This window comes from Pelophylax lessonae, assembly GCF_965119305.1.
Source record: "Pelophylax lessonae genome assembly, chromosome: 11".
In the NCBI taxonomy this organism is placed as follows: domain Eukaryota; kingdom Metazoa; phylum Chordata; class Amphibia; order Anura; family Ranidae; genus Pelophylax; species Pelophylax lessonae.
Genome location: NC_138778.1, coordinates 236,612,616 through 236,684,704, shown reverse-complemented (window position 1 = coordinate 236,684,704; position 72,089 = coordinate 236,612,616). Strand labels below are relative to the sequence as shown.

The window sequence follows — 72,089 nt, the reverse complement described above, 5'->3', positions numbered from 1 at the left end:
GCTGAGCCGTATGGGGTGTACCAAGATGACCTCCGCAGAGCAGTGCAGGGTGTACCAAGATGGCCTTCGTTAAACAGTGCAGGGTGTACATAGATCACCTCCGCTGAGCAGTGCAGGGTGTACCAAGATGGCCTCCGCTGAGCAGTGCGGGGTGTACCAAGATGGCCTCCACTGAGCAGTGCGGGGTGTACCAAGATGGCCTCCACTGAGCAGTGCGGGGTGTACCAAGATGGCCTTCGCTGGGCATTTCAGTGTGTACCAAGATGGCCTTCGCTGAGCAGTATGGGGTGTACCAAGATGAACTTCGCTGAGCCGTATGGGGTGTACCAAGATGGCCTCCGCTGAGCAGTGCGGGGTGTACCAAGATGGCCTTCGCTGAGCAGTGCGGGGTGTACCAAGATGGCCTCCGCTGAGCAGTGCGGGGTGTACCAAGATGGCCTCCGCTGAGCAGTGCGGGGTGTACCAAGATGGCCTCTGCTGAGCAGTGCAGGGTGTACCAAGATGGCCTCCGGTGAGCAGTACGGGGTGTACCAAGATGGCCTCCGCTGAGCAGTGCGGGGTGTACCAAGATGGCCTCTGCTGAGCAGTGCAGGATGTACCAAGATGGCCTCCGGTGAGCAGTACGGGGTGTACCAAGATGGCCTCTGCGGAGCAGTACGGGGTGTACCAAGATGGCCTCCGATGAACAGTACGGGGTGTACCAAGATGGCCTCTGCGGAGCAGTACGGGGTTACCAAGATGGCCTCCGGTGAACAGTACGGGGTGTACCAAGATGGCCTCCGGTGAGCAGTACGGGGTGTACCAAGATGGCCTCCGGTGAGCAGTACGGGGTGTACCAAGATGGCCTTCGCTGGGCAGTGGGGGGTTTACCAAGATGGCCTTCGCTGGGCAGTGCAGGGTTTACCAAGATGGCCTCCGCTGAGCAATGCAGGGTGTTCCAAGATGGCCTCAGCTGAGCAGTGCTGGGTGTACCAAGATGACCTTCGCCGAAGAAGTATGGGGTGTACCAAGATGGCCTCCGCTGAGCAGTGCTGGGTGTTCCAAGATGACCTTCGCCGAGCAGTACGGGGTGTACCAAGATGGCCTCCGCTGAGCAGTGTGGGGTGTACCAAGATGGCCTCTCCTGAGCAGTACGGGGTGTACCAAGATGACCTTCGCCGAGCAGTACGGGGTGTACCAAGATGGCCTCCGCTGAGCAGTGCGGGGTGTACCAAGATGGCCTCCGCTGAGCAGTGCTGGGTGTTCCAAGATGACCTTCGCCGAGCAGTACGGGGTGTACCAAGATGGCCTCCGCTGAGCAGTGTGGGGTGTACCAAGATGGCCTCTGCTGAGCAGTACGGGGTGTACCAAGATGACCTTCGCCGAGCAGTACGGGGTGTACCAAGATGGCCTCCGCTGAGCAGTGTGGGGTGTACCAAGATGGCCTCTGCTGAGCAGTACGGGGTGTACCAAGATGAACTTCGCCGAGCAGTACGGGGTGTACCAAGATGGCCTCCGCTGAGCAGTGCGGGGTGTACCAAGATGGCCTTCGCTGAGCAGTGCGGGGTGTACCAAGATGGCCTTCACTGAGCAGTACGGGGTGTACCAAGATGGCCTTCGCTGGGGAGTGCAGGGTGTACCAAGATGGCATTCGCTGGGCAGTGCAGGGTGAACCAAGATGGCCTCCGCTGAGCAGTGCAGGGTGTACCAAGATGGCCTCCGCTGAGCAGTGCGGGGTGTATCAAGATGGCCTTCGCTGGGCAGTGCAAGGTGTACCAAGATGGCCTCCGCTGAGCAGTGCGGGGTGTACCAAGATGGCCTTCACTGAGCAGTACGGGGTGTACCAAGATGAACTTCGCTGAGCCGTATGGGGTGTACCAAGATGACCTCCGCAGAGCAGTGCAGGGTGTACCAAGATGGCCTTCGTTAAACAGTGCAGGGTGTACATAGATCACCTCCGCTGAGCAGTGCAGGGTGTACCAAGATGGCCTCCGCTGAGCAGTGCGGGGTGTACCAAGATGGCCTCCACTGAGCAGTGCGGGGTGTACCAAGATGGCCTCCACTGAGCAGTGCGGGGTGTACCAAGATGGCCTTCGCTGGGCATTTCAGTGTGTACCAAGATGGCCTTCGCTGAGCAGTACGGGGTGTACCAAGATGAACTTCGCTGAGCCGTATGGGGTGTACCAAGATGGCCTCCGCTGAGCAGTGCGGGGTGTACCAAGATGGCCTTCGCTGAGCAGTGCGGGGTGTACCAAGATGGCCTCCGCTGAGCAGTGCGGGGTGTACCAAGATGGCCTCCGCTGAGCAGTGCGGGGTGTACCAAGATGGCCTCTGCTGAGCAGTGCAGGGTGTACCAAGATGGCCTCCGGTGAGCAGTACGGGGTGTACCAAGATGGCCTCCGCTGAGCAGTGCGGGGTGTACCAAGATGGCCTCTGCTGAGCAGTGCAGGATGTACCAAGATGGCCTCCGGTGAGCAGTACGGGGTGTACCAAGATGGCCTCTGCGGAGCAGTACGGGGTGTACCAAGATGGCCTCCGATGAACAGTACGGGGTGTACCAAGATGGCCTCTGCGGAGCAGTACGGGGTTACCAAGATGGCCTCCGGTGAACAGTACGGGGTGTACCAAGATGGCCTCCGGTGAGCAGTACGGGGTGTACGAAGATGGCCTCCGGTGAGCAGTACGGGGTGTACCAAGATGGCCTCCGGTGAGTAGTACGGGGTGTACCAAGATGGCCTCCGGTGAGCAGTACGGGGTGTACCAAGATGGCCTCCGGTGAGCAGTACGGGGTGTACCAAGATGGCCTCCGGTGAGCAGTACGGGGTGTACCAAGATGGCCTCCGGTGAGCAGTACGGGGTGTACCACGATGGCCTCTGATGAGCAGTGCTGGGTAGAAGACGGCGAGACCCCAACCAAGCTGTGGCGGTTCGTGGGGTCTGAGGTGCTTACGGTGTCTGGTGGAGTGCTTGGAGCCCTCGGGAAGCAGTAGGAGCATCTGTCAATGGAGGTTCCCAGTCCGGGGTGCTGTTGGTGGTCAGCTTGACCCTTCTATGGATAGCCATCCGACCATCAGATGACCAGTCAATTATATGTAAGCAGGTACCCGGGAGAGAGAATTCACCACAGAATGAGACATGCAGACAGGTTTATGGGTGAATCAATTCTCAAAAGTTTTAATATTGTATCCAGTTTATATAGATAGAAGCAGGGTGGAGTAGTGGTTCTCTTATCAGGAAACATGCTGAAATGGCAACATTCTATGAGCATATACAAAAAGTGCAATTTAGCTAAAATCATATAGATAACTAAAGAAAAGAAAAACATTTCTCCGCAAAGCTGGATCTTGAGCTCCAGATAAGTTACTAAATATTGCATATACCTCAATGTTAGGTGTGGCTCAGACTTATCTAATGGGAACAGATGATTGCATAAGAAAAATGGAGTTAACTCCTTCAGGTGCCCTGTTCCGTTACATTGGTGGCAGCGGTGGGATGGCGTCTTAGTGTGAGGAGAAGCAGCTCGGAGACGCCGGTAACGTTATGGAGCGAGATAACACCCGTGCAGAGTCCCCATATGAGGAGGAGTTTCTCTGGAGGTTGCAGCAACACTTGGCCCAGCAGGATGGGCCTGGATCAGAGGAAGCCATACTGGACTGGAGAGATGTCACTAGAAAGGAAATGTGGTATGAGGCCTTAGAGCAGTGATGGCGAACCTATGGCACGCAGGAGGAAGACTGACCGACCAGGCATCCATACAAGCTGCACTCCCCATCTCCCACAAGTCTAGGGCAGGGGGTGACGTGTTTGTGGTGGGCGTGGGGGCAGGGAGTGACGTGTTTGTGGTGGGCGTGGGGGCAGGGGGTGAGGTGTCCGGGGCGGGCATGAAGAAGAAGAGGCGGCTCCTGCGCAGCTCTGAGGCCACTAGTGAAGTGCGGCAGGAAAGAGCTGCTGAGCGGTTGGAAGACACAAGCAGACACTGATGGCAGCTTTTGTGAACATAATGTGTAATCGTTATAATGTGTAATCGTTATAATGTGTCCCTCGTCCCTCCGGAGGGTTAAAGCTGCTTGATGGGAATGTAGAGGTAAATGTATAATTAATGACTGCAGTAGATGTGTAAGGTGGAGGGAATCTGATCCAATCTTCTGTCTATGCACACGGCGGGTCAAGGTGCTCCCCTCACTTCCTGGTGACGGAAGCCATGCAGATCTGTACCACCTACTCCTTCCCCTTTGTCTGCCCTCCTGTGGGTGCCAAGGATCCTCCAGCTTTTTTGGCCAAGTCTCTAATCACAGACCACACAAGGCTCAAATGTAAAAAAATGTGGTGCATGGTCACAGTCACAGAAAACCAAAGGGGTTCATCTGGATCCTTAGGACATGGCCAGGATGACCGTACAGAAAGGTCACTACATGTTTAATTTGGGGGGTGGACACTCAGCCTTCCCTTAACCACTTAAGCCCCGGAAGATTTTACCCCCTTCCTGACCAGGGGGTATTTTGCGATTCGGTACTGCGTGACTTTAACGGACAATTGCGCGGTCGTGCAACGCTGTACCTAAATGAATTTGACGTCCTTTTTTTCCCACAAACAGAGCTTTCTTTTGGTGGTATTTGATCACCTGTGCGATTTTTTGATCACGCGCTATAAACAAAAAAAGAGCGTCAATTTTGCAAAAATAACAATATTTTTAACATTTTTTGAAATTCCCCCAAAAAAAATGTAAAAATCAAAATTTTTTAACATTTTCGGCCAATTTGTTTTATGCTACATATGTTTGGTAAAAAAAATCGCAAAAAGCGTATTTTGATTGGTTTGCGCAAAAGTTATCGCGTTTACTAACAAAGGGAAAGATTTTTGTCATTTTTGGTGTTTTTTTTTAACGCGTAATGGCGTAATTTTTTTTTGCGGTACTGCGACATTGCGGCGGACAGATCGGACCCCTGACTGACATTTTTGACACTTTTGGGGGTACCAGTGACATTACTACAGTAATCAGTGCTATATATATGCACTGTCACTGTAAAATTACATTGGTAGTGAAGGGGTTAACTTTATTTCAGAGGGAGGGGCTGTGTGTGTCCCTAGAGGCGTGATTCTAACTGTGATTGGCTGTCTGTTGAGCTGTAGAAACAGTGATCAACGGTTCTACATAGTAGAACCGTGTGATCACAGTTTCTATACAGGGGAGAATGACAGGCGGCTTGTTTACACTAGCTGCCTGACTTTCTCCCTCTGCAGCGGCGATCGCAGAGTGACCGGCGGACATCGGGTCCGCCGGTCACACGCGCGGGGGAGTCCGTGACCATGCGGGAGCGCTCGCTCCCTAGACCCTCACAGGCTAGCGACGTAGACCTACGTCACTTTGCCTGTGAGGGGCTGACCGCCGACGTAGATAGTCGTGCGGCAGTCGGCAAGTGGTTAAAGCGGAGTTCCACCCTGGTTATACATTTTTTAATAAAAATCCCCCCGGGACAGTCAGGGTTGGTACATTCCACAATGGATAGCCTCTGATCTGTCCCGGGTCGCACTTACCTGTTAGAAGAAATACTTACCTTGAAAAGGTCTTGTCCAGCGCTGCCATCTCAGGTGTGGGCAGCTTGAAGCCAGCGCAATCCTCTTCTGCGTCCTCTTCCTTCTTCTTCGGTCCCACGATGCACTGCACCGGCCCCGCCGTCACTTCCGGTGCTCGCGCGTCATCCCTCCACAGCTTCTGGGAATTCCCAGAAGCTGTTTAGAAGGGGATGACGTGCGCGCCCCGGAACTGACGTCGGGGCCGGTGCAGGCGCAATGATTCCTGGGAGCGATGACGTTCAGCTCCCAGGAATCATTGCAAGCCAGGAAGTGCCGCGGAGGGGAGGAAGAGGAAGTAAGGTAAGTATATTTTCTCTACAAGGTAAGTAAAAGAAAATAAAAATTGCGATTATCCATTTGTTTTTCAGGTGACTCGGAGCGAGAAGATGGAGGTAAGTATAAATTTAGGGTGGAACTCCTTTCTGTGTGGGTACCTTCATCCTGGCCATGTGCTAAGAATCCAGATTAACCCCTTTGGTTTCCGGTGACCATGCACTGCATTGTTTTACATTTGGGGGTGGACACTGAGCCTTGTGTGCTCTGTGATTATTGGTCAAAAAGCTGTGGCTTTTGTTTATTAAAAAAATAAAATGACATTGCTTTTGCACATTATGATGGAATGAATGTACACTTCCATTTTCACATTGCGGAATGTCAGGAACCTTGAGATTTTTAATGTGGATACTTCTAGTACCAATATACAAATTATTGTAGGGAATATGCTGCGCATATATAAAAAATTGGGATAAATCACAAATAACATAAAAAACTGAATGAGCTGCCAACACATTGATCCATGAATCAGAACTATAGATCTTTCAAAACAGTTAAAAGCAAAGCAGGTGTGGCGCTAAATTGAACTGAGGGACCACATAGTCCATATATACAAACAATAAACAGTCCAAATCTGTATACTGCAGAATCCAAACAGGAGAGGACAGGGTGCTCCTATAGTCACTTCAAAATCATGAACACCTTGTGTGAAGAGAACCGCCACCACCAATAGAATTAGCCTCTTACCATAAGGATATGACCCCCACGACAGAGATCATAAACTGCCTGTGAACTCTCCACCAGTTAGGTTAGCAAGTTAGTGCCCGCTTTACTCCAGATCCAGTGTAGTCACATAAAAAAGGAAGGGGACAACTCCCATAGCGTTATACTGTAAAGCTAACTTTTATTGTAAAGGACAGTAAAGTGGCAACTCACATTAAAAAGCAGGTAATCAGGCGTGTGTGGTAAGCATGTATCGGAGCTTCCCTGGAACTCGTATCCTGCCAACAAAATGGCCGCCGCGTCTCTCTCGTGGGCCCAACGTGACGCACCGCAGGCTCCTCCTACGCGTTTCGTCAGATGCTGACGTCGTCAGGGGGTGTGGCCTGCGGTAAGCGTCCGTCATTTATACGCTGAGGATACGAGAGAGGGGCAGGGTCATGGGCGGATCTCAATTACGGAAGACGAACTCCCACGAGATGATCACCCGGAACAGGAAGGATATCAAACGACATCCAAACCTCCCGATGCGGTCCATATGCGTGTCACCGCCCGGAACCGGAAATAGGCATGGAAAATAACAATAGCCAAAAAACCTTCACAAAGAGTATCGGGATGCGGTATGAGGATAACAAGCGTGTCACCGCTTGAAAGCACAAAATACCACACACCGCCTCCCAAATTCACCTTATTGCAATGAAAAATAGATCATTGTCAGTGAGGAAACACAACTAATCATATGATAATATAAGCCCAAAAGAGCTCATTAGACCAATATATACAGATAGTCACATTGGGCCACCAGGGACTATGGCACCATCATGCGGCAGATAACGAGTATGCAGGGAACTCCGACCATGCCAAACAACCATAATAAACTAACAAAGTATTAGTAACAAAAAATATATAAAAATTTTATATACATTGCATGGCAAATATATATATATAAAAAACATTAAAAAAGGGCACTCAACAGAGGTAAAGTGTATCTAAGATCACACATGTGTAAAGCTCACCACTATAAGCTACATATGTTAGACATCGATCAAGAATTGTTGATGAAGGAGTTTATATCCCAATCAATGTTAAGCCCATAGGGGGCATAGGTTTTAAGCCGATAGATCCAGCTGGTCTCTAATCTAGAGACCCCTCTTGTCAAGTTACTACCCCTCCAATCACCAGGGTATTTGTCAATCCCAATAAACATGGTGCCTTTTGGATCACTATTGTGGCATGAGGCATAATGTCTCGACACGCTATGTTTAGGAAAAGACTTGATAATATTGCCCACGTGCTCGTTTAATCGTACGTGCAGTTTGCGTATTGTGCGGCCCACATATTCCAGGCCACACGGACAACGCAATAGATATACCACATAACGCGTGGAACACGTGACAAACGGTTTGATCTTATATTCCTGTTGTGTAACATTGGACCGAAAAGATTCAACTCTTCTTGATCTGCTGGAATTGATCTTACATATTGGGCACTTCCTACAAGGATAAAAACCTCCCCTTTGTTGAAAAAAGGACACGGTCCTGGGGGGGTCTATGATATTTGGGGCTATCTGAAGCCGTAAGGGTGGTACACCTCTAAAGATGACTTTGGGTATATCCGGTAAGGTTGCTCCCAGAACACTGTCACCTTTCAGAATGTGCCAGTGTTTCTGGATAATTTTTCGCACTGAAAAATGTTGAACAGAGTAGGAGGAAAAAAATGCATGCTGCAAATCTTCATTTTCCCTGCGCGCTCGAGGTTGTAAAAGCTCCTCTCTATTGCGGCTATCAGCCTTAACAAGAGCTTGCTCGAGCTCTTCCTCTCTGTAACCTTTCTCCAGAAACCTTGATTTCAACATGGCAGACTCACGCAAAAAATCCTGCCTGTTGGAACAATTCCTCTTCAACCTGAGGAATTGACTGACAGGAACGGATCTAAGCCACGACATATGATGGCAACTGGATGTGTCAATAAATCCGTTCCTGTCAGTCTCCTTGAAAAAGGTCGAAGTTTCCAAGGTGTTACCAACGACCTTTATTCTTAAGTCTAGAAAGTGAATTTCTGACCTACTACTTTCATGCGTGAGTTTGATGCCTCTATCGTTGTTATTAAGCAACGATATGAAGCTATCCAATGATGTCATATCACTGTCCCAGAGGAGGAGGATGTCATCGATGTACCTCCGCCAGAGAATAATCTCTGGTCTTGGAACGTCACCGATGACATCCTCCTCCCACTTGGCCATGAATAAATTGGCCATGCTGGGCGCAAATTTTGCGCCCATGGCAACACCTCTACTTTGTTTATAATAGGTTCCTCCGAACCAAAAGTAGTTGTGTGCCATGGCATAGTCCAATAATGTCAAGATAAACTGGTTTTGAAAACCCAAAAGAGTGCCCTGACCAAGAAAATACTCAACTGCATCCCTTCCATGTTGATGTGAAATTACAGTATAGAGTGAGGCCACGTCGGCCGTAACCAAGATGTAACTATCCTTTCACTCCATACCGTTAAGGATATTAATAACTTGAGTTGAGTCTCTCAAAAATGAGGGGGTCTTGGTCACCAAGGGTTGCAGAAAGAAGTCGATATATTTACCCACCCGGGAAGTAACCGAATTGATGCCACTCACAATCGGCCTCCCGGTTGGGTTCATCGCATCTTTATGCACCTTGGGAAGGTAGTAAATAACAGGCACCTTCGGTGCAGATGGAATCAAAAAGGATTTCTCCTTCTTGGTTAAGAGCTTTCGCTGAAAACCTTCTTCCACCAATTGTACCAGCTCCTTTTTGAAAGCTGTGGTAGGGTTACCACCAAGAGGGATATAGGTATCCCGATCAGATAGCAGTCTCAGCATTTCGTTATTGTATGCAGAAGTATCCAAAATAACGATACCTCCCCCCTTATCGGCTGGCCTAACGATGATATCCTTCCGCTCTGTAAGGGAGCGTAGGCCTTCATCGAACATGCGCTTATGGCGTGTTTTCACCAAAGTTAACTGATCCAGATCCCTGGCCACTGAGTCCCGAAAGACGGACAATACGGGGGCCAAGGTACCTGGAGGGTTAAAGAGGGAGGCATTTGCGTAGGGAGTATTCTTGACTCCCATGCAATAGTTGGATCTAGGAACAATAGGGTTTCCAATCATGTACCTTTTGATACTTAATTTACGCACATATTTCTGTAAATCGATGAACGTATCGAATTTACTGAGAGGGCGAGGAGGGGCATATTTGAGTCCGTGGTTTAATACGCATTTTTCGGCATTGGATAGGGGAGCAGAGCTCAGATTGAACAAACCCTTGTCCCTTAACGCCGCCTTCTTTTTGTTGCGGACCCTCCTCCCCCCTCTACTCCCTCTCGTGCGTCTTTTAGCCGTTTGGTTTTTGGAGTACCCCCCCGAAAAGGGGTATTAACCTGATTTTGAGAGGCATAACCATTCGGGTTAGGATACACATCTCTAGGGTCCTGACTCCAGTGGTTATCTCTACTATTCTGATAGTATGGTGCTCTAGGTAGGAGTAGGGGCCCTTGTCCCCTATCATGGGGATGGGAGGTCATATATTGTCTAGCACCCTCAAATTCCTCCTGTAATGGGAGAAATCTATTATTCGTTATCGGTTGATCGTATCCCTGTTGTATTGGGTGATGACCTCTACCTCTCCCTCTACCTCTACCCCGGCCTCGACCTCGTTTTGGCTGTGTCCAAAAATTGGGCACAGTATAAGAAGGTTGAGACTGAGCACTAGGTTCAATACCTTCCATAGAATCAACTATAGGGACGGGAGGTGCAGTAACCGGATCTTGTGGTATGATAGGCACTGATCCAGCCGGCACTATGTTTTGCTGCCACTTGAAAATCAACCGGCTTTTATAATCTCCCACATCTCTCAGATATTTTTTCTTTTTCTTATTTTTCTAGTCAATATCCTCCTTTTCAAGATGTTTCTTTAAAGCATCAGATTTAGTTTTATAAAGGTCCTTGGATTTGTGCTCCTCCAATTTCCCCTTGATCACATTGATCTCTTCATCTAGTTTTTTCAGTTTGAGCCTTTTCTTAGTTACCATATACCTCAATAAATATGCAAATACCATCATCCCCACCTCTAACCCCTCCTAATGTCTGTTAATGAATGCAGAGAGTAAAGGTATCTTTCACATGAATACTAGCGTTACAAAACAAAAAATGTACATGGTTTTTTCTAACTAAAAACCTTGATATTCAGGTTTAATTGCAGTGTTGGCACTTTGAAATAAAAAAGTTGGTTTTCCGTTGCAGTTTGGGCACTCGGGCTCAAAAAGGTTCACCATCACTGCCTTAGACGATGTGCAGTGGAGGCGGAGATAGAGCCTTCCCAGCGAAGAACAGCGGTTCCAGGTATACGTTGCCCTGCAGTTACCTTTCCTAGGAGAGCAACCCCTGGATGAGTGGGTGACGGAGCTGTGGGACCTGATTGGGAAGGAGTTGTGGCTGGATGAAGCTTACCTAGCAATAAAATGGTACACCACCCGGTGCCACCACTGGATGGCTGACAACAATATGCCGGAAGGTGAGCACTATAATGGCCCGGGCTTACTGTGGGAGGCCTTTGAGGAGGGCAATGACTTTGGATCTCCAGCTGAGTGTCGGCTCTGGGACATCCACAACACCAGGGAAACCCTACTGGATCTCCCCAGAGCGGACAACCTGGGGTCAGACCTGATTCATCTGGTCAGAATGGAGTGGGAAATGGAGCAGGACTACCAACTCCTGCTCTGCTCCATTCCACCCCAATCTATCCTGCAAGCAGAGCCGGAGTGTAGTGATGTCGCAAACCTAAAATTCGCGGTTCGCGAGCGGCGAACGCGAACATCGGCAAATGTTCGCGAACCGGCGAACCGGGCGAACCGCCATAGACTTCAATAGGCAGGCGAATTTTAAAACACACAGGGACTCTTTCTGGCCACAATAGTGATGGAAAAGTTGTTTCAAGGGGACTAACACCTGGACTGTGGCATGCCGGAGAGGGATCACGCAAAAAAAAGTTCTTAAAAATTATAATTTTTTGATAGAGAGCCAATTATTGGAAAAATTAAAAAAAAATAAAAATAAAAAATTTCTTTGGATTTAGCATCTGGGGGGTCTAAAAAGTGTACCTGTGAAGTTTCAGCTCTGTAGCATGTCCAGAACCCCTAAAAAACAGCATTTTTCTTATATTTTCAGGAATATGGCTTCTCTGCGGCTGGCTTTTTCTCTTGCAGGCATTTATCGGGCATTTTTTTAGGCAGGCATGTCATTTTTTGTATTTAGTGTCTGGGGGGTCTAAAAAGTGTACCTGTCAAGTTTCAGCTCTGTAGCATGTCCAGAACCCCTAAAAAACAGCATTTTTCTTATATTTTCAGGAATACGGCTTCTCTGCGGCTGGCTTTTTCTCTTGCAGGCATTTATCGGGCATTTTTTTAGGCAGGCATGTCATTTTTTGTATTTAGTGTCTGGGGGGTCACAAAAGTGTACCTGTCAAGTTTCAGCTCTGTAGCATGTCCAGAACCCCTAAAAAACAGCATTTTTCTTATATTTTCAGGAATACGGCTTCTCTGCGGCTGGCTTTTTCTCTTGCAGGCATTTATCGGGCATTTTTTTAGGCAGGCATGTCATTTTTTGTATTTAGTGTCTGGGGGGTCTAAAAAGTGTACCTGTCAAGTTTCAGCTCTGTAGCATGTCCAGAACCCCTAAAAAACAGCATTTTTCTTATATTTTCAGGAATACGGCTTCTCTGCGGCTGGCTTTTTCTCTTGCAGGCATTTATCGGGCATTTTTTTAGGCAGGCATGTCATTTTTTGTATTTAGTGTCTGGGGGGTCACAAAAGTGTACCTGTCAAGTTTCAGCTCTGTAGCATGTCCAGAACCCCTAAAAAACAGCATTTTTCTTATATTTTCAGGAATACGGCTTCTCTGCGGCTGGCTTTTTCTCTTGCAGGCATTTATCGGGCATTTTTTTAGGCAGGCATGTCATTTTTTGTATTTAGTGTCTGGGGGGTCTAAAAAGTGTACCTGTCAAGTTTCAGCTCTGTAGCATGTCCAGAACCCCTAAAAAACAGCATTTTTCTTATATTTTCAGGAATACGGCTTCTCTGCGGCTGGCTTTTTCTCTTGCAGGCATTTATCGGGCATTTTTTTAGGCAGGCATGTCATTTTTTGTATTTAGTGTCTGGGGGGTCACAAAAGTGTACCTGTCAAGTTTCAGCTCTGTAGCATGTCCAGAACCCCTAAAAAACAGCATTTTTCTTATATTTTCAGGAATACGGCTTCTCTGCGGCTGGCTTTTTCTCTTGCAGGCATTTATCGGGCATTTTTTTAGGCAGGCATGTCATTTTTTGTATTTAGTGTCTGGGGGGTCACAAAAGTGTACCTGTCAAGTTTCAGATCTGTAGCATGTCCAGAACCCCTAAAAAACAGCATTTTTCTTATATTTTCAGGAATACGGCTTCTCTGCGGCTGGCTTTTTCTCTTGCAGGCATTTATCGGGCATTTTTTTAGGCAGGCATGTCATTTTTTGTATTTAGTGTCTGGGGGGTCACAAAAGTGTACCTGTCAAGTTTCAGCTCTGTAGCATGTCCAGAACCCCTAAAAAACAGCATTTTTCTTATATTTTCAGGAATACGGCTTCTCTGCGGCTGTCTTTTTCTCTTGCAGGCATTTATCGGGCATTTTTTTAGGCAGGCATGTCATTTTTTGTATTTAGTGTCTGGGGGGTCACAAAAGTGTACCTGTCAAGTTTCAGATCTGTAGCATGTCCAGAACCCCTAAAAAACAGCATTTTTCTTATATTTTCAGGAATACGGCTTCTCTGCGGCTGTCTTTTTCTCTTGCAGGCATTTATCGGGCATTTTTTTAGGCAGGCATGTCATTTTTTGTATTTAGTGTCTGGGGGGTCACAAAAGTGTACCTGTCAAGTTTCAGATCTGTAGCATGTCCAGAACCCCTAAAAAACAGCATTTTTCTTATATTTTCAGGAATACGGCTTCTCTGCGGCTGTCTTTTTCTCTTGCAGGCATTTATCGGGCATTTTTTTAGGCAGGCATGTCATTTTTTGTATTTAGTGTCTGGGGGGTCTAAAAAGTGTACCTGTCAAGTTTCAGCTCTGTAGTATGTCCACAACCCAAAAAAAACAGCATTTTTCTTATGATTTTTAGTAGAAAACTAATGCAGTGTCTTTCCAGCTGTCTTTTTTTCTTTCTGGCAAGCTGAAATATGATATGCCAAGGCAAACATGCCTATCAGTTGAGCTATGACACAGACAACACTGCACACATGGGGAAATATGTAAAACAAAAAACAGGAAAAGGAAATTAGGTGACGGTAACAAAACATGATATTGTGATTGGCCAAATAAAAAGTCACCTCGCGATGAGGTCGCGCCAAAGTCGCGCTAAGTCGCGCCAAAGTCGCACTGGAAGCGACGCTACTTTAGTGGTAGCGGCAGTGTAAACCAGCACTAAAACATCCAGTGTGTGAATACGATCAGGTATGATGTTTTATCGGTCAAGTAGTGTAAGGGTTACGCCCGTTGCCCGCTTCACAGTGACAGACCAAACTCTGACAGACCAAACTCCCCGTTTAACAGTCAGTCAGTCCATTTGCACAACCGCAAACTCCCAATTTGCACAAGGTTGGATACCAAGCTAGCCATGTCCCGTTCCTTGTCCTCACTGACATCATTGAAGGTCTCTTCCTCCACCCAGCCACATACAACACCAAGGGTCCCCGAAAGGTGAGAACAAGCCCCCTGGGACGCCTGCTGTGGCTGGTATTCCACCTCCTCAAAGCCACCTTCCTCCTCTGACTTCTCTTCTTCAGACTCCTCTCTCTGCGTTGCCACAGGTCCAGCAATTGACAACGACAAGGCTGCTTCTGGTGGTGATGAGGACCACAACTCTTCCTCTTCATGCTCATCTACAGCCTGATCCAGTACTCTTCGCAGGGCACGCTCCAGAAAAAACGCATATGGGATGAGGTCGATGATGTTGCCTTGGGTTCGACTGACCACCAGGGTTGTCATCTCCGCAAAAGGACGCATGAGCCTACAGCCATTGTTCATGAGCATTCAGTAACGCGGCCAAAAAATACCCAGCTCCGCAGAAAGAATGAAAGAAAATGAATGTTTTTTTTTATGAAAAATTATCCTGCGGATCGCTTTTGGTCTGTACACAATGAAGCAACGACCTTATCATCTGGGGTGTGCCAACACAATCCTAGAGGTGATCGCTTCATTGTGATACGCAAGCCCCTTCACCACGACAAGGTAACGATCACGAAGGGGAATTGACACATGTATGTGCCTTTTTTTTTGTTTTTTGTTTTTTTGCAGCCACAGTGTAGCACCAGAGGCCAGAAAAATTAGGCATGTACACATGCATGAAAAAGTAGGTATTGTTGCAGCCGCTGCTGTAGCAGCGGCCTGAAAAATTGAGGTTTTAAGGCAGAAAGTGCACTAAAACATTGCTGCTTGAACCGTAGTTGGTGGCGGAGACGTCACGTAAGTCATCCGGCATGCAGAGAATGATTATATACAGCAGCGTGTGGACCATTTTTAGGCCAAGGCATCTCAGTCATCACCAGGCCTTTTTTAGTCAAATGCATCCCCCACTGTCAGTCCCTTCGGGATCCATGCCTCATTCATCTTAATAAACGTGAGGTAATCAAGACTTTTTTGACCTAGGCGACTTCTCTTCTCAGTGACAATACCTCCTGCTGCGCTGAAGGTCCTTTCTGACAGCACACTTGAAGCGGGGCAGGCCAGAAGTTCAATGGCAAACTGGGATAGCTCAGGCCACAGGTCAAGCCTGCACACCCAGTAGTCAAGGGGTTCATCGCTCCTCAGAGTGTCGATATCTGCAGTTAAGGCAAGGTAGTCTGCTACCTGTCGGTCGAGTCGTTCTCTGAGGGTGGACCCCGAAGGGCTGTGGCGATGCATAGGACTAAAAAAGCTCTGCATGTCCTCCATCAACAAGACGTCTGTAAAGCGTCCTGTCCTTGCCGGCGTGGTTGTGGTGGTAGGAGGAGGATTACTTTCACCTCTTCCCCTGTTGGATTCCCGTTGTGCTGTGACATCACCCTTATACGCTGTGTAGAGCATAGTTTTTAACTTATTTTGTAGCTGCTGCATCCTTTGCGACTGCCGGTAATTGGGTAACATGTCACAGACTTTCTGCTTATACCGGGGGTCTAGTAGCGTGGCCACCCAGTACAGGTCGTTCTCCTTCAGCCTTTTTATACGAGGGTCTCTCAACAGGCATGACAGCATGAAAGACCCCATTTGGACAAGGTTGGATGCCGAGCTACTCATGTCCAATTCCTCGTCCTCACTGATGTCATTGAAGGTGTGTTCTTCCCCCCAGCCACGTACAACACCACGGGTACCAGATAGGTGACAACGAGCACCCTGGGATGCCTGCTGTGGTTGGTGTTCCTCCTCCTCAAAGCCACATTCCTCCTCTGACTCCTCTTCCTCACACTCCTCTTCCAGTGTTGCCGCAGGTCCAGCAATCGATGGTAAGGCTGTTTCTGGTGGTGGTGATGGTGACCACAACTCTTCCTCTTCCTCTTCACGCTCATCTACGGCCTGATCCAGCACTCTTCGCAGGGCACGCTCCAGGAAAAAAACATATGGGATGATTTTCGCTGATGGTGCCTTCAGTGCGACTCACTAGGTTTGTCACCTCCTCAAAAGGACGCATGAGCCTACAGGCATTGCGCATGAGCGTCCAGTAGCATGGCAAAAAAAAATACCCAGCTCCGCAGAGGCTGTCCTAGCACCCCGGTCATACAAATACTCGTTGACCGCTTTTTCTTGTTGGAGCAGGCGGTCGAACATTAGCAGTGTTGAATTCCAACGTGTCGGGCTGTCGCAAATCAAGCGCCTCACTGGCATGTTGTTTCGCCGCTGAATATCTGCAAAGTGCGCCATGGCCGTGTAGGAACGCCTGAAATGGCCACACACCTTCCTGGCCTGCTTGAGGACGTCCTGTAAGCCTGGGTACTTCTGCACAAAACGTTGCACAATCAGATTCAACACATGTGCCATGCACGGCACATGTGTCAACTTGCCCAAATTCAATGCCGCCAACAAATTGCTCCCGTTGTCACACACCACTTTGCCGATCTCCAGTTGGTGCGGGGTCAGCCACTGATCCACCTGTGCGTTCAGGGCGGACAGTAGTGCTGGTCCGGTGTGACTCTCTGCTTTCAGGCAAGTCAACCTCAAGACAGCGTGACACTGTCGTATCCGGCATGTGGAATAGCCCCTGGGGAGCTGGGGGGGTGCAGTTGGTGTGGAGCAAGACGCAACAGCAGAAGAGGACTCAGCCGAGGAGGTTAGCAAAGAGGATGGAGTAGGAGGAGTAGAGGAGGTGGCAGCAGGCCTGCCTGCAAGTCGTGGCGGTGTCACCAACTCCTCTGCAGCAGAGCCACGCATTCCATGCTTGGCAGCCGCCAGCAGGTTTACCCAATGCGCAGTGTACGTTATATACCTGCCCTGACCGTGCTTTGCAGACCAGCTATCAGTGGTCAGATGGACCCTTGCCCCAACACTGTGTGCCAGACGGGACATGATTTCCTTTTCCACAATAGAGTACAGGTTGGGGATTGCCTTTTGTGAAAAATAATTTCGGCCGGGTACCTTCCACTGCAGTGTCCCAATAGCGACAAATTTTTTGAAGGCCTCAGACTCCACCAGCTTGTATGGTAAAAGCTGGCGGGCTAAGAGTTCCGACAAGCCAGCTGTCAGACGCCGGGCAAGGGGGTGACTCTGTGAGATTGGCTTCTTACGCTCAAACATTTCCTTCACAGACACCTGACTGTGGGCAGGTGACGAGCAGGAACTGCTGAAGGTGAGAGGCGGAGGGGCGGGTTGTTGATAGGGGGCATGAAGGACAGCAGTGGTTGACGTGGCTGAAGATGCTGGACCAGGAGGAGGATGGTGGCTTTCAGTTTGTGTGCTGCTTTTACTCATGTGTTGATCCCATAGGCGTTTGTGATGTGAGATCATGTGCCTTCGCAAAGCAGTTGTACCTAGGTGGGTGTTGGACTTCCCACGACTCAGTTTCTTTTGGCACAGGTTACAAATGGCATCGCTGATATCAGAGGCAGACACACAAAAAAAATGCCACACTGCTGAGCTTTGCAAGGACGGCATTCTGGTGGTGGCAACAGCTTGCGTTGATTGGCGTGCTGTCTGGCTGACCCCGGGTGCCGAATCTACATGCTGTCTGACTGCGCCACTAGCTCCTTGCGATGACCTCCTCCCCCTGCTTCCAACTCGTCTCCTCCTCCTCTCTGTCTCCCCATCTGAACTTTCCCCCTCTTCTTCTGCTCTTCGAGCAGGCACCCAGGTGACATCCACAGACACATCGTCATCATCAGCCGCTTCACTTGACAACTCAGCAAAGGCAGCAGCAGCAGGTACAACATCATCATCATCATCACAATGTACGTCCATGTGTATAATGCTGCCTGACTGAGACATATCCCCGTTATCTACATCCTCTGGCACTAATAGTTGCGCATCACTTATTTCTTCAAACTGATGTGAAAATAACTCCTCTGACGGATCAAGTGAAGCGGCTGTGGTGCTAGTGTTGGTGGTGGTGCCGGCGGGCTGGCGAGTGGTAAATTGAGAGGTGCCCGAAGCTGAGCTGGAGGAGGATGGTGCATTAGGGTTCCGAGCGGAAGCTGTAGACGATTGGGTGTCTTGTGTAAGCCAGTCAACTATGGCCTCAGAATTTTTTGAGTTCAGGGTCTGTGGTGGCCTCTGAACACTGGGCATTATTCTAGGGCCTAAGGAAATCACAGCACCACGACCACGACGGCCCTTGCGGGGTGGCCTGCCTCTGCCTGTCATTTTTTTTTTAATGTGTTGTTACTGTTGTACTATGAGTGCAAGCTGCTGTGCCACCTTATATATCAGTGGTGGGTGGGCAGTGGCACAGTACACTCTCTGTGGACCTGACAGCAGTCACTGGCACCCAGGCAACTGCAATTTAAAAAATATATATATTTTTTTTTACTTTGCAAGCTGCTGTGCCACCTTATATATCAGTGGTGGGTGGGCAGTGGCACAGTACACTCTCTGTGGACCTGACAGCAGTCACTGGCACCCAGGCAACTGCAATTTAAAAAAAATATATATTTTTTTTTACTTTGCAAGCTGCTGTGCCACCTTATATATCAGTGGTGGGTGGGCAGTGGCACAGTACACTCTCTGTGGACCTGACAGCAGTCACTGGCACCCAGGCAACTGCAATTTAAAAAAATATATATATTTTTTTTACTTTGCAAGCTGCTGTGCCACCTTATATATCAGTGGTGGGTGGGCAGTGGCACAGTACACACTCTGTGGACCTGACAGCAGTCACTGGCACCCAGGCAACTGCAATTTAAAAAAATATATATATTTTTTTTACTTTGCAAGCTGCTGTGCCACCTTATATATCAGTGGTGGGTGGGCACACAGTGGCACTGCAGTGGGCACAGTACACTCTGTGGACCTGACAGTCACTGGCAGCCCAGGCAACTGCAATAATAAAAAATATTTTTTTTTTCAATTTATTGCAACAAGATGCTGTGCCAACGTATATATATCAGTGGTGGGCAGTGCACTGCAGTGGGTACAGTGCACTCTGTGGACCTGACACAGCACTCACTGCAATTATGACAGAGAAAAAAAAAATATTTTTTAAAATGCCAGGTACTGTGCCTGTGCCACCCGAAATGAGTGTGGTGTGCACACAGTACAGTCTGTGGTAGGTCTGTGGCCTCTCACACACAGCGGGCAGGCAACTGCAGTGTACAATAGATATATATATATATATAAAGAAAAAAATCTATTACCTTACCAGCCCTTGAAAGGGCTTTTGGGGACACTATATATATATATATATATGTATATATATAAAAATAAAAAAATCCTCAATTACCAGCCCTTAAAAGGGCTTTTGGGGACACTAGATAGATATAGATATATATATATATATGAAGAAACAACTCAATTACCAGCCCTTAAAAGGGCTTTTGGGGACGCTAGGTATATATATATATATATATATAAAAAAAAAAAAACCACAAATACCAGCCCTTAGAAGGGCTTTTTGGGGTGCTGATATTACAGCAGTAGTGGACCAAGAACACTGCAAGACCAGGAACACTGACTAACTGTCCCTAGCTTAACAGCAGCAGCAGCAGCAGCAGCAGCAGCAGCAGCTCTCTCCCTATTCTCACTACACACACTGCTTCAGAATGATCTAAGATGGATGCTGCCCTTGCTTATTTATAGGAGGTGGGAGGGTGTGGGAGGGAGGTACGCTGATTGGCTGGAAATGTGTCTGCTGACTGTAAAGTTCAGGGTCAAAGTTTGCCTCAATGATGTCTTATGGGGGGCGGACCGAACATCGCATATGTTCGCCGGCAGCGGCGAACGCGAACATGCTAAGTTCGCCGGGAACTGTTCGCCGGCGAACAGTTCTATACATCTCTACCGGAGTGCTGGGTAGCAGATCCACACCTACAACCCTTCAGTTGGAGAGACATTATAAACTGGTACTGGGAAGACCCACCAATGGCAGGTGGAGATGGGACCGAGGTCTCTCTACCGGTCCTACAGGGAGGCTGGGCAGCCGGCCCAGATCCCCAGCTACAGCATGAGTTACTGGGAATAGAGACAGTCGGTTCTACTCCCCAGCAGCAGACAGAGTCACAGGGAGCCAAATGTGTCATCCTTCCTCCCCAGCGGCAGTATGTGTTACAGGGAGCCGAAGATGTCGTCCTTCCTCCCCAGTGGCAGTATGTGTTACAGGGAGCCGAAGGTGTCATCCTTCCTCCCCAGCGGCAGTATGTGTTACAGGGAGCCGAAGGTGTCGTCCTTCCTCCCCAGCGGCAGTATGTGTTACAGGGAGCCGAAGGTGTCGTCCTTCCTCCCCAGCGACAGTATGTGTTACAGGGAGCCGAAGGTGTCGTCCTTCCTCCCCAGCGGCAGTATGTGTTACAGGGAGCCGAAGGTGTCGTCCTTCCTTTCCAGCGACAGTATGTGTTACAGGGAGCCGAAGGTGTCGTCCTTCCTTTCCAGCGGCAGTGTGTGTTACAGGGAGCTGAAGGTGTCGTCCTTCCTCCCCAGTGGCAGTATGTGTTACAGGGAGCTGAAGGTGTCGTCCTTCCTCCCCAGCGGCAGTATGTGTTACAGGGAGCCGAAGGTGTCGTCCTTCCTTTCCAGCGGCAGTATGTGTTACAGGGAGCCGAAGGTGTCGTCCTTCCTCCCCAGTGGCAGTATGTGTTACAGGGAGCCTAAGGTGTCGTCCTTCCTTTCCAGCGGCAGTGTGTGTTACAGGGAGCCGAAGGTGTCGTCCTTCCTTTCCAGCGGCAGTATGTGTTACAGGGAGCCGAAGGTGTCGTCCTTCCTTTCCAGCGGCAGTGTACCTTCAAGGAAGAGGAGACAACTAATCCTTCTCCCCAACCACAAGGAGACAGCAGCCCTGACCCCAATGATGCAGATGGGACCGCAGTCTCTGCACCAGACCAACAGGGATGCTGGATGCCCGGTCCAGATCCCCAACCTACCCCGCAGGAGTAGGCGATCCCTCCTCTCTACAGCAGACCCCTAACCAGGTAGTATTCGCTCAACCCAGCAGAAGAGCTGACAACAGAGCAGAGTGCGGCTGGCCTCTGCCCTCAATGTACGAAAGATGGAGTTCCTGTGGTAGTGGATGGGACTGCAGTCTTTACTTGTATGCCCCAGGGATGCTGGATGGCCAGTCCAGATACCCAACCTACCCCACAGGAATACCAGGAGGAGGAGGTAGGGAATCCCTCCTCTCTACCGCAGACCCCCAACAAGGTCCTGGGGGTAGTATGCCATGATGGATTGACTCATTGGGACTTGTTACCTGACTAACTCAGGCACAGAATAATTGGAGGTCTGGTACCTGGTTAGTCTACCTTTGGGGGGAAGATATGTGACGGTACTCACTGTCACTGGGAGTAAAAGACAGATACTTAATGGACACTGAGAATATGGTTTGGATAACTTCAAATGGGACAGTAATATTTATCAACAATATCTCTCAAGAACTATGAAGATTTAATCCCACTTTACACTGTGAGACCTATAGACTGTTGCCTTGAAGTCTGTGACACCTATATAATCATAGCAATACGTAGATGTGTATTCCATTTACTTCAATGTAGGAGATGGACAGACTGTCATTGGCAGTCTTGTCCTATTGTCTATCTATTGCGGTGGGATGTGGATTGTGTTAAGTCTGCCTGTCCCATTGTTAAATGTTAATGACCTCACATTGTTCTGTCCAGATGGCTAGATAATTAGTTCAGGTTAATTCTGTTTCTGTATACAATTTCATCTGCATATGATAATGTTATCTGGCAGAGGGGATGGGATTGTGTACACTGTATGGGAGTGACTGAGTGTAAAACTTGGATTTTGGATTGTGAATTTATGTCCTGTTCCCCACAAGATCCACCTGGGTGGTAACCTTGTGGGGGGGGGGGGGGGGGACTGTATAAAAAGAGCAGCTATACCATTAAACCTTGAGTTCTACTTCACCCTCAATCTAGAGTCCTGTCTCTTATTGGGGAATATGCTACAAGGGATTGCTATGCTCTTCATACTCCTTTAAAAAAATCACTAAGCTCTTATAAGAGCTTGTTTCTGCTCTACTCTCTGGGGAAAGAGAGGTTCACCCACTGGAACCTGGAGCCTTGTTGTAGGAACAGGGTGGGTAGGAGACAGCGAGACCCCAACCAAGCTGTGGCGGTTCGTGGGGTCTGCAGGGGTTATTGTGCCTGGTGTAGTGCTTGGAGCCCTCGGGAAGCACTAGGAGCATCCGTCAACTGAGGTACCCAGTCAGGGTGCCAGTTAGTCCGTTACAGGGGGTGGCTATAATATCTGATATCTATGTTCAGACTGGAGGAAGCAGTATTCTGATGGAAGCCCACAAGCACATTGTGGGTCGCGGTTCCATTACAGTCCTTACCTATAGGGAGCTAGGAGAGGTAGGTCCTTACCTAAAGGAAGCTGGGAAAGGTGGATCCTTACCTATAGAAGATGGGAGAGGTAGGTCCTTACCTGTAGGAGATGGGAGAGGTAGGTCCTTACCTATAGGAAGCTGGGAGAGGTAGGTCCTTACCTATAGGGAGCTGGGAGAGGTGGGTCCTTACCTATAGGAAGCTGGGAGAGGAGGGTCCTTACCAATAGGGGATGGGAGAGGTTGGTCCTCGCCTATAGGAGCTGGGGGAGGTAGGTCCTTACCTATAGGGAGCATGGAGAGTTAGGTCCTTACCTATAGGAAGCTTGGAGAGGTAAGTCCTTAACATTAGGGTGCTGGGAGAGGTAGGTCCTTACCTATATTAGGCAGGGAGAGGTAGGTCCTTACCTATAGGATGCTGGGAGAGGTAGGTCCTTTTTACCTATAAGAAGCTGGGAGAGGTAGTTCCTATAGGAGATTGGAGAGTTGGGTCCTTACCTATAGGAGATGGAAGAGGTAGGTCCTTACCTATAGGGGGCTGGGAGAGGTAGGTCCTTACCTGTAGGATATGGGAGAGGTAGGTCCTTACCTATAGGAAGCTGGGAGAGGTAGTTCCTTACCTATAGGAGATGGAAGAGGTGGGTCTTTACCTATAGGGAGCTGGGAGAGGTAGGTCCTTACCTGTAGGATATGGGAGAGGTAGGTCCTTACCTATAGGAAGCTGGGAGAGGTAGTTCCTTACCTATAGGAGATGGAAGAGGTGGGTCTTTACCTATAGGGAGCTGGGAGAGGTAGGTCCTTACCTGTAGGATATGGGAGAGGTAGGTCCTTACCTATAGGAAGCTGGGAGAGGTAGTTCCTTACCTATAGGAGATGGAAGAGGTGGGTCTTTACCTATAGGGAGCTGGGAGAGGTAGGTCCTTACCTATAGGGGGCTGGGAGAGGTAGGTCCTTACCTATAGGAAGCTGGGAGAGGTAGTTCCTTACCTATAGGAGATGGGGGAGGTGGGTCCTTACCTATAGGGAGCTGGGAGAGGTAGGTCCTTACCTATTGGAAGCTGAGAGAGGTAGGTCCTTAGCTGTAGGATATGGGAGAGATAGGTCCTTACCTATAGGGAGCTGAGAGAGGTAGGTCCTTACCTATGGGAGATGGGAGAGGTAGGTCCTTACATATTGGAGATGGGAGAGGTAGGTCCTTACCTATAGGGAGCTGGGAGAGGTAGGTCCTTACCTATAGGGAGCTGGGAGAGGTAGGTACTGACCTATAGGGAGCTAGGAGAGGTAGGTCCTGACCTATACAGGCGGTCCCCGGGTTACAAACATCCGACTTACAAACAACTCATACTTACAAACGGAGGCACACAACAGGAAGTGAGAGGAAATCTACCCCTAGGAAGGGAAATTCCCTCCTGTAAGAGTTATTATGGGGAAAAAAGTGTCCCCACTAGTGGCGGCCTGTCCATATGGGGTGCAGGGGCGCCGCCCCCCCCCCAATCTATGTGCCCTAATTTCAATGGGGTTTTTTTTTTTTAAAGCACGTGATTAGAGCCTGAGGCTTTAATTGGCTTAAAAAAAAGGGTGAGCGCGGGGCGCAGTGAGCCCACCTGGTTGTGTGACAATAGCGAATTAATATTCTCTATTGTGCTCCTGATTCCCCTCCTGACCAATCAGGAAGTGGCTCCTAAGACCTGATTGGCCAGGGAGTGTTAGGACTCCCGGCCAATTGGGATCTTAGGACCTACTTTCTGTTCGGCCGGGAGGAGAAGCAACGTCCCCGAAACAAGGAGGAAATGGAGCAGGGAGCAGCAGCCCTACCTCGGATCCTTAACATCCGCATCCTAAGGTAAGGAGGCCTCTGAACGCCGCTGTCCTGTCCGTCTCCCCGGGGTGGGGGGGGGGGGCTGTTATTGGTTTGCTGCCTCCCCTAAAATATCGAGCACCAGCCGTCACTGGTCTCCACCGAAGGTTTATCACCAATCCTTGGTTCCACAACAACCCAAAATGTTCTAAATCCAATTGTCACAGAGTCAGAAAGTGAGGGGCAAAGACAGCAAAACAAGTGGTACAACTCTTCCCTATGCTGTCCAAAAAACATAAAAATTATTTTTTTGGCTGAAGCTTCAATCAAAAAATGTACCTGTTACAAAATTCAACGTAAGAACAAACCTACAGACCCTATCTTGTTTGTAACCCGGGGACCGCCAGTATGAAGCTGGGAGAGATAGGTCCTTTCCTATTGGGAACTGGGAGAGGTAGGTCCTTACCTATAGGGTGCTGGCAGAGGTAGGTCCTTACCTAACGGGTGCTGGGAGAGATAGGTCCTTACCTTTAGAAGATGGGAGAGGCAAATCCTTACCTATCGGGTGCTGGGAGAGGTAGGTCCTTTCCTATTGGGAGCTGGGAGAGGTAGGTCCTTACCTATTTGGATCTTTTAGGTTGGGTTATTATATGGAAAAGTCACTTGGTTGCTGGTTTACCTGCACTTAGCACCCTGCACCTGCAGATGGCACTATAACCTAGGGGATCTGATGGACCTCGTCCGTCAATGGCGGTGTCTCGGTAATCATGTCTGAAAAATGTAAAGTTTTGGCAGAAGAAGTTCAGCAATGGTGAGCTGCCATCATCGGATGGGATTGGGGGCTCCGGGACAATCCATCTTTGTATTCCCCCTCCCATTATTGTCCAGATTTCCCCACTCTGCCCACTTCCCCACCTGTCTGTACAATGTATAAATCACCATAAATGTCACCTAGAACCCCTACATTTCTGGGGACAAGCCATCTGTTCAGTCACAGGATACCAAAACTAACCCCCAGCCAAAGCATGGAACCCCAACCCCCAGCCAAAGCTTGGAACCCCAACCCCCAGCCAAAGCATGGAACCCCAACCCCCAGCCAAAGCATGGAACCCCAACCCCCAGCCAAAGCATGGAACCCCAACCCCCAGCCAAAGCTTGGAACCCCAACCCCCTGCCAAAGCATGGAACCCCAGCCAAAGCTTGGAAACCCAGCCAAAGCTTGGAAACCCAACCCCCAATCAAAGCTTGGAACCCCAACCCCCAGCCAAAGCATGGAACCCCAACCCCCAGCCAAAGCATGGAACCCCAACCCCCAGCCAAAGCTTGGAACCCCAACCCCCTGCCAAAGCATGGAACCCCAGCCAAAGCTTGGAAACCCAACCCCCTACCAAAGAATGGAACCCCAGCCAAAGCTTGGAAACCCAACCCCCTGCCAAAGCATGGAACCCCAGCCAAAGCTTGGAACCCCAACCCCCAGCCAAAGCTTGGAACCCCAACCCCCTGCCAAAGCATGGAACCCCAGCCAAAGCTTGGAAACCCAACCCCCTGCCAAAGCATGGAACCCCAGCCAAAGCTTGGAAACCCAACCCCCAATCAAAGCTTGGAACCCCAACCCCCAGCCAAAGCATGGAACCCCAACCCCCAGCCAAAGCATGGAACCCCAACCCCCTGCCAAAGCATGGAACCCCAGCCAAAGCTTGGAAACCCAACCCCCTGCCAAACTTGGAACCCCAACCCCCAATCAAAGCTTGGAACCCCAACTCCCAGCCAAAGCATGGAAACTCAACCCCCTGCCAAAGCATGGAACCCCAACCCCCAGCCAAAGCTTGGAAACCCAAGCCTCTGCCAAAATTGGAAACCCAACTCCCAGCCAAAGCTTGGAACCCCAACCCCCAATCAAAGCTTGGAACCCCAACTCCCAGCCAAAGCATGGAAACTCAACCCCCTGCCAAAGCATGGAACCCCAACCCCCAGCCAAAGCATGGAACCCCAACCCCCAGCCAAAGCTTGGAAACCCAACCCTCTGCCAAACTTGGAAACCCAACTCCCAGCCAAAGCTTGGAACCCCAACCCCCAATCAAAGCTTGGAACCCCAACCCCCAGCCAAAGCATGGAACCTCAACTCCCAGCCAAAGCTTGGAACCCCAACCCCCAGCCAAAGCTTGGAACCTCAACCCCCAGCCAAAGCATGGAACCCCAACCCCCAGCCAAAGCTTGGAACCCCAACCCCCAGCCAAAGCATGGAACCTCAACTCCCAGCCAAAGCATGGAACCCCAACCCCCAGCCAAAGCTTGGAACCCCAACCCCCTGCCAAAGCATGGAACCCCAGCCAAAGCTTGGAAACCCAACCCCCAGCCAAAGCTTGGAACCCCAACCCCCAGCCAAAGCATGGAACCTCAACTCCCAGCCAAAGCTTGGAACCCCAACCCCCAGCCAAAGCATGGAACCCCAACCCCCAGCCAAAGCATGGAACCCCAACCCCCAGCCAAAGCTTGGAACCCCAACCCCCTGCCAAAGCATGGAACCCCAGCCAAAGCTTGGAAACCCAACCCCCTGCCAAAGCTTGGAACCCCAACCCCCAATCAAAGCTTGGAACCCCAACCCCCAGCCAAAGCATGGAACCCCAACCCCCAGCCAAAGCATGGAACCCCAACCCCCTGCCAAAGCATGGAACCCCAGCCAAAGCTTGGAAACCCAACCCCCTGCCAAAGCTTGGAACCCCAACCCCCAATCAAAGCTTGGAACCCCAACTCCCAGCCAAAGCATGGAAACTCAACCCCATGCCAAAGCATGGAACCCCAACCCCCAGCCAAAGCATGGAACCCCAACCCCCAGCCAAAGCTTGGAAACCCAACCCTCTGCCAAACTTGGAAACCCAACTCCCAGCCAAAGCTTGGAACCCCAACCCCCAATCAAAGCTTGGAACCCCAACCCCCAGCCAAAGCATGGAACCTCAACTCCCAGCCAAAGCTTGGAACCCCAACCCCCAGCCAAAGCTTGGAACCTCAACCCCCAGCCAAAGCATGGAACCCCAACCCCCAGCCAAAGCTTGGAACCCCAACCCCCTGCCAAAGCATGGAACCCCAGCCAAAGCTTGGAAACCCAACCCCCTGCCAAAGCATGGAACCCCAGCCAAAGCTTGGAAACCCAACCACCTGCCAAAGCTTGGAACCCCAACCCCCAATCAAAGCTTGGAACCCCAACCCCCAGCCAAAGCATGGAACCCCAACCCCCAGCCAAAGCATGGAACCCCAACCCCCTGCCAAAGCATGGAACCCCAGCCAAAGCTTTGAAACCCAACCCCCTGCCAAAGCTTGGAACCCCAACCCCCAATCAAAGCTTGGAACCCCAACTCCCAGCCAAAGCATGGAAACTCAACCCCCTGCCAAAGCATGGAACCCCAACCCCCAGCCAAAGCATGGAACCCCAACCCCCAGCCAAAGCTTGGAAACCCAACCCTCTGCCAAACTTGGAAACCCAACTCCCAGCCAAAGCTTGGAACCCCAACCCCCAATCAAAGCTTGGAACCCCAACCCCCAGCCAAAGCATGGAACCTCAACTCCCAGCCAAAGCTTGGAACCCCAACCCCCAGCCAAAGCTTGGAAACCCGACCCTCTGCCAAAGCATGGAACCCCAACCCCCAGCCAAAGCTTGGAAACCCAACCCTCTGCCAAACTTGGAAACCCAACTCCCAGCCAAAGCTTGGAACCCCAACCCCCAATCAAAGCTTGGAACCCCAACTCCCAGCCAAAGCTTGGAACCCCAACCCCCAGCCAAAGCATGGAACCTCAACCCCCAATCAAAGCTTGGAACCTCATCCCAACACTCAGCAAAAGTATAGAACTCCATTCCAACCCTCAGCAAAAGTATGGAACCCCCAACCCCTAGTCAAAGATTGTAACCCCCACCCAACCCTTAGCCAAAACATTGAACCTGACATGAGACTCTGGTCATATACTGTATACTGGTCAGCGGTCCTGACATGTGACTCTGGTCATATACTGTATACTGGTCACCGGGTCCTGACATGAGACTCTGGTCATATACTGTATACTGGTCAGCGGTCCTGACATGTGACTCTGGTCATATACTGTATACTGGTCACCGGGTCCTGACATGTGACTCTGGTCATATACTGTATACTGGTCACCGGGTCCTGACATGTGACTCTGGTCATATACTGTATACTGGTCAGCAGTCCTGACATGTGACTCTGGTCATATACTGTATACTGGTCACCGGGTCCTGACATGTGACTCTGGTCATATACTGTATACTGGTCACCGGGTCCTGACATGTGACTCTGGTCATATACTGTATACTGGTCACCGGGTCCTGACATGAGACTCTGGTCATATACTGTATACTGGTCAGCGGTCCTAACATGTGACTCTGGTCATATACTGTATACTGGTCACCGGGTCCTGACATGTGACTCTGGTCATATACTGTATACTGGTCACCGGGTCCTGACATGTGACTCTGGTCATATACTGTATACTGGTCACCGGGTCCTGACATGTGACTCTGGTCATATACTATATACTGGTCAGCAGTCCTGACATGTGACTCTGGTCATATACTGTATACTGGTCACCGGGTCCTGACATGTGACTCAATGACACAAACTTCTCATTGTCCATATTGTTGAATATTTACTGAATGGGTGCCTTATTAAAGTTATGGTACAATATTGAGTTATTCTGGGGTACAGTGTAGAGGATATGGCAGAGTTTGGGGTACAGTGTAGAGGATATGGCAGAGTTTGGGGTACAGTGTAGAGGATATGGCAGAGTTTGGGGTACAGTGTAGAGGATATGGCAGAGTTTGGGGTACAGTGTAGAGGATATGGCAGAGTTTGGGGTACAGTGTAAAGGATATGACAGAGTTTGGGGTACAGTGTAGAGGATATAGTTACGGGATAGTTACATAGTTAGTCAGGTTGAAAAAAGACACAAGTCCATCGGGTTCAACCAAAAAAAATATGGCAGAGTTAGGGGTACAGTGTAGAATATAGGACTTAATTCGGGGTACAACATATAATAAAATGAGTCCTGATGAATAAAAGGGACACCAGTGAAGAAGTTGCTCAGGCTGTAATCTGTTGGGTCATCATTACAGAAGATGTCACATTTCAAGCCACGTTCCCCCAGGATGTCATATTTCAGGCCACGCTCCCCAGGATTTGTCACATTTGAGCCTGCACTCCCCAGGATGTCACATAATTCAGGCTGCACCCTCCAGGATGTCACATTTCGAGCCACATTCCCCAGGATGTCACATTTTCAGGCCGCGCTCTCCAGGATATCACATTTCGAGCCGTACTCCCCAAGATGTCACATTTCGAGCCGCGTTCCCCAGGATATCACATTTCGAGCCGTACTCCCCAAGATGTCACATTTCGAGCCGCGTTCCCCAGGATGTCATATTTCAGGCCGCGCTCTCCAGGATGTCACATTTCGAGCCGCGTTCCCCAGGATGTCACATTTCAGGCCGCGCTTCCCAGGATGTAACATTTCAGGCCGCGCTCAGACTGGTTTGGATATGACGTGGCCTTGTCACTTGTATACATGTGAACCTTCCGGAAGTTTCTTGCTGCCAACAATCCGTGTGACATTCTGTGTCCTCTCCAGGGTGTCAGGTGGTGGCAGCCGGAGGACCTCAGACTGACCCCAGGGTGAGCTGGTGGGCGCTTACGTCTGAAACACAGGAAATACCTTCAGCTGCTCCGTCTATTAACCCCCAAAGTACCAGACACACACAGAATTGTGTACAACCTTCATTGCCCAAATCACGAGAGATCCATCCATTCCACTGCTGCTAAAGGAGAAATTACCGTCCCCTTCTCGGTCTAAGGCGAGGAGCTGGCTGCAGGAAGACAAAAGAGTGACAACCCTTTACAAAGCTCCCTGTATACCCCCACATATACAAAGCTCCCTGTATACCCCCACATATACAAAGCTCCCCGTATACCCCACATATACAAAGCTCCCAGTATACCCCCACATATACAAAGCTCCCCGTATACCCCCACATATACAAAGCTCCCCGTATACCCCCACATATACAAAGCTCCCCGTATACCCCCACATATACAAAGCTCCCCGTATACCCCACATATACAAAGCTCCCTGTATACCCTCACATATGGGTTCAGGGGTTTCCGGTTCCAGGACAAGCTGGACATGGAGGAGGGGGTCACTGCACTGAGGAGTTAGGGCTGGAGGGTTAGAAAGGGTTGGGTGACAGTGGGATGAGCGTTGGGGGAGAGGAGTTAGTAAGGGTTAGGTGATAGTGGGATGGGTCGTGGAAAGGAGTTAGTAAGGGTTAGGTGATAGTAAAATGAGTGTTGGGAGAGAGGAGTTAGTAAGGATTAGGTGATAGTAGGATAAGTGTTGGGTGTTGGAGGAGAAGAGTTAGTAAGGATTAGGTGATAGTGGGATAAGTGTTGGAGGAGAGGTGTTAGTAAGGGTTAGGCGATAGTGGGATGGGTCGTGGAAAGGAGTTAGTAAGGGTTAGGTGATAGTGGGATGAGTGTTGGAGAGGAGTTAGTAAGGGTTAGATAATGGTGGGATGAGTGTTGGGGAGGGTTGGGTTATAGAAATGTGGTGAGGTGTTGGAGTGCGGTTGAGGTGTTGGAGTGTTGAGATGTTGGGGTGCTGGAGTGTTTAGGTGTTGGGGTGTTGAGGTGTTAGGGTGTTATGATATTGGGGTGCTGAGGTGTTAGGGTGTTGTAGTATTGGGGTGTTGAGGTGTTTGAGTATTGTGGTGTTGGAGTGTTGAGATGTTGGGGTGTTGGGATATAGTGGTGTTGGAGTGCTGGGGTGTTGAGGTATTAAAGTGTTTGGATATTGGATTGTTGGGATTTTGGGGTGTTGAAGTGTTGGAATATTGGGGTGTTGGAGTGTTGGGGTCATGAGGTATTGGGGTGTTGAAATGTTGAGGTGCTGGAGTGTTGAGGTGTTGGGGTGTTAAGGTGTTGAGTTGTTGGGGTGTTGAGGTGTTGGAGTGCTGAGATGTTGGAGTGTTGAGGTGTTAGGGTGTTGAGGTGTTGGGGTGTTGGAATGTTGAGTGGTTGGAGTGCTGTGGTGTTGAAGGGTTGAGGTGTTGGAGTGTTGAGGTTTTGGAGCATTGAGGTGTTGGGATGTTGAAGTGTTACGGTGTTGAGTGGTTGGAGTGTTTGGGTGTTGAGGTGTTGGGGTGCTGGAGTGTTGAGGTGTTGGTGTGTTGAGGTGTTAGGGTGTTGAGGTGTTGGAGTGTTGGGGGGTGAGCTGCTGGAGTGTTGGGATATTGGGGTGTTAGGTTGTTGGAGTATTGGGTGTTGAGTTGTTGTAGTATTGTGGTGTTGGAGTGTTGAGATGTTAAGGTGTTAGGTTGTTGGGGTGTCGGGGTGTTGAGGTGTTGGGGTGTTGGAGTATCGGAGTGTTGAGGTGTTGGAGTGTTGTGGTGTTGGGGTTTTGAGGTGTTGGGGTGTTGGAGTGTTGAGATGTTGGAGAGTTGGGGGTTGAGGTGCTGGAGTGTTGTGGTGTTGCGGTGTTCAGGTGTTAGGGTGTTGAGGTGTTGAGGTGTTAGAGTGTTAGAGTGTTGGAGTGTTGAGGTGTTGGAGTATTGGGGTGTTGGAGTGTTGAGGTGTTGGGGTGTTGAGGTGTTAGAGTGTTAGGGTGTTGGAGTGTTGAGATGTTTGGGTGTTGGGGTGTTGAGGTGTTGGAGTGTTAGGGTGTTGAGGTGTTGGGATATTGGGGTGTTAGGGGTTTGGAGTATTGAGGTTTTGAGGTGTTGGAGTATTGTGGTGTTGGGGTGTTGAGGTGTTGGAATGTTGATATGTTGGGATGTTATGGTGTTAGGTTGTTGGGTTGTTGAAGTGCGAGGGTTTTGGGGTGTTGAGGTGTTGGAGTATAAGACTGTTGAGGTGTTGGGCTATTGGGGTGTTAGGGGTTTGGAGTATTGAGGTTTTGAGGTGTTGGAGTATTGTGGTGTTGGGGTGTTGATATGTTGGGATGTTAAGGTGTTAGGTTGTTGGAATGTTGTGGTGTTAGGGTGTTGAGGTGTTGATGTGTTGGAGTGTTGGGATATTGGGGTGTTGGAGTGTTGAGGTCATGAGGTATTGGGGTGTTAGAGTGTTGAGGTGTTGGAGTGTTAATGTGTTTGGGTGTTGGAGTATTGGGGTGTTGGAGTGTGAGGTGTTGGGGTGTTGAGGCATTGAAGTGCTGAGGTGTTGGGGTGTTGGAGTGCTGAGGTGTTTGAGTGTTGAAGTGTTGGAGTGCTGGGGGGTTGAGGTGTTGTGGTGCTGGGATGTTGGGGTGTTGGAGTGTTAAGGGTGTTGGGGTGTTAAGGTGTTGGGGTGATGGGGTGTTGGAGTGTTGGGGTGTTGAGGTTTTGGGGTGCTGGGATGTTGGGGTGTTGGAGTGTTAAGGGTGTTGGAGTGCTGGGGTGTTAAGGTGTTGGGGTGATGGGGTGTTGGAGTGTTGGGGTGTTGAGGTTTTGGGGTGTTAGATTAAAGCCAAGAGTTAGGTGGCGGGAGAGCTGTAGAAGTCGGGAGACTTTTTAGGTTTGGGACATTTTGAAGAACCTTTCCACTCTCATAAACAAAAGCGTTGCCTGCAGAACCAATCCGCAGTCCTCTCATTGTGTTCCCTGTACACGATTGGCTGTTCTCACCTGATGCTGTTTTGGTGCAGGGTGTCGGAGTCTGAGCCATCGTCGTCTTGAGCGGCCTTCTTGTCCAAATTGCGGAAATGCTGCATGGCGGACGTAGCGGCCTTGGAGGTCTGCTTCTGAGCGTCAATCCTGCTGACTATCTGGATGTCTCCGGGCCCCGAGTAAGAGAAGAGATAGGGGGCGCAGTCATGGCCCTGGTAGAAACAAAGATGGTGGAATGTTATCAGGGTGACCCCAGAAAGGAGACTTCCTGCCCCCTATATTCCTTGTCTGGTGATTAGAAGATCAGAGCTATGCCGGAGGGCCAGCAATGAAAATAGAACCTCCATCAGCCTGGAGGGATCGTCTTACCGCCGCCACCAGCCGGGTCTCATTCACAAATAGAAGTGACAGGAAAGGAAGCTTGTCTGTCCGCAGCTCAGTGACTCTGTAATGGAGAAGACAGGAAAGGCAGTGAACAGGTGTTGTCACATCCTCTCCCTGGGCTCAGCGCCAAGGCTGACACTCCATTACATATATACAAATTGTGGGGGAAGTTCTCTCTAAACATTGGGAAAAAGTGCACTCCACCTGAGGGGTCCATGATGACATCTCAGGGAACATTGTGCAGGATCTACAGTATGAGACGGGTACAGGAACATGGATCTACAGTATGAGACGGGGACAGGAACATAGATCTACAGTATGAGACGGGTACAGGAACATAGATCTACAGTATGAGACGGGGACAGGAACATAGATCTGCAGTATGAGACGGGGACAGGAACATAGATCTACAGTATGAGACGGGTACAGGAACATAGATCTTCAGTATGAGACGGGTACAGGAACATAGATCTACAGTATGAGACGGGGACAGGAACATGGAACACCAACTGATCCTTTATGTATACAGTTACTTACGTTTTGTCTTGCGTTGAGTCGGCCACATTGATGCAGCTGTTGTGGTCCACCCAGGCCAGATACTGACCGCTGGGCGAGAAGCATACGCTGTGCACCCAGCCCCCGCTTTTACCTCTCTCAAACAGAAGCTCCCCAAATGGCATCTTTGTCCCCCAAAGTGTTGGGCTGGGCTTATCTTCAATCTCCTTCACATAGGCTGAGAAAACTCTGAAAGAAATCATTGCTGGCCATTGATGACTCAGGACATTCCATCTAACCAATACCAATGTCCCCCCCCTCATCCACCCAATACCAATGTCCACCACCTCATCCACCCAATACCAATGTCCCCCACCTCATCCACCCAATACCAATGTCCCCCCCTCATCCACCCAATACCAATTTCCCCAACCTCATCCACACAATACCAATGTCCCCCACCTCATCCACCCAATACCAATGTCCCCAACCTCATCCACACAATACCAATGTCCCCCACCTCATCCACCCAATACCAATGTCCCCACCTCATCCACCCAATACCAATGTCCCCCACCTCATCCACCCAATACCAATGTCCCCAACCTCATCCACCCAATACCAATGTCCCCAACCTCATCCACCCAATACCAATGTCCACCACCTCATCCACCCAATACCAATGTCCCCCACCTCATCCACCCAATACCAATGTCCCCAACCTCATCCACCCAATACCAATGTCTTCCACCTCATCCACCCAATACCAATGTCCCCAACTTCATCCACCCAATACCAATGTCCCCAACCTCATCCACCCAATACAAATGTCCCCACCTCATCCACCCAATACCAATGTCCCCACCTCATCCACCCAATACCAATGTCGCCTACCTCATCCACCCAATACTAATGTCCCCACCTCATCCACCCAATACCAATGTCCTCAACCTCATCCACCCAATACCAATGTCCCCAACCTCATCCACCCAATACCAATGTCACCCACCTCATCCACCCAATACCAATGTCTTCCACCTCATCCACCTAATACCAATGTCCCCCACCTCATCCACCCAATACCAATGTCCCCCACCTCATCCACCCAATACCAATGTCCCCTACCTCATCCATGCAATACCAATGTCCCCACCTCAACCACCCAATACCAATGTCCCCCACCTCATCCACCCAATACCAATGTCCCCTACCTCATCCATGCAATACCAATGTCCCCACCTCAACCACCCAATACCAATGTCCCCAACCTCATCCACCCAATACCAATGTCCCCTACCTCATCCACCCCATACCAATGTCCCCTACCTCATCCACCTAATACCAATGTCGCCTACCTCATCCACCCAATACCAATGTCCCCTACCTCATCCACCTAATACCAATGTCGCCTACCTCATCCACCCAATACCAATGTCCCCACTTCATCCACCCAATACCAATCTTCCACCTCATCCACCCAATACCAATGTCCCCTACCTCATCCACCCAATACCAATGTCCCCTACCTCATCCACCCAATACCAATGTCCCCCACCTCATCCACCCAATACCAATGTCCCCTACCTCATCCATGCAATACCAATGTCCCCCACCTCAACCACCCAATACCAATGTCCCCCACCACATCCACCCAATACCAATGTCGCCTACCTCATCCACCCAATACCAATGTCCCCTACCTCATCCACCTAATACCAATGTCGCCTACCTCATCCACCCAATACCAATCTTCCACCTCATCCACCCAATACCAATGTCCCCACTTCATCCACCCAATACCAATCTTCCACCTCATCCACCCAATACCAATGTCCCCTACCTCATCCACCCAATACCAATGTCCCCCACCTCATCCACCCAATACCAATGTCCCCCACCTCATCCACCCCATACCAATGTCCCCTACCTCATCCACCTAATACCAATGTAGCCTACCTCATCCACCCAATACCAATGTCCCCTACCTCATCCACCCAATACCAATGTCCCCCACCTCATCCACCCAATACCAATGTCCCCACCTCAACCACCCAATACCAATGTCCCCCACCTCATCCACCCAATACCAATGTCCCCTACTTCATCCATGCAATACCAATGTCCCCACCTCAACCACCCAATACCAATGTCCCCAACCTCATCCACCCAATACCATTGTCCCCTACCTCATCCACCTAATACCAATGTCGCCTACCTCATCCACCCAATACCAATGTCCCCACTTCATCCACCCAATACCAATCTTCCACCTCATCCACCCAATACCAATGTCCCCCACCTCATCCACCCAATACCAATGTCCCCAACCTCATCCACCCAATACCAATGTCCCCAACCTCATCCACCCAATACCAATGTCCACCACCTCATCCACCCAATACCAATGTCCCCCACCTCATCCACCCAATACCAATGTCCCCAACCTCATCCACCCAATACCAATGTCTTCCACCTCATCCACCCAATACCAATGTCCCCAACCTCATCCACCCAATACAAATGTCCCCACCTCATCCACCCAATACCAATGTCCCCACCTCATCCACCCAATACCAATGTCGCCTACCTCATCCACCCAATACTAATGTCCCCACCTCATCCACCCAATACCAATGTCCTCAACCTCATCCACCCAATACCAATGTCCCCAACCTCATCCACCCAATACCAATGTCACCCACCTCATCCACCCAATACCAATGTCTTCCACCTCATCCACCTAATACCAATGTCCCCCACCTCATCCACCCAATACCAATGTCCCCTACCTCATCCATGCAATACCAATGTCCCCACCTCAACCACCCAATACCAATGTCCCCCACCTCATCCACCCAATACCAATGTCCCCTACCTCATCCATGCAATACCAATGTCCCCACCTCAACCACCCAATACCAATGTCCCCAACCTCATCCACCCAATACCAATGTCCCCTACCTCATCCACCCCATACCAATGTCCCCTACCTCATCCACCTAATACCAATCTTCCACCTCATCCACCCAATACCAATGTCCCCTACCTCATCCACCCAATACCAATGTCCCCTACCTCATCCACCCAATACCAATGTCCCCCACCTCATCCACCCAATACCAATGTCCCCTACCTCACCCATGCAATACCAATGTCCCCCACCTCAACCACCCAATACCAATGTCCCCCACCACATCCACCCAATACCAATGTCCCCTACCTCATCCACCTAATACCAATGTCGCCTACCTCATCCACCCAATACCAATGTCGCCTACCTCATCCACCCAATACCAATCTTCCACCTCATCCACCCAATACCAATGTCCCCACTTCATCCACCCAATACCAATCTTCCACCTCATCCACCCAATACCAATGTCCCCTACCTCATCCACCCAATACCAATGTCCCCCACCTCATCCACCCAATACCAATGTCCCCCACCTCATCCACCCCATACCAATGTCCCCTACCTCATCCACCTAATACCAATGTAGCCTACCTCATCCACCCAATACCAATGTCCCCTACCTCATCCACCCAATACCAATGTCCCCCACCTCATCCACCCAATACCAATGTCCCCACCTCAACCACCCAATACCAATGCCCCCCACCTCATCCACCCAATACCAATGTCCCCTACTTCATCCATGCAATACCAATGTCCCCACCTCAACCACCCAATACCAATGTCCCCAACCTCATCCACCCAATACCATTGTCCCCTACCTCATCCACCTAATACCAATGTCGCCTACCTCATCCACCCAATACCAATGTCCCCTACCTCATCCACCTAATACCAATGTCGCCTACCTCATCCACCCAATACCAATGTCCCCACTTCATCCACCCAATACCAATCTTCCACCTCATCCACCCAATACCAATGTCCCCCACCTCATCCACCCAATACCAATGTCCCCAACCTCATCCACCCAATACCAATGTCCCCTACCTCATCCATGCAATACCAATGTCCCCCACCTCAACCACCCAATACCAATGTCCCCCACCTCATCCACCCAATACCAATGTCCCCTACCTCATCCACCTAATACCAATGTCGCCTACCTCATCCACCCAATACCAATGTCCCCTACCTCATCCACCTAATACCAATGTCGCCTACCTCATCCACCCAATACCAATCTTCCACCTCATCCACCCAATACCAATCTTCCACCTCATCCACCCAATACCAATGTCCCCTATCTCATCCACCCAATACCAATGTCCCCCACCTCATCCACCCAATACCAATGTCCCCCACCTCATACACCCAATACCAATGTCCCCACCTCATACACCCAATACCAATGTCCCCACCTCATCCACCCACAAGGCTTGTATGCTGATGGGGGCCCAGTGGCTCAGCTTATACCTGCACTGGAAGTCACATCCACCGGCTGCCAGCAGAACATTGTTGGGGTGCCAGGCCAGGCTCAGGATGGTGGAACGGATGGACTTCTTGATGTGTTTGCTGATCCACCTGTTAGTATATGAGAAAAGCCGTGCAATTGATAAGAATGATGCCTGCAGCCCATCACTTGCTGTTTAGAAATTAGGATGCAATGCAGTCCTGCTATATGCATTGTTTTGTCACATGACCAGATCACATGACAATAAGAAGCACTATATCTGATCTCCAGCTTTCATCAAATCTGCCCCACACAGTGCACCATTCCTACCCTCCAGCAGCAGTGTCTGACTCTTCAGGTGCCCCAGAAAGGGATGACCTCTTTGCTAGCTGGAAATTGGGACATGACCTGTGTGAGGGATCAGGGGAAGAACTGAGGGAGGCAGTGACCATGGGCCTAGCTACCCGGTGCCACATGTCTTCCAGACTATAGGAAGAGACATTTGCCCCACAGGGGTTGTAGCGGAATGGACACTGAGAGTGTGGTTTGTGTTGAGAGAGTGAGAATTCTTTCACTTGGGACTATCATATTTCTGAGCAGTGTCCCTCAGGAGATGTGTGGGGATGTATTGCAGATGGCTAGAAAATGGTAGAAGTGTTTCATAGACCCATGCCAGTGGGGTGGGGTTTGTTATTGTGAATACCTGCATTCCATTGTCCTATTGTTCCTGTCTGCCTTGTAAGCTTATTATGGGATGTGTGTTTGTGTGGGGGATGGCTCAAAGAGGGAGGGGTTTTCGCAGAGTGTAGATCTCTTGTGTTTTCAAAAAACAAGCTATTCTAGTTGACTCCCGGCCTATGTGTCGTCTAGTTCTTGGGAGGGAAGGATAGTATAACGCTACCTGGATTGTTGCATGCTGTACCTGCCTATTTGGATTATTACCTGTTTTCCTGTCTACCAGCGGAGACCCTGTAGATTAAACCACTTCTCCGCTACAGGGGTAATAGTGCATTCTTGTTCTGGCCCCACCAGCCCTCTACATTTGAAATAACTCACCAATCATTCTCCTTCTCAAAGTAACAGATGGAAATGGTCTGTGAGCCACTGCCCACCGCAATCTTGTTCTCCTGGGGAGACCACTTCACACAAGTGGCAGCGCGGTTAATACGCAGCAGAACCAAGGTCGGCTTCCACACTCCATCACGAAGAGTCCAGACATATGCATTCCTGTCCACAGCGCAGGTCACTATTCGGTCCGAGTTTGGAGCCCAATCTATTCCTGCAGCACATAGAAGGGTATAGTCAGGGCTGGAGACTGGCCACTTATCTGACTCACCCAACTAGATAGTGAGAGTGCCAGGCCCTGCCATGGTGAGAGTCTAGCAGATTGGTAGGAAAAGGACACAGGATTCTCAAAGGTGCAGTCTGAGAGGCTCCGGCATGTGAGACTTTGTAAGTTTGAAATCCCGGATCAGGGCCTGGAATTTGAAGGTTCTGAAGTGCCTTGGTTGGGAAGGAACCTTCAGTCCCGTGTCCGGGTTTGCTAGTTGCCGGCAGCCAGTGTGAGTGCACAGGTGTGTGGGATCAATATACAGTCAGGTCCATAAATATTGGGACATGGACACAATTCTAATCTTTTTGGCTCTATACACCTCCACAATGGATTTGAAATGAAACAAACAAGATGTGCTTTAACTGCAGACTTTCAGCTTTAATTTGAGGGTATTTACATCAAAATCAGGTGAACGGTGTAGGAATTACAACAGTTTGTATATGTGCCTCCCACTTTTTAAGGGACCAAAAGTAATGGGACAGATTAACAATCATAAATCAAACTTTCACTTTTTAATACTTGGTTGCAAATCCTTTGCAGTCAATTACAGCCTGAAGTGTGGAACGCATAGACATCACCAGACGCTGGGTTTCATCCCTGGTGATGCTCTGCCAGGCCTCTACTGCAACTGTCTTCAGTTCCTGCTTGTTCTTGGGGCATTTTCCCTTCAGTTTTGTCTTCAGCAAGTGAAATGCATGCTCAATCGGATTCAGGTCAGGTGATTGACTTGGCCATTGCATAACATTCCACTTCTTTCCCTTAAAAAACTCTTTGGTTGTTTTCGCAGTATGCTTCGGGTCATTGTCCATCTGCACTGTGAAGCGCCGTCCAATGAGTTCTGAAGCATTTGGCTGAATATGAGCCGATAATATTCCCCGAAACACTTCAGAATTCATCCTGCTGCTTCTGTCAGCAGTCACATCATCAATAAATACAAGAGAAGCAGTTCCATTGGCAGCCATACATGCCCACGCCATGACACTACCACCACCATGCTTCACTGATGAGGTGGTATGCTTTGGATCCTTTCCTTCTCCATACTCTTCTCTTCCCATCACTCTGCTACAAGTTGATCTTGGTCTCATCTGTCCAAGGCCGGACTGGCCATAGGGCAGATCGGGCATTTGCCCGGTGGGCCGAACAGCGCATGTCACTTCCGTGACCGTCCCGACTCCCTCCGAGTCCCAAAGCATCTGCTCGCTTGCCACTGGCCTCTCCGCGGCCGATTCCGCAGAGAGGGCCGCGGCCGCATATTCCTCTTCTGGCCGGCCGGTCGGCCGGGTATGTATGTCCCATGCCTGTCCCCACTGAGCAGCTGGGCTGATGCTGAGACCAGCGCCGCTCAGCCTCACTGCGGCCAGCTCCGAGTCCACAGCCAATGGCCATCCAGCTAGCTCAGGAGGGGTGGACCGTCCATGCAATTGGAAACCAGGGGTCAGGTGACTCGTGACTGAAGGGGGTGGAGCTAGAGAGGACCCCTTCTGAGTTCTGCTTTGTCGGGAAGCGGGAAGGAACAGTGACTGCCTGCAGCACCTGCGCCGCACCACCCAAGGCCTGCCCTGCAAGGTAAGTGAAGTGACCACCCCTTAGCACTGCCACTAACCCCCCCCCCCTCAGCACTGCCACTGATCCCCACAGCACTGCCACTGACCCCCCCCCCTCAGCACTGCCACTGACCCCTCCCCCCTCAGCACTGCCACTGACCCCCCCCCCCTCAGCACTGCCACTGACCCCCCCCTGAGCACTGCCACAAACCCCCACCCCACAGCACTTCCACTGACCCCTCCCCCATCAGAACTGACACTGATCCGATTCCCCCCTGGGCCCTGTCACTGATGCGATCCCCCTACCCCAGTTCTGTCACTGATCCAATCCCCTCCCAGCCCTGTCACTAATCCGATCCCCCCCAGCCCTGTCACTGATCCGATCCCCCCCAGCCCTATCACTAATCCGATCCCCCCCCAGCCCTGTCACTGATCCGATCCCCCCCAGCCCTGTAACTGATCCGATCCCCCCCAGCCCTGTCACTGATACGATCCCTCCCAGCCCTGTCACTGATCCGATCCCCTCCCAGCCCTGTCACTGATACGATCCCTCCCAGCCCTGTCACTGATACGATCCCTCCCAGCCCTGTCACTGATCCGATCCCCCCCAGCCCTGTCACTGATCCGATCCCTCCCTCCCAGACCTGTCACTGATCCGATCCCCTCCCAGCCCTGTCACTGATCCGATCCCCCCCAGCCCTGTTCCTGATCCGATCCCCCTACCCCAGCCCTGTCACTGATCCGATCCCCCCCAGCTCTGTCCCTGATCCGATCCCCCTACCCCAGCCCTGTCACTGATCCGATCCCCTCCCAGCCCTGTCACTGATCCGATCCCCCCCCCCAGCCCTGTCACTGATCCGATCCCCCTACCCCAGCCCTGTCACTGATCCGATTCCTCCCAGCCCTGTCACTGATCCGATCCCCTCCCAGCCCTGTCACTGATCCGATCCCTCCCTCCCAGACCTGTCACTGATCCGATCCCTCCTTCCCAGACCTGTAACTGATACGATCCCTCCCAGCCCTGTCACTGATCCGATTCCCCCCAGCCCTGTCACTGATCCGATTCCCCCCAGCCCTGTCACTGATCCGATCCCTCCCAGCCCTGTCACTGATCCGATCCCCTCCCAGCCCTGTCACTGATACGATCCCTCCCAGCCCTGTCACTGATCCGATCCCCTCCCAGCCCTGTCACTGATCCGATCCCTCCCTCCCAGACCTGTCACTGATCCGATCCCTCCCTCCCAGACCTGTAACTGATCCGATCCCCTCCCAGCCCTATCACTGATACGATCCCTCCCAGCCCTGTCACTGATCCGATCCCCTCCCAGCCCTGTCACTGATACGATCCCTCCCAGCCCTGTCACTGATCCGATTCCCCCCAGCCCTTTCACTGATCCGATTCCCCCCAGCCCTGTCACTGATACGATCCCTCCCAGCCCTGTCACTGATCCGATCCCCTCCCAGCCCTGTCACTGATCCGATTCCCCCCAGCCCTGTCACTGATCCCCCCCACCACTGTCACTGATCCCCTTACAGCACTGTCACTGATCTGATCCCCCCAGCACTGCTACTGACCCCCCCCCCAACACTGTCACTGATCCCATCCCTCTACCCAGCATGGCCACTGATGCCACCCACCACCAGCACTGCCACTCATCCCATCCCCTCCATGCTGCCACTCCTCCCCTCCCTCCTTCCACACTGGCACTTCTCCCCTTTCCTCCCTCCCTCCATGCTGCCTCCCTCCGCACTGCCTCCCTTCTACGCTGCCACTCCTCCCCTCCGTCCACACTGACACTACTCCCCTTTCCTCCCTCCATGCTGCCTCTCTTCACGCTGCCACTCCTCCCATCCCCTCGCTCCACGCTGCCACTCCTCCCCACCCTCCACGCTGCCACTCCTCCCATCCCCTCGCTCCACGCTGCCACTCCTCCCCACCCTCCACGCTGCCACTCCTCCCATCCCCTCGCCCCACGCTGCCACTCCTCCCATCCCCTCCCTCCACGCTGCCACTCCTCCCATCCCCTCGCTCCACCCTGCCACTCCTCCCATCCCCTCCCTCCACGCTGCCACTCCTCCCATCCCCTCGCTCCACGCTGCCACTCCTCCCATCCCCTCGCTCTACGCTGCCACTCCTCCCATCCCCTCGCTCCACCCTGCCACTCCTCCCATCCCCTCCCTCCACGCTGCCACTCCTCCCATCCCCTCCCTCCACGCTGCCACTCCTCCCATCCCCTCGCTCCACGCTGCCACTCCTCCCATCCCCTCGCTCTACGCTGCCACTCCTCCCATCCCCTCGCTCCACGCTGCCACTCCTCCCATCCCCTCGCTCCACCCTGCCACTCCTCCCATCCCCTCCCTCCACGCTGCCACTCCTCCCATCCCCTCCCTCCACGCTGCCACTCCTCCCATCCCCTCCCTCCACGCTGCCACTCCTCCCATCCCCTCGCTCCACGCTGCCACTCCTCCCATCCCCTCCCTCCACGCTGCCACTCCTCCCATCCCCTCCCTCCACGCTGCCACTCCTCCCATCCCCTCCCTCCACGCTGCCACTCCTCCCATCCCCTCCCTCCACACTGCCACTCCTCCCATCCCCTCCCTCCACGCTGCCACTCCTCCCATCCCCTCGCTCCACACTGCCACTCCTCCCATCCCCTCGCCCCACGCTGCCACTCCTCCCATTCCCTCCCTCCATGCTGCCACTCCTCCCATTCCCTCCCTCCATGCTGCCACTCATCCCACTCCCCAAGCACTGCCACTGATCCCATTCAATTCCCCCCAAGCACTGCCACTCATCTCGTCCCCCCCCCATCCCCGCACAGCCACTGATTCCACCTTCCACATATTGTCACTCATCCTATCCCCCCTGCACTGCCACTGATCCCACCATCCCTCCACACTGCCACTGATCCCATCCAATCCCCCCCAGCACTGCCATTAATTCCACCCCCCCTACGCTGCCACTAATTCAATCCCCCCCAGTACTGCTACTGATCTCATCCCCCTCAGCACTGCCACTCATCCCAACAACCCACCAGCACTACCAGTCATCTCACCCTCCTCTCGTACTGTCACTCATCCCCCCCACATCCAATCCCCCCGACATTCATTAAACCCCCCCCCATCACTGCCACTGACTCCATACCCCTCAGCACTGCCACTGACTCCATCCCCCCAGCACTGCCACTTAATTCATACCCCCCCCCTCCCTCAGAACTGCCACTCATTCCTCCCCCCAGCACTGCCACTCAATTCACCCCCCCCCCCCAGTACTGCCACTGATTACACCTCCCCCCTCCCCAGCCACCAATGGGTTAGTGCTAAAAATGTGCAGTAACCTCTAGCAATCAGTGAGCAGTGACTGTAGCAGGCTGAATAGAACTAAAATACATTGAGAAACTGGTAGCTGTCATTAGTAATTTGGTTTTAATAAAAAAAAAAAAAAGGCTGCTCAGTCTAAAATGCCCGGGCCTATTTTTTGTCCCAGTCCGGGCCTGCATCTGTCCATAGGATGTTCCAGAACTGTGAAGGCTGTTTTAGATGTTGTTTGGCAAACTCTAATCTGGCCTTCCTGTTTTTGAGGCTCACCAATGGTTTACATCTTGTGGTGAACCCATTGTATTCACTCTGGTGAAGTCTTCTCTTGATTGTTGACTTTGACACACATACACCTACCTCCTGGAGAGTGTTCCTGATCTGACACACATACACCTACCTCCTGGAGAGTGTTCCTGATCTGACACACATACACACCTACCTCCTGGAGAGTGATCCTGATCTGACACACATACACCTACCTCCTGGAGAGTGTTCCTGATCTGACACACATACACCTACCTCCTGGAGAGTGTTCCTGATCTGACACACATACACCTACCTCCTGGAGAGTGATCCTGATCTGACACACATACACCTACCTCCTGGAGAGTGTTCCTGATCTGACACACATACACCTACCTCCTGGAGAGTGTTCCTGATTTGACACACATACACCTACCTCCTGGAGAGTGTTCTTGATCTGACACACATACACCGACCTCCTGGAGAGTGTTCTTGATCTGGCACACATACACCTACCTCCTGGAGAGTGTTCTTGATCTGACACACATACACCTACCTCCTGGAGAGTGTTCCTGATTTGACACACATACACCTACCTCCTGGAGAGTGTTCTTGATCTGACACACATACACCGACCTCCTGGAGAGTGTTCTTGATCTGACACACATACACCTACCTCCTGGAGAGTGTTCTTGATCTGGCACACATACACCTACCTCCTGGAGAGTGTTCTTGATCTGACACACATACACCTACCTCCTGGAGAGTGATCTTGATCTGGCACACATACACCTACCTCCTGGAGAGTGATCTTGATCTGACACACATACACCTACCTCCTGGAGAGTGATCTTGATCTGGCCAACTGTTGTGAAGGGTGTTTTCTTCACCAGGGAAAGAATTCTTCAGTCATCCACCACAGTTGTTTTCCGTGGTCTTCCGGGTCTTTTGGTGTTGCTGAGCTCACCGGTGCGTTCTTTCTTTTTAAGGATGTTCCAAACAGTTGATTTGGCCACACCCAATGTTTTTGCCATCTCTCTGATGGGTTTGTTTTGTTTTTTCAGCCTAATGATGACTTTCTTCACTGATAGTGACAGCTCTTTGGATCTCATATTGAGAGTTGACAGCAACAGATTCCAAATGCAAATAGTACACTTGAAATGAACTCTGGACCTTTTATCTGCACCTTGTAAATGGGATAATGAGGGAATAACACACACCTGGCCATGGAACAGCTGAGCAGCCAATTGTCCCATTACTTTTGGTCCCTTAAAAAGTGGGAGGCACATATACAAACTGCTGTAATTCCTACACCTTTCACCTGATTTGGATATAAATACCCTCAAATTAAAGCTGAAACTCTGCAGGTAAAGCACATCTTGTTTGTTTCATTTCAAATCTATTGTGGTGGTGTATAGAGCCAAAAAGATTAGAATTGTGTTGATGTCCCAATATTTATGGACCTGACTGTAAGCTTGAAGGAAGTTACTACTCCATTTGGAGGCAGGCCCCTGTCAGGAGAATGGGTCGTTCCTGTCAGAGACTGCACCCCCAGTGAGGGGGACTTTTTGTCCAAGGACTGGGAAGGTTGGGATAGTTACGTGGGTCTGGGGTGCAGAGAAAGCTGGGGTGGTTGATGGGTTCAAGGGGCTGAGGGAAGGCTGGAAGTCTCTGAGAGAGCAAGCAAACCCAGGGGGGCTGGAGAACCCTATTTGGTGACCAGAAGGGGGCCCGGGGAGCGAGGTACTGAAACTTATGCTGAGTGAGCCTTGAGAGCCATGTGGCCTGGCATTGCTCATTATCTTTATTGGCTGGAGAAGAACCCTTGTGTGGGCAACTTAATGAACTTTAAACACAGTCCTGTCTGACATGGACTTCACTAAAAAAGGCACCACCCCCCAGACCACAACATTCATGGATCTACGGAGAACCACACAAGTCTGGAATCCGGCCAATCATCAGCGATTCTCCGCAGATTGGACAGACAAGACCCATTGCAGCCATTGTTCCCCAATCCACCACTTACAAAGATGAAAGCTGCAATCTAATTGGCTGTTTTATCCAGTGTTCTGCTCCTTCTCACCTGTGATTCGCCCGTTGTGCTCGGTCAGTTCATGGATCCTACGCCACTCATTGTTGACTTTCTGGTATATCTGGATGGTGTGATTATTGGGGCTGATGGCAATCTCTATACAAGGAGTAGGCAGAAAACCATGAGATCACAATGGCAGCCGCACAGCACTGATATATGTACAGCGACACACACAACAGACACGCCAATCTCTACATACGTGTGCGATCTTTATTCCACGAATGACAAGATATGGGATCTGTCCCAAAGCTGTACAGGGACATGGCTCCTCTGTCACTGCAATAAAAGACAACCATTATTGTCCGGCCTCTCCACCGTCTGTGAGCGCCAGGGCCGGCCCTACCATGGGTCCCGCTGGGTCCATTGGACCAAGGAAGAACTTTGAGAGGGGCAGCAAATTGACGCCAAAGATTTTTTTCCCGGCAGTTTTGTGTGCGACAACTGCCCCCCCCCCCCGGGTATTTGTCCACTGCCCTGTAAAAAGGCCGCCCTGCTGCCCTGAACACGCATACTCATAGTTTCCAGGCGAGGGTGCTTGCACACAGTCTAACACTGGCTGTTAAACACCCGGGCACACATGAAGAACTCAGGTGTGTGTGTTGCTGGGGGCGGGGTGCCCATAAGAGACAGAGAGCAATGAAAAATCCCTTCCCTACCAGCAGCCCATGCTTGGGCACAGCGAAGGGCGTGCATTTCTATTGGGTAGAACTGGAGGAGGGGGTGCAGCTGGCCAACCGCACCTGGCCTGCCTTCTTCTGCTCTGGTGCGGTGAGGCTAGGCACTGAAGACTGTGGGAGCACTGGGAGCACTGGGAGAGAGCAGCAGAGAGGTAATAGAAGTTAGTTCTGTGTGACAGGGCACAAAGGGTGTCCAACATTTGCTTTTATCAGTGGTTGCTGATCTGCTGGATGGCCAAATGTTGCATAACCTGTCCTGCTCCAAAATCACTATACAGCCCTAGCTTGCCGTTATACTAACTATAGGGATTGATTGATATCATTTTTTTCTTGCCGATACCGATATTTTGGCCATCGCATATAAGTATCGGCCCCCCTGTGGTGGGTGGCTGGCTGTCTGGCACCCTGTGGTGGGTGGGTGGCTGTCTGGCATGCTGTGGTGGGTGGCTGGCTGGAACCCTGTGCTTGGTGGCTGGCTGTCTGGCTGGCACCCTGTGGTGGTGGGTGGCTGGCTGCCACCCTATGGCGGGTGGCTGGCTGTTTGGCTGGCACCCTGTGGTGGGTGGCTGGCTGGCACAGGAGCTGTGGGCGGCTGGCTGGTACAGTGCCTGTGGGTGGGTGGCTGGCTGGCTGGTAAAGTGCCTGTGGCTGGCTGGTACAAGGCCTGTGGTGGCTGGCACCCTGTGGTGGGTGGCTGGCTTGCTGGCACCCTGCGGTGGGTGGCTGGCTGGCACAGGAGCTGTGGGCGGCTGGCTGGTACAGTGCCTGTGGCTGGCTGGTATAGAGCCTGTGGGTGGCTGGCTGGCAGGTACAGGGCCTGTGGATGTGGGTGGCTGGCTGGCACAGGAGCTGTGGGTGGGTGTATGGCTGTGATACACTCCTGCGAGACTAATCCCGACTCCAGGTGAGGCTGTCCAAGGCGAGAGAGGCGGCCTAAGAAGGCAGAATGACATCACGAAAATATCGGCAATATCAGTAACTTCCTGGGCCGATACCGATATATCGGGCAAAGTGCATATCGGCCCTCGATATATAGGCCTTGCCGATAATCGGTCGATCCCTACTACTCTGGCCTTCCCCTATACCGCCCTTGCCTGCCCCTATACTACCCGAATCCACCCCAGTACTGCCCTAGCCTGTTTATATACTACCTTAGCCTGCCTCTATACCGCCCTTGCCTGCCCCTATACTACCCTAACCGGCCCCTGTACTGCCCTAGCCTGTCCATATACTTCCCTAGCCTGTCCATATACTGCCCTAGCCTGTCCATATACTACTTTAGCCTGTCTATATACTACCTTAGCATGTCTATATACTACCCTAGCCTGTCTATATACTGCCCTAGCATGTCTATATACTACCCTAACCTGCCCATATACTGCCCTAGCCTGTCTATATACTGCCCTAGCCTGTCTATATACTGCCCTAGCCTGTCTATATACTACTTTAGCCTGTCTATATACTGCCCTAGCCTGTCTATATACTGCCCTAGCCTGTCCATATACTACTTTAGCATGTCTATATACTACCTTAGCCTGTCTATATACTACCCTAGCATGTCTATATACTACCTTAGCATGTCTATATACTACCCTAGCATGTCTATATACTACCCTAACCTGCCCATATACTTCCCTAGCCTGTCCATACACCTCCCTAGCCTGCCTATATACTACCCTAGCCTGCCTATATACTGCCCTAGCCTGCCCATATACTGCCCTAGCCTGTCCATATACTACCCTAGCCTGTCCATATACTGCCCTAGCCTGTCCATATACTGCCCTAGCCTGCCCATATACTGCCCTAGCCTGTCCATATACTACCCTAGCCTGCCCATATACTGCCCTAGCCTGTCCATATACTGCCCTAGCCTGTCCATACACCTCCCTAGCCTGTCCATATACTGCCCTAGCCTGCCCATATACTGCCCTAGCATGTCTATATACTGCCCTAGCCTGTCTATATACTGCCCTAGCCTGTCTATATACTACCCTAGCCTGCCCATATACTGCCCTAGCCTGTCTATATACTGCCCTAGCCTGTCTATATACTACCCTAGCCTGCCCATATACTGCCCTAGCCTGTCTATATACTGCCCTAGCCTGTCTATATACTGCCCTAGCCTGTCTATATACTACCCTAGCCTGCCCATATACTGCCCTAGCCTGTCTATATACTGCCCTAGCCTGTCTATATACTGCCCTAGCCTGTCTATATACTGCCCTAGCCTGTCTATATACTACCCTAGCCTGCCCATATACTGCCCTAGCCTGTCCATACACCTCCCTAGCCTGTCCATATACTGCCCTAGCCTGCCCATATACTGCCCTAGCATGTCTATATACTGCCCTAGCCTGTCTATATACTGCCCTAGCCTGTCTATATACTACCCTAGCCTGCCCATATACTGCCCTAGCCTGTCCATACACCTCCCTAGCCTGTCCATATACTGCCCTAGCCTGTCTATATACTGCCCTAGCCTGTCTATATACTGCCCTAGCCTGTCTATATACTGCCCTAGCCTGTCTATATACTACCCTAGCCTGCCCATATACTGCCCTAGCCTGTCTATATACTGCCCTAGCCTGTCTATATACTGCCCAAGCCTGTCTATATACTGCCCTAGCCTGTCTATATACTACCCTAGCCTGCCCATATACTGCCCTAGCCTGTCTATATACTACCCTAGCCTGTCTATATACTGCCCTAGCCTGTCTATATACTGCCCTAGCCTGTCTATATACTACCCTAGCCTGCCCATATACTACCCTAGCCTGCCCATATACTGCCCTAGCCTGTCTATATACTGCCCTAGCCTGTCTATATACTGCCCTAGCCTGTCTATATACTGCCCTAGCCTGTCTATATACTTCTCTAGCCTGCCCATATACTGCCCTAGCCTGTCCATATACTACCCTAGCCTGTCTATATACTGCCCTAGCCTGTCTATATACTTCTCTAGCCTGCCCATATACTGCCCTAGCCTGTCCATATACTGCCCTAGCCTGTCCATATACTACCCTAGCCTGTCTATATACTGCCCTAGCATGTCTATATACTGCCCTAGCCTGTCTATATACTGCCCTAGCCTGTCTATATACTGCCCTAGCTTGTCCATATATTACCCCAGCCCACCCCTATACAGTCCTATTCCAGTGGCATATCATCCATGGGTGCAACGTACATTGCACCCATGGATGCCCGAGGGTGCCAAGATGGGGGAGCGGTATCATGGTGCCATGCTATATATTTTTGCATATAGACAAGGTGCTGTTGCATGTAAATCTCACTTCCTGATAAATTTAATTTTAGTTTTAATTATCATGATATAAAATAATGGATGCGGGGGCCTTTTGGTGGGCATCATTTTTTTTTTTTGGGGGGGGGGGGGGGGAGCAGCATTTTATTCTTGGACCCAGGCAACACAATGTCAAGACAAGGCCAGCCCTGGTGAGCGCACATATCAGAGACAGGATCAGAAAACAATCCTACGAGAAGCGTGTCACCGAGAATGGAGGATTCTGGGAGATATACAACATTCCTGACATGTCCTGATCACGTCTCAACACCGACAACAAGTCCAACCCTGCCCGCCTGCTGAATGGGAATCCAACATTCCAGGTCCACACACAACACTGTGTACACTACCCAACACACCCCAACACCCCGACACACCAACACTGTGTACACTACCCAACACACCCCGACACACCAACACTGTGTACACTACCCAACACACCCCAACACACCAACACCGTGTACACTACCCAACACACCCCAACACCCCGACACACCAACACTGTGTACACTACCCAACACACCCCAACACACCAACACTGTGTACACTACCCAACACACCCCGACACACCAACACTGTGTACACTACCCAACACACCCCAACACACCAACACCGTGTACACTACCCAACACACCCCGACACACCAACACACCAACACCGTGTACACTACCCAACACACCCCGACACACCAACACTGTGTACACTACCCAACACACCCCAACACACCAACACTGTGTACACTACCCAACACACCCCGACACACCAACACTGTGTACACTACCCAACACACCCCAACACACCAACACACCAACACCGTGTACACTACCCAACACACCCCAACACACCAACACTGTGTACACTACCCAACACACCCCGACACACCAACACCGTGTACACTACCCAACACACCCCGACACACCAACACTGTGTACACTACCTGACACCCCAACACACCAACACTGTGTACACTACCCAACACACCCCAACACACCAACACACCAACACCGTGTACACTACCCAACACACCCCAACACACCAACACCGTGTACACTACCCAACACACCCCAACACACCAACACCGTGTACACTACCCAACACACCCCAACACACCAACACCGTGTACACTACCCAACACACCCCAACACACCAACACCGTGTACACTACCCAACACACCCCAACACACCAACACCGTGTACACTACCCAACACACCCCAACACACCAACACACCAACACCGTGTACACTACCCAACACACCCCGACACACCAACACTGTGTACACTACCCAACACACCCCAACACACCAACACTGTGTACACTACCCAACACACCCCGACACACAACACTGTGTACACTACCTGACACCCCAACACACCAACACTGTGTACACTACCTGACACCCCAACACACCAACACTGTGTACACTACCCAACACACCCCGACACACCAACACACCAACACTGTGTACACTACCCAACACACCCCAACACACCAACACACCAACACCGTGTACACTACCCAACACACCCCGACACACCAACACTGTGTACACTACCCAACACACCCCAACACACCAACACTGTGTACACTACCCAACACACCCCGACACACAACACTGTGTACACTACCCAACACACCCCAACACACCAACACTGTGTACACTACCCAACACACCCCAACACACCAACACTGTGTACACTACCCAACACACCCCAACACACCAACACCGTGTACACTACCCAACACACCCCGACACACCAACACTGTGTACACTACCCAACACACCCCAACACACCAACACCGTGTACACTACCCAACACACCCCGACACACCAACACTGTGTACACTACCCAACACACCCCGACACACCAACACTGTGTACACTACCCAACACACCCCGACACACCAACACTGTGTACACTACCCAACACACCCCGACACACCAACACTGTGTACACTACCCAACACACCCCGACACACCAACACTGTGTACACTACCCAACACACCCCAACACACCAACACCGTGTACACTACCCAACACACCCCGACACACCAACACTGTGTACACTACCCAACACACCCCGACACACCAACACTGTGTACACTACCCAACACACCCCGACACACCAACACTGTGTACACTACCCAACACACCCCAACACACCAACACACCAACACCGTGTACACTACCCAACACACCCCAACACACCAACACCGTGTACACTACCCAACACACCCCAACACACCAACACCGTGTACACTACCCAACACACCCCAACACACCAACACTGTGTACACTACCCAACACACCCCAACACACCAACACACCAACACCGTGTACACTACCCAACACACCCCAACACACCAACACCGTGTACACTACCCAACACACCCCAACACACCAACACCGTGTACACTACCCAACACACCCCAACACACCAACACCGTGTACACTACCCAACACACCCCAACACACCAACACCGTTTACACTACCCAACACACCCCGACACACCAACACTGTGTACACTACCCAACACACCCCAACACACCAACACCGTGTACACTACCCAACACACCCCAACACACCAACACTGTGTACACTACCCAACACACCCCAACACACCAACACCGTGTACACTACCCAACACACCCCAACACACCAACACTGTGTACACTACCCAACACACCCCGACACACCAACACTGTGTACACTACCTGACACCCCAACACACCAACACCGTGTACACTACCCAACACACCCCAACACACCAACACCGTGTACACTACCCAACACACCCCGACACACCAACACTGTGTACACTACCCAACACACCACAACACACCAACACCGTGTACACTACCCAACACACACCAACACTGTGTACACTACCCAACACACCCCGACACACCAACACACCAACACTGTGTACACTACCCAACACACCCCAACACACCAACACCGTGTACACTACCCAACACACCCCAACACACCAACACTGTGTACACTACCCAACACACCCCAACACACCAACACACCAACACCGTGTACACTACCCAACACACCCCAACACACCAACACACCAACACCGTGTACACTACCCAACACACCCCAACACACCCCAACACACCAACACCGTGTACACTACCCAACACACCCCAACACACCAACACCGTGTACACTACCCAACACACCCCGACACACCAACACACCAACACTGTGTACACTACCTGACACACCCCGACACACCAACACTGTGTACACTACCCAACACACCCCGACACACCAACACTGTGTACACTACCCAACACACCCCGACACACCAACACTGTGTACACTACCCAACACACCCCAACACCCCGACACACCAACACTGTGTACACTACCTGACACACCCCGACACACCAACACTGTGTACACTACCCAACACACCCCGACACACCAACACTGTGTACACTACCCAACACACCCTGACACACCAACACTGTGTACACTACCCAACACACCCCAACACCCCGACACACCAACACTGTGTACACTACCTGACACACCCCGACACACCAACACTGTGTACACTACCCAACACACCCCGACACACCAACACTGTGTACACTACCCAACACACCCCGACACACCAACACTGTGTACACTACCCAACACACCCCAACACCCCGACACACCAACACTGTGTACACTACCCAACACACCCCGACACACCAACACTGTGTACACTACCCAACACACCCCGACACACCAACACTGTGTACACTACCCAACACACCCCAACACACCAACACCGTGTACACTACCCAACACACCCCGACACACCAACACACCAACACTGTGTACACTACCTGACACACCCCGACACACCAACACTGTGTACACTACCCAACACACCCCGACACACCAACACTGTGTACACTACCCAACACACCCCGACACACCAACACTGTGTACACTACCCAACACACCCTGACACACCAACACTGTGTACACTACCCAACACACCCCAACACCCCGACACACCAACACTGTGTACACTACCTGACACACCCCGACACACCAACACTGTGTACACTACCCAACACACCCCGACACACCAACACTGTGTACACTACCCAACACACCCTGACACACCAACACTGTGTACACTACCCAACACACCCCAACACCCCGACACACCAACACTGTGTACACTACCTGACACACCCCGACACACCAACACTGTGTACACTACCCAACACACCCCGACACACCAACACTGTGTACACTACCCAACACACCCCGACACACCAACACTGTGTACACTACCCAACACACCCCAACACCCCGACACACCAACACTGTGTACACTACCCAACACACCCCGACACACCAACACTGTGTACACTACCCAACACACCCCGACACACCAACACTGTGTACACTACCCAACACACCCCAACACCCCGACACACCAACACTGTGTACACTACCCAACACACCCCGACACACCAACACTGTGTACACTACCCAACACACCCCGACACACCAACACTGTGTACACTACCCAACACACCCCAACACACCAACACACCAACACCGTGTACACTACCCAACACACCCCAACACACCAACACACCAACACCGTGTACACTACCTGACACCCCAACACACCAACACTGTGTACACTACCCAACACACCCCGACACACCAACACTGTGTACACTACCCAACACACCCCGACACACCAACACTGTGTACACTACCCAACACACCCCGACACACCAACACCGTGTACACTACCTGACACCCCAACACACCAACACCGACAACAAGTCCGACCCTGCCCCCTGCTGAATGGGAATCCAACATTCCAGGTCCACACACAACACCGTGTACACTACCCAACACACCCCGACACACCAACACCGTGTACACTACCTAACACCTCAACACACCAACACCATGTACACTACCTGACACCCCAACACACCAACACCGACAACAAGTCTGACCCTGCCCCCTGCTGAATGGTAATCCAACATTCCAGGTCCACACACAACACCGTGTACACTACCCAACACACCAACACCGTGTACACTGCCTGACACACCAACACCGTGTACACTACCTGACACACACCGACACACCAACACCGTGTACACTACCTGACACACCAACACCGTGTACACTACCTGACACACACCGACACACCAACACCGTGTACACTACCCAACACACCCCGACACACCAACACCGTGTACACTACCTGACACACCGACACACCAACACCGTGTACACTCCCTGACACACCGACACACCAACACCGTGTACACTACCTGACACACACCGACACACCAACACCGTGTACACTACCTGACACACACCGACACACCAACACCGTGTACACTACCTGACACACCAACACCGTGTACACTACCTGACACACACCGACACACCAACACCATGTACACTACCCAACACACCCCGACACACCAACACCGTGTACACTACCTGGCACACCGACACACCAACACCGTGTACACTCCCGGACACACCGACACACCAACACCGTGTACACTCCCTGACACACCAACACCGTGTACACTACCTGACACACACCGACACACCAACACCGTGTACACTACCTGACACACACCGACACACCAACACCGTGTACACTACCCAACACACCAACACCGTGTACACTACCTGACACACCAACACCGTGTACACTACCTGACACACACCGACACACCAACACTGTGTACACTACCTGACACACACCGACACACCAACACCGTGTACACTACCTGACACACACCGACACACCAACACCATGTACACTACCCAACACACCAACACCGTGTACACTACCTGACACACCCCAACACCGTGTACACTACCTGACACACCCCAACACACCAACACCGTGTACACTACCCAACACAACAACACCGACAACAAGTCCAACCCTGCCCGCCTGCTGAATGGGAATCCCCTCCGAACAGTATGGAGGAGTTACCAACATTCCAGGTCCACACACAACACCGTGTACACTACCTGACACACCCCGACACACAACACCATGTACACTACCCAACACACCCCGACACACCAACACCGTGTACACTACCTGACACACCCCGACACACCAACACCGTGTACACTACCCCACACACCCCGTCACACCAACAACATGTACACTACCCAACACACCCCAACACACCAACACCGTGTACACTACCTGACACACACCGACACCAACACTGTGTACACTACCTGACACACCAACACCGTGTACACTACCCAACACACCCCGTCACACCAACACCATGTACACTACCCAACACACCCCAACACACCAACACCGTGTACACTACCTGACACACACCGACACCAACACCGTGTACACTACCTGACACACCCCGACACCAACACTGTGTACACTACCTGACACACCAACACCGTGTACACTACCCAACACACCCCGTCACACCAACACCATGTACACTACCCAACACACCCCAACACACCAACACCGTGTACACTACCTGACACACACCGACACCAACACCGTGTACACTACCTGACACATCCCGACACACCAACACCGTGTACACTACCCAACACACCCCGTCACACCAACACCATGTACACTACCCAACACACCCCAACACACCAACACCGTGTACACTACCTGACACACACCGACACCAACACCGTGTACACTACCTGACACACCCCGACACACCAACACCGTGTACACTACCCAACACACCCCGACACACCAACACCGTGTACACTACCTGACACCCCGACACACCGACACTGTGTACACTACCCAACACACCCCGACGCACCAACTGCAACACCGTGTACACTACCCCACACAACAACACCGACAACAAGTCCAACCCTGCCCCCTGCTGAATGGGAATCCACTCCCAACAGTATGGAGGAGTCACCAACATTCCAGGTCCACACATCTAAGGAACGTTCCTCAACACTACTGACCAACATACACCAACACCGTGTACACTACCTGACACACCAACACTGTGTACACTACCTGACATACCAATACCGTGTACACTACCCCACACGCCAACACCGTGTACACTACCCCACACGCCAACACCGTGTACACTACCTGACATACCAATACCGTGTACACTACCCCACACGCCAACACCGTGTACACTAATCCACACACCAACACCGTGTACACTACCTGACACACACCGACACCAACACCGTGTACACTACCTGACACACCCCGACACACCAACACCGTGTACACTACCCAACACACCCCGACACACCAACACCGTGTACACTACCTGACACCCCGACACACCGACACTGTGTACACTACCCAACACACCCCGACGCACCAACTGCAACACCGTGTACACTACCCCACACAACAACACCGACAACAAGTCCAACCCTGCCCCCTGCTGAATGGGAATCCACTCCCAACAGTATGGAGGAGTCACCAACATTCCAGGTCCACACATCTAAGGAACGTTCCTCAACACTACTGACCAACATACACCAACACCGTGTACACTACCCGACACACCAACACTGTGTACACTACCTGACATACCAATACCGTGTACACTACCCCACACGCCAACACCGTGTACACTACCCCACACGCCAACACCGTGTACACTACCTGACATACCAATACCGTGTACACTACCCCACACGCCAACACCGTGTACACTAATCCACACGCCAACACCGTGTACACTACCCCACACGCCAACACCTTGTACACTACTCCACACGCCAGCACTGTGTACACAACCCCACACAACAACACCGACAACAAGTCCAACCCTGCCCCCTGCTGAATGGGAATCCACTCCCAACAGTATGGAGGAGTCACCAACATTCCAGGTCCACACATCTAAGGAACGTTCCTCAACACTACTGACCAACATACACCAACACCGTGTACACTACCTGACATACCCCAACACGCCAACACCGTGTACACTACCCCAACACACCAACACCGTGTACACTACCCCACACGCCAACACCGTATACACTACCCCACACGCCAACGCCATGTACACTACCCCACACGCCAACACCGTATACACTACCCCACACGCCAACACCGTATACACTACCCCACACGCCAACACCATGTACACTACCCCACACGCCAACACCATGTACACTACCCCACACGCCAACACCGTATACACTACCTGACACACCTATCCCATATACACTACCTAACACACCGCAACTGAATACACCACTATGGATCTGTCAGGAGGGGGATGGGAGGGAGCAATGTTCTGCAGATCTTGGAATATTATCAGATCCCGTTCTCTCACCTGGTGCTCTGTGTCCGGGGATTTGCAGTCTCAGGAGCTCAGGTCAGGGTGGAGAAATTCAGGTATTTTTTATATTACCTCGGGCTCTCACCTGAGCACAGGTATGCTGAGTGGGAGGGGCCAAGGTGAAGAAATCCGAGTGTTGGACTATCCCAGAAAACACACCAATAGACCAAACAAGAGAGACGGAGAGGAAAAACCTTCATCAGGAGACAAGGAAATGTAAAATCCTCATTCCTCAATCCAAATCCTGGGATCCCTCCTCCCGTGCACAATACAGGGGATTAAATCCCGGGATCCCCCTCCCGTACACAGTACCGGGAATAAATCCCGGGATTCCTCCTCCCGTACACAGTACCAGGAATAAATCCTGGGATCCCTCCTCCCGTACACAGTACCAGGAATAAATCCTGGGATCCCTCCTCCCGTACACAGTACCGGGAATAAATCCCGGGATTCCTCCTCCCGTACACAGTACTAGGAATAAATCCTGGGATCCCCCCTCCTGTACACTGTACTAGGAATAAATCCTGGGATCCCTCCTCCTGTACACTGTACTAGGAATAAATCCCGGGATCCCCCTCCTGTACACAATACCGGGAATAAATCCTGGGATCCCCCCTCCTGTACACAATACCGGGAATAAATCCTGGGATCCCTCCTCCTGTACACTGTACTAGGAATAAATCCCGGGATCCCCCTGATGTACACAATACCGGGAATAAATCCTGGGATCCCCCCTCCTGTACACAATACCGGGAATAAATCCTGGGATCCCTCCTCCTGTACACAGTACCAAAAATAAATTCTGGGATCCCCCCTCCTGTATACAGTACCGGGAATAAATCCCGGGATCCCCCCCTCCCGTACACAGTACCGGAATAAATCCTGGGATCCCCCCCACTCCTGTACACAGTAAGGGGAATAAATCCCGGGATGCCTTCTCCTGTACACAGTACTGGGAATAAATCCCGGGATCCCTCCTCCCATACATTGTACCGGGTATAAATCCCAGGATCCCCATTCCTGTACACTGTACTGGGAATAAATCCTAGGATCCTCCCATACACTGTACAAGGAATAAATCCCGGAATCCCCCCCATACACTGTACCAGGAATAAATCCTGGGATCCCTCCTTCTGTACACTGTACTGGGAATAAATCCCGGGATCCCCCCCTCCCATACACTGTACCAGGAAAAAAAATCCCGGATCCCCCCTCCGATACACTGAACAGGGAATGAATCCCGGGATCCCCCCTCCCGCACACAGTACCGGGAATAAATCCTGGGATCCCTCCTCCTGTATATTGTACCGAGAATAAATCTCGGATCACCCCTCCCGCACACTATACCGGGAATAAATCCCGGGATCCCCCCTCCCTTACACTGTACCAGGAATAAATCCCAGGATTCCTCCTCCCAGAGTCCCATACATTGAACAGGGAATGAATCCCGGGATCCCCCTCCTGCACACTGTACCAGGAATAAATCCTGGGATTCTCCCATACACTGTAAAAAAATAAATCCCGGGATCCCCCCTCCTGTACACAGTACTAGGAATAAATCCTGGGATCCCTCCTCCCGCACACCGTACTGGGAATAAATCCCGGGATCCCCCCTCCCGTACACAGTACTGGGAATAAATCCCGGGATCCCCCCTCCTGTACACAGTACTGGGAATAAATCCTGGGATCCCTCCTCCCGCACACTGTACTGGGAATAAATCCCGGGATCCCCCCTCCCGTACACTGTACACAGTACCAAAAATAAATTCCGGGATCCCCCCTCCTGTACACAGTACCAGGAATAAATCCTGGGATCCCCCCCCCCTGTACACAGTACCGGGAATAAATCCTGGGATCCCCCCCCCTCCTGTACACTGTACTGGGAATAAATCCCGGGATCCCCCTCCTGTACATAGTACCTGGAATAAATCCCAGAATCCTCACATACACTGTACCAGGAATGAATCCCAGGATCCCCCCTCCCGCACACAGTACCGGGAGTAAATCCTGGGATCCCTTCTCCTGTATACTGTACCGAGAATATATCCCGGATCACCCCTCCCACACACTATACCGGGAATTAATCCCACGGATCCCCCACTCACATACACTGAGACGGAGAGGAAAAACCTTCATCAGGAGACAAGGAAATGTAAAATCCTCATTCCTCAATCCAAATCCTGGGATCCCTCCTCCCGCACACAGTACCGGGAATAAATCCCGGGATCCCCCCTCCCGCACATAGTACTGGGAAAAAATCCCAGGGTCCCTCCTCCTGTACACAGTACCTGGGAATAAATCCCGGATCCCCCCCTCCCATAAACTGTACAGGGAATGAATCCCGGGATCCCCCCAACCGCACACAGTACCGGGAATAATTCCCAGGATCCCCCGTCCCGCACAGAGTATCGGGAAAAAATCCTGAGATCCCTTCTCCTGTACACAGAACCTGGGAATAAATCCTGGGATCCCCCCTCCTGTACACAGAACCTGGGAATAAATCCTGGGATCCCCCCTCCCGCACACTGTACTGGGAATAAATCCTGGGATCCCCCCTCCCGCACACAGTACTGGGAATAAATCCTGGGATCCCCCCCTCCTGTACACAGAACCTGGGAATAAATCCTGGGATCCCCCCCTCCTGTACACAGAACCTGGGAATAAATCCTGGGATCCCCCCTCCCGCACACAGTACTGGGAATAAATCCTGGGATTCACCCTCCCGTACACAGTACTGGGAATAAGTCCTGGGATCCCCCTCCCGCACACAGTACCGGGAATAAATCCCGGGGATCCCTCCTCCTGTACACTGTACCGGGAATGAATCCTGGGATCCCCCCAACCGCACACAATAACGGGAATAAATCTCGGATCCCCCTCCCATACACTGAACAGGGAATGAATCTTGGGATCCCCCCTCCTGCACATATTACTGGGAATAAATCTCAGGATCCCCCCTCCACTACACTGTACTGGAATAAATTCTGGGATCCCCCCTTCCCATACACTGTACCAGGAATAAATCCCGGGATCCCCCCCATACATTGTACCAGGAATAAATCCCGGATCCCCCCTCCCATACACTGAACAGGGAATGAATCCCGGGATCCCCCCTCCCGCACACAGTACCGGGAATAAATCCTGGGATCCCTCCCTCCCATACACTGTACCGGGAATTAATCCCGGGATCCCTCCCTCCAATACACTGTACCGGGAATAAATCCCGGGATCCCCCCCTCCCATACACTGTACCAGGAATAAATCCCGGATCCCCCCTCCCATACACTGAACAGCGAATGAATCCCGGGATCCCCCCCTCCCGCACACAGTACTGGGAATAAATCTCAGGATCCCCCCTCCCATACACTGTACCGGGAATAAATCTCAGGATCCCCCCTTCCGTACACAGTACCGGGAATAAATCTCAGGATCCCCCCTTCCGTACACAGTACCGGGAATAAATCTCAGGATCCCCCCTCCCGTACACTGTACCGGGAATAAATCTCAGGATCCCCCCCTTCTGTACTCAGTACCGGAATAAATCCTGAGATCCCTCCCCCCCATACACTGTACCGGGAATAAATCTCAGGATCCCCCCTTCTGTACACAGTACCGGAATAAATCCTGGGATCCCCCCTCCCGTACACAGTACCGGGAATAAATCTCAGGATCCCCCCTTTCTGTACACAGTACCGGAATAAATCCCGGGATCCCTCCCTCCCATACACTGAATCGGGAATAAATCCCGGATCCCCCCTTCCATACACTGAACAGGGAATGAATCCCGGGATCCCCCCTCCCGCACACAGTACTGGGAATAAATCTCAGGATCCCCCCTCCCATACACAGTACCGGGAATAAATCTCAGGATCCCCCCTTTCTGTACACAGTACCGGAATAAATCCCGGGATCCCTCCCTCCCATACACTGAATCGGGAATAAATCCCGGATCCCCCCTTCCATACACTGAACAGGGAATGAATCCCGGGATCCCCCCTCCCGCACACAGTACTGGGAATAAATCTCAGGATCCCCCCTCCCATACACTGTACCGGGAATAAATCTCAGGATCCCCCCTCCCATACACAGTACCGGGAATAAATCTCAGGATCCCCCCTCCCATACACTGTACCGGGAACAAATCTCAGGATCCCCCCTCCCATACACTTTACCGGGAATAAATCTCAGGATCCCCCCTCCCATACACTTTACCGGGAATAAATCTCAGGATGCCCCCTTCCGTACACAGTACCGGAATAAATCCTGGGATCCCTCCTCCTGTACACAGTACTGGGAATAAATCCTGGGATCTCTCCTCCCGTACACTGAACAGGGAATAAATCCTGGGATCTCTCCTCCCGTACACTGTACTGGGAATAAATCCTGGGATCCCTCCTCCTGTACACAGTACAGGGAATAAATCCCGGGATCCCTCCTCCTGTACACTGTACTGGGAATAAATCCTGGGATTCCCCCTCCTGTACACAGTACTGGGAATAAATTGTGGGATCCCTCCTCCTGTACACAGTACAGGGAATAAATCCTGGGATCTCTCCTCCCGTACACTGTACTGGGAATAAATCCTGGGATTCCCCCTCCTGTACACAGTACTGGGAATAAATCCCAGGATTCCTCCTCCCGTACACTGTACCGGGAATAAATCCCGGGATTCCTCCTCCCGTACACAGTACTGGGAATAAATTGTGGGATCCCTCCTCCTGTACACTATACTGGGAATAAATCCTGGGATCTCTCCTCCCGTACACTGTACTGGGAATAAATCCTGAGATACCCCCTCCTGTACACAGTACTGGGAATAAATCCTGGGATCCCTCCTCCTGTACACTATACTGGGAATAAATCCTGGGATCCCCCCGCCCATACACTGTACCGGGAATAAATCTCAGGATCCCCCTGCCGTACACTGTACCGGGAATAAATCTCAGGATCCCCCCTCCCATACACTACCGGGAATAAATCTCAGGATCCCCCCTCCCATACACTACCGGGAATAAATCTCAGGATCCCCCCTCCCATACACTGTACCGGAATAAATCTCAGGATCCCCCCCTTCTGTACACAGTACCGGAATAAATCCTGGGATCCCTCCTCCTGTACACTGTACCGGGAATAAATCCCAGGATTCCTCCTCCTGTACACTGTACCGGGAATAAATCCCGGGATTCCTCCTCCTGTACACTGTACCGGGAATAAATCCCGGGATTCCTCCTCCTGTACACTGTACCGGGAATAAATCCCAGGATTCCTCCTCCTGTACACTGTACCGGGAATAAATCCCGGGATTCCTCCGCCTGTACACTGTACCGGGAATAAATCCCGGGATTCCTCCTCCTGTACACTGTACCGGGAATAAATCCCGGGATTCCTTATACCGTATTTCTCTGATGTTTTGGAAACATAATTTTATATATGCTGGCAGAGGAACCGTCTGGGTGGGTTGGTATTTTTCAGTCCTGGTTTAGGCCTTTTCTGCGAAGTTGGGAGAATGGTGGGCCAGTGAAAAGTCTGAGGGTCTGACATGGTAAACTCCCGGCTTATGTTGCCCCCTGCCTGAAAATGCTTCGGCAGTGGCGAGTAACGGTGGAGGAAATGAAGGCCCGGGGGGCCTATAGTGCTCTTAAGATGACACTGACCGTGACTGTCTAAGAGTGGGGTCTGGTGGTGTGGAGGAGACAATGAACCATTTCTTGCTCCAGTGTCCCTTCAATATAGAAGTTTATAAGGGGGTGGGTGGGGCTCTGGGTATCCCTTTCCTTTCCCGCTTAAGTTATGCGGAGTGGTCGTACGGGTCTTTGAGACGCATCGGGATTTTGATTTCGAGACACTTTTTCTAGTTAGCTTAGTAGTTCATTACTTCCCGTGGAATGCACGGTGTCAGGTTTCCACTCGGAAAAAAGTTCTTTCTATCGAGGTGGTGGTGCAAACCATTCTGGGTGAGGTTGGGAAGATTTGGGGTCTTGAGAAGGACAGGTGGCGGCCGGGAGCCTGGACAAAGGCTTGGAGGTCCTTGTAGCTGCTGTTTGTGTCTGTCATGGTCTTACCTTCTTGCTGTTCTCCTTCGTTTGACATGTGCTGGCGGCCATCTTGGTTTCTGGGTTTCTTGTAGCCTCCCACTCTGCGGCTCCTCCTTCCCACTGGGAGGAGCTGGATGCCTAGCTCATATATATAGGAGGTCTGTGGCTTCAGTTCCTTGCTTGGTCCTCCTGTGTTCACATGCTTCTAAGACTGCTGCTGCTTCTGGTTCCTGATTCTGGCTTCGTCTGACTACCCTGCTGGTTCCTGATCCTGGCTTCGTCTGTCTACCCTGCTGGTTCCTGATCCCGGCTTCGTCTGACTACCCTCCTGGTTCCTGACCTCTGGCTTCGCAAGGACTCTGCCTCGGTTTCGCCATCCGTTTGGACTTTTGCTTTACAGCTTGATTTTCAATAAAGCCTTCTTATTTTCACTTATCTGTTGTTGTACGTTTGGTTCATGGTTCCGTGACATTAGGACCAAGCCATGAATTCTGACGGTACAGGGCCATCCTCGCTACCCACGCTGGTTGCCAGACTTGATCAGCAGGATCACCTGTTGGGTCGGTTCGCCGTGGCGTTGCAAACCCTGCTTGAACGCACGGCTCATTTCGCTCCCGTTGCCGATGGGTCGGTTGTCGCTCCTGGGCCCGCTCCTACTGCCGCTCCGGTTGTTGCGCCAGAGTCTACCCCGACACCTGTTGTTGCGCCTGCGGTGTTTCGGGGTATGACCGGTTCTGCCCCCCTTCCACAGCGCTTTGGGGGAGAGCCAACTCAGTGCCGAGGTTTCCTTAACCAGGTGGGCATTTATTTTGAGTTGCTGCCACATGCCTTTCCTACTGAGAGATCAAAGGTGGGCTTCTTAATTTCGCTGCTCTCGGACAAGGCCTTGGCCTGGGCCAGCCATTTATGGGAGAACAACAATCCGGTGGTTGCCGAGTTTTCCGGTTTTGTTGCTTCTCTTCGGAGGGTATTCGATGTGCCGGCTCGTGCTGCCTCTGCTGCGAAGCTCCTTATGTCCATCAGACAGGGTTCACGATCCGTAGCTGAATACGCCATTGAGTTTCGTACCCTGGCAGCAGAGGTGGGCTGGAATAATGAGGCTCTGGTCGCTGCTTTCTCTCATGGTCTCTCGGATGCCTTGAAGGATGAGGTTGCAGCTAAGGACCTACCAGTGGAGCTCGAGTCTCTTATTTCTTTCCTGATTTTGATTGACACCAGACTCAGGGAGAGACCTTCCTTTAAGGAGAGTCTGCGGAGGCCTCCCAACAGATTGGCGCCTACTTTTGCTGTCCCACCCGTGCCTCCCTCTCCTCCCACGCCTCCTGGGGATGACTTGGCTGGGGATGAACCCATGCAGCTGGGCTTTGCTCGCCTGTCCGAGGGGGAGAGGGTACTCCGGAGACGCGAGGGCCGATGCATGTACTGTGGTCTCGGTGGGCATTTTCGGTTGGCATGTCCGAACCGTCCAGGGAAACGCTCGCACCTGAGATCCTGTCGGGGGCAGATCTTGGGTGGAGTCTCCTCGTCCCAAGTTTCCCGTGTTGACAAACCACTGATCACTGTTGTCCTCTCCTGGGTCGGGGGCTCAGTGACGACCCAGGCGTTGGTGGACTCTGGTGCTGGTGGTTTGTTCATTGATAGTGTGTTCGCTGCCGCCAATTCCATTCCTCTGCAGGCCCGAGGTTCTCCACTGGCTCTTGAGGCGATAGACGGCAGACCCCTTCTGCCGCCACACGTGACTCATGAGACCCTTCCAGTGGGGATAGCCATTGGTGCCGTTCACAGAGAGTCGGTCTGCTTCCAGGTTATTTCGTCTCCACACTACTCGGTGGTCTTGGGGTACCCCTGGCTCCAGAAGCATAATCCGACTTTCGATTGGAGATCGGCCGAGATCCTCTCGTGGTCACCACAGTGTGGGGCTAGTTGCATCCATGGGCCTGTCAAGTTGCTGTGTACTTCCTCGGACTCTCTGTTGCCTCCTGAATACGAGGAGTACCGGGATGTATTCGATAAGGTGCGCGCGGTTGCCCTACCTCCGCACCGCCCATACGATTGTGCCATCGAGTTACAACCTGGTGCCGTTCCTCCTCGTGGCAAGGTCTATCCACTGTCGGTATCGGAGAATGAGGCCATGGAGGAGTACGTGAAGGAGGCGCTTTCACGCGGACACATTCGCAAATCCTCGTCCCCGGCAGGGGCTGGATTTTTCTTTGTGAAAAAGAAGGGCGGTGAGTTGAGGCCTTGCATCGATTACAGGGGTCTCAATCGCATCACGATCAAGAACGCTTACCCGATACCCTTGATTTCCGAGCTGTTCGATCGCCTTAAAGGGGCCACGGTCTTTACCAAACTCGACCTGAGGGCGGCATATAACCTCATAAGGATCAAGGCGGGCGATGAGTGGAAGACCGCGTTTAACACCAGGACCGGTCATTATGAATCCTTGGTTATGCCCTTTGGGTTGTGCAATGCGCCCGCAGTCTTTCAGGAATTCATCAACGATGTTTTCCGTGACCTGTTGCAGCAGTGTGTGGTGGTCTATTTGGATGACATCTTGGTATATTCTGAATCCATGGAGACTCACATTCTGGATGTCAGACGAGTGTTGCAACGGTTACGAGAGAACAAGCTGTTCGGTAAGCTTGAGAAATGCGAATTTCACCGATCCCAGGTAACCTTCTTAGGTTACATCATTTCCGCTGAGGGGTTCTCCATGGATCCTGAGAAGGTATCGGCTGTCTTACAGTGGCCCCAGCCCAGTGGTCTTCGCTCCCTGCAGCGCTTTTTGGGCTTCGCCAATTATTATCGGAAGTTCATCAGGGACTTTTCCATGCTAGCCAAGCCTCTCACGGATCTGACCAGGAAGGGCAGTAATTCCCAGGTCTGGCCGCTCGAGGCCATCCGAGCTTTTGAGGCTCTAAAGTCCGCCTTTGTGTCGGCTCCGATTCTGTCGCATCCCAACCCTGGGTTGCCCTTTGTCCTCGAGGTGGACGCGTCTGAGACGGGAGTAGGCACCCTTCTGTCTCAGCGTAGAACACCAGAGGGTCCTCTGCTTCCTTGTGGGTTTTACTCCCGGAAACTGTCTTCCGCGGAGTGCAACTATCAGATTGGTGACAGGGAGTTATTGGCCATCGTGCAGGCCCTTAAAGAATGGAGGCACTTGCTCGAGGGTTCGGTGGTTCCGGTCCTCATCCTGACGGACCACAAGAATCTGACCTACCTTTCTGAGGCCAAGAGATTGACACCACGTCAGGCCAGATGGGCTCTGTTCTTGTCACGTTTTAATTACGTGGTCTCCTACCTACCCGGTTCCAAGAACATCAGGGCGGATGCCTTATCATGGCAGTACTCCGACCTGTCCAGGGAGGAGTCGATTCCGACTTCGGTCATACCTCCGAATCAGATCCTGGCCGCCATTCGCACCAGCCTGACCTCTCCCCTGGGTGAGCAGATTTTGGCGGCTCAATCTGGTGCTCCCTCTGGGAGACCCAACGGCAGATGTTTTGTGCCTGAGGAGTTGCGCACTCGGTTGTTGCGAACCTACCATAACTCCAAGACCGCGGGGCATCCTGGAAAGAATCAGCTGTCCTGGGCTGTTTCACGTCTGTTCTGGTGGCCTTCCCTACGTTCCGACATTGCCGCATATGTAGCGGCATGCTCCGTTTGTGCCCAGAGTAAGTCCCCTCGGCACCTTCCGTTGGGCCTTCTGCAACCCATAGCCACCGGGGAGCGCCCATGGTCACACCTGGGCATGGATTTCATTGTGGACCTCCCTGCATCCCGAGGCCATACGGTCATTCTCATGATTGTGGATCGGTTTTCCAAAATGTGCCACTGTGTTCCTCTCAAGAAGTTACCCTCTGCACAGGAGTTGGCCACGATTTTTGCCAGGGAGGTCTTCCGGTTGCACGGTTTGCCCAAGGAGATTGTGTCGGATCGGGGGAGTCAGTTTGTCTCCAGGTTCTGGCGCGCCTTTTGCTCCCAGTTGGGGATTCATCTCTCCTTCTCCTCGGCCTACCACCCTCAGTCCAATGGGGCCGCAGAACGATCCAATCAGGCCTTGGAGCAATTACTTCGTTGCTATGTCTCCGATCACCAAGACAATTGGGTTGACCTCCTGCCTTGGGCTGAGTTTGCCAGGAACACGGCGGTGAACTCTTCCTCTGGGACGTCTCCCTTCATGGCCAATTATGGGTTCCAACCTGCCGTGTTACCGGAGGTATTCTCTCCCCAGGATATTCCGGCTGTGGAGGATCACCTTTCCGTCCTACGTGCTTCTTGGGTACAGATCCAGAAGTCCCTTGAGGTCTCTGCGCAGCGCCAGAGACTCCAGGCTGATCGCAGACGAGCGCCTGCTCCTTCCTACCAGGCCGGAGACCGTGTATGGTTGTCCACCCGCAACCTCAACCTTCGAGTGCCCACTCCCAAGCTGGCGCCTCGCTTTGTTGGTCCCTTCCGAGTGCTTCGCAGGGTAAACCCGGTAGCCTATGCCCTTGCGCTTCCTCCTGGCATGCGGATCTCCAACGTGTTTCATGTCTCCCTGTTGAAGCCACTGGTGTGTAATCGTTTCACTTCCTCGGTTCCTCGGCCTCGTCCGGTCCAAGTGGGCAATCGTGAGGAGTATGAGGTGAGCAATATCCTGGACTCACGCCTGGTCCGCGGTCGGGTGCAGTTTTTGGTTCATTGGCGTGGTTATGGTCCAGAGGAGCGTTCCTGGGTTCCCTCCGCAGATGTCCATGCTCCTGCCTTGCTCCGAGCCTTCCACGCACGCTTCCCTCAGAAACCGTTCTTTACTCCGCGGAGGAGGGGCCCTTGAGGGGGAGGTACTGTCATGGTCTTACCTTCTTGCTGTTCTCCTTCGTTTGACATGTGCTGGCGGCCATCTTGGTTTCTGGGTTTCTTGTAGCCTCCCACTCTGCGGCTCCTCCTTCCCACTGGGAGGAGCTGGATGCCTAGCTCATATATATAGGAGGTCTGTGGCTTCAGTTCCTTGCTTGGTCCTCCTGTGTTCACATGCTACTAAGACTGCTGCTGCTTCTGGTTCCTGATTCTGGCTTCGTCTGACTACCCTGCTGGTTCCTGATCCTGGCTTCGTCTGTCTACCCTGCTGGTTCCTGATCCCGGCTTCGTCTGACTACCCTCCTGGTTCCTGACCTCTGGCTTCGCATAGACTCTGCCTCGGTTTCGCCATCCGTTTGGACTTTTGCTTTACAGCTTGATTTTCAATAAAGCCTTCTTATTTTCACTTATCTGTTGTTGTACGTTTGGTTCATGGTTCCGTGACAGTGTCTCTGGGTGTGGGGTGGCTTTTCTTTCTGTCCTTTCACATCCCCTAGATTTTTATAAGATTGGATTTTTGGAAAAAGGCTGCATGCATGGGATCAATGTGTAATCCTTTCCTAGCCTAAGGGGGTGTTTAGGTGAAGGTTTGAGGGGGGTTTAGGTGGAGGTTAGGGGGGTGTTTAGGTGGAGGTTAGGGGGGTGTTTAGGCGGAGGTTAGGGGGGTGTTTAGGTGGAGGTTTGGGGTGTGTTTAGGTGGAGGTTTGGGAGGTGTTTAGGTGGGGGTTAGGGGGGTGTTTAGGTGGAGGTTAGGGGGGTGTTTAGGTGAAGGTTTGGGGGGTGTTTAGGCGGAGGTTAGGGGGGTGTTTAGGCGGAGGTTAGGGGGGTGTTTAGGTGGAGGTTAGGGGGTGTTTAGGTGGAGGTTTGGGGGGTGTTTAGGTGGAGGTTAGGGGGGTGTTTAGGTGGAGGTTGGGGGGGGTGTTTAGGTGGAGGTTTGGGGTGTGTTTAGGTGAAGATTTGGGGGGTGTTTAGGTGGAGGTTAGGGGGGTGTTTAGGCGGAGGTTAGGGGGGTGTTTAGGCGGAGGTTAGGGGGGTGTTTAGGTGGAGGTTAGGGGGGTGTTTAGGCGGAGGTTAGGGGGGTGTTTAGGTGGAGGTTTGGAGTGTGTTTAGGTGGAGGTTAGGGGGGTGTTTAGGTGGAGGTTTAGGGGGTGTTTAGGTGGAGGTTAGGGAGGTGTTTAGGTGGAGGTTTGGGGGGTGTTTAGGTGGAGGTTAGGGGGGTGTTTAGGTGGAGGTTTGGAGTGTGTTTAGGTGGAGGTTAGGGGGGTGTTTAGGTGGAGGTTTAGGGGGTGTTTAGGTGGAGGTTAGGGGGTGTTTAGGTGGAGGTTAGGGGGGTGTTTAGGTGGAGGTTTGGGGGTGTTTAGGTGGAGGTTAGGGGGGTGTTTAGGTGGAGGTTTGGGGGGTGTTTAGGCGGAGGTTAGGGGGGTGTTTAGGTGGAGGTTTGGGGGGTGTTTAGGTGGAGGTTAGGGGGGTGTTTAGGTGGAGGTTTAGGGGGTGTTTAGGTGGAGGTTAGGGGGTGTTTAGGTGGAGGTTAGGGGGGTGTTTAGGTGGAGGTTTGGGGGGTGTTTAGGCGGAGGTTAGGGGGGTGTTTAGGTGGAGGTTTGGAGTGTGTTTAGGTGGAGGTTAGGGGGGTGTTTAGGTGGAGGTTTAGGGGGTGTTTAGGTGGAGGTTAGGGGGGTGTTTAGGTGGAGGTTTGGGGGGTGTTTAGGTGGAGGTTAGGGGGGTGTTTAGGTGGAGGTTAGGGGGGTGTTTGAGTGAAGGTTTGGGGGGTGTTTAGGCGGAGGTAAGGGGGGTGTTTAGGTGGAGGTTAGGGGGGTGTTTAGGTGGAGGTTTGGGGGGTGTTTAGGTGGAGGTTAGGGGGGTGTTTAGGTGGAGGTTAGGGGGGTGTTTAGGTGGAGGTTGGGGGGGGTGTTTAGGTGGTGGTTTGGGGTGTGTTTAGGTGAAGATTTGGGGGGTGTTTAGGTGGAGGTTAGGGGGGTGTTTAGGCGGAGGTTAGGGGGGTGTTTAGGCGGAGGTTAGGGGGGTGTTTAGGTGGAGGTTAGGGGGGTGTTTAGGCGGAGGTTAGGGGGGTGTTTAGGTGGAGGTTTGGAGTGTGTTTAGGTGGAGGTTAGGGGGGTG

The 72,089-nt window shown here is 51.6% G+C and overlaps 1 protein-coding gene across 1 annotated transcript; it reads right to left on the bottom strand.

Moving 5' to 3' along the window:
- Positions 1-29,631: 29,631 nt before the first annotated feature.
- On the bottom strand, positions 29,632-59,112 carry LOC309566318 (actin-related protein 2/3 complex subunit 1A-B-like). The gene is made up of 10 exons (XM_082271425.1): positions 59,095-59,112; positions 46,969-47,045; positions 46,761-46,865; positions 39,296-39,518; positions 38,263-38,370; positions 33,915-34,121; positions 33,363-33,438; positions 33,012-33,205; positions 30,131-30,221; positions 29,632-30,052 (listed from the first exon to the last, which is right to left on the bottom strand). The coding sequence occupies exons 2-10, from the start codon at positions 47,030-47,032 to the stop codon at positions 30,047-30,049; spliced, it is 1,074 nt and encodes a 357-aa protein (XP_082127551.1). The 5' UTR covers positions 47,033-47,045; positions 59,095-59,112; the 3' UTR covers positions 29,632-30,046.
- Between the last annotated feature and the right edge of the window lie 12,977 nt (positions 59,113-72,089).

Excerpts from the sequence above, each read along its gene's own strand:
- LOC309566318 (XM_082271425.1), bottom strand. The coding sequence starts at position 47,032 with ATGTCCCTGTACAGCTTTGGGACAGATCCCATATCTTGTCATTCGTGG. Across the intron at positions 39,519-46,760 it reads GCACAACGGGCGAATCACAG|GAATAGATTGGGCTCCAAAC; the intron begins GTGAGAAGGAGC and ends TATGTGCTGCAG. Across the intron at positions 34,122-38,262 it reads GGATGTGACTTCCAGTGCAG|AGTTTTCTCAGCCTATGTGA; the intron begins GTATAAGCTGAG and ends GATTTCTTTCAG.